The 72,089-nt window shown below is 29.5% G+C and overlaps 6 protein-coding genes and 3 long non-coding RNA genes across 10 annotated transcripts; 4 read left to right on the top strand and 5 right to left on the bottom strand.

Annotated features, from left to right (window-relative positions):
* Positions 1–15,306: 15,306 nt before the first annotated feature.
* Positions 15,307–17,295, top strand: LOC137829520 (pentatricopeptide repeat-containing protein At3g12770-like). The gene has a single exon (XM_068636337.1). The coding sequence runs from the start codon at positions 15,531–15,533 to the stop codon at positions 16,941–16,943; it is 1,413 nt and encodes a 470-aa protein (XP_068492438.1). The 5' UTR covers positions 15,307–15,530; the 3' UTR covers positions 16,944–17,295.
* Positions 17,296–18,949: 1,654 nt separating this feature from the next.
* Positions 18,950–19,387, bottom strand: LOC137828095 (uncharacterized). Its single transcript, XM_068634518.1, has one exon. The coding sequence runs from the start codon at positions 19,385–19,387 to the stop codon at positions 18,950–18,952; it is 438 nt and encodes a 145-aa protein (XP_068490619.1).
* Positions 19,388–19,485: 98 nt separating this feature from the next.
* On the bottom strand, positions 19,486–20,187 carry LOC137828087 (uncharacterized mitochondrial protein AtMg00310-like). The gene has a single exon (XM_068634506.1). It carries the CDS (start codon positions 20,185–20,187, stop codon positions 19,486–19,488), a length of 702 nt encoding a protein of 233 aa, XP_068490607.1.
* An 11,550-nt stretch (positions 20,188–31,737) lies between these two features.
* Positions 31,738–32,634, top strand: LOC137828086 (uncharacterized). Its single transcript, XM_068634505.1, has one exon. It carries the CDS (start codon positions 31,738–31,740, stop codon positions 32,632–32,634), a length of 897 nt encoding a protein of 298 aa, XP_068490606.1.
* Positions 32,635–33,779: 1,145 nt separating this feature from the next.
* LOC137828695 (uncharacterized) lies at positions 33,780–35,232 on the top strand. The gene has a single exon (XM_068635373.1). It carries the CDS (start codon positions 33,921–33,923, stop codon positions 35,085–35,087), a length of 1,167 nt encoding a protein of 388 aa, XP_068491474.1. The 5' UTR covers positions 33,780–33,920; the 3' UTR covers positions 35,088–35,232.
* Positions 35,233–42,887: 7,655 nt separating this feature from the next.
* Positions 42,888–45,086, bottom strand: LOC137828300 (uncharacterized). The gene is made up of 3 exons (XM_068634802.1): positions 44,907–45,086; positions 44,171–44,320; positions 42,888–43,170 (listed from the first exon to the last, which is right to left on the bottom strand). The coding sequence occupies exons 1-3, from the start codon at positions 45,005–45,007 to the stop codon at positions 43,050–43,052; spliced, it is 372 nt and encodes a 123-aa protein (XP_068490903.1). The 5' UTR covers positions 45,008–45,086; the 3' UTR covers positions 42,888–43,049.
* Positions 45,087–53,920: 8,834 nt separating this feature from the next.
* Positions 53,921–55,579, bottom strand: LOC137828508 (uncharacterized). Its single transcript, XR_011083900.1, has 3 exons — positions 55,451–55,579; positions 54,379–54,531; positions 53,921–54,211 (listed from the first exon to the last, which is right to left on the bottom strand). It is a non-coding gene; the product is annotated as an uncharacterized lncRNA (long non-coding RNA).
* An 8,167-nt stretch (positions 55,580–63,746) lies between these two features.
* Positions 63,747–66,554, top strand: LOC137829490 (uncharacterized). 2 transcript variants are annotated; one of them, XR_011084022.1, is made up of 5 exons: positions 63,747–63,864; positions 64,086–64,168; positions 65,380–65,433; positions 66,139–66,235; positions 66,351–66,554. It is a non-coding gene; the product is annotated as an uncharacterized lncRNA (long non-coding RNA). The 2 variants fall into 2 exon arrangements; XR_011084021.1 differs by having other exon boundaries at positions 63,823–64,002.
* A 2,924-nt stretch (positions 66,555–69,478) lies between these two features.
* On the bottom strand, positions 69,479–71,534 carry LOC137828753 (uncharacterized). The gene is made up of 3 exons (XR_011083961.1): positions 71,396–71,534; positions 70,821–70,982; positions 69,479–69,859 (listed from the first exon to the last, which is right to left on the bottom strand). It is a non-coding gene; the product is annotated as an uncharacterized lncRNA (long non-coding RNA).
* Between the last annotated feature and the right edge of the window lie 555 nt (positions 71,535–72,089).

The raw sequence follows: 72,089 nt of genomic DNA, 5'->3' as shown, positions 1-72,089 counted from the left end.
ACTTAAGTAATTCAACCAAAATATTCAAAAAGAATAGCTCAACTCATTTATATTATCATTCAAACACTTTCCATTCTCAATCACAAACAGTTTCAACCAATTATTCACCTTAAAATCAATATAAAAGATTCAAAATCAACCATTCCAATCAATATATTACTTTATTCTTCGAGAGACAATCCTGCAAGCAAAAATAATTGGAATTGGTGACCACGTCACCTCCACATCCAGAATCTTCTAACTTTATTGAAAATAATCTTGAACTTTAGCTGATGCTCACTAAGAGCTCCAAATCTACCCAAAAGTTTAAAGGTAATTAACTCTATTTAGGATTTTGATCGGGCAATCTTGTAGAGTTCATTGCCAGGAGTCTAATGGCAGACTCCGATCGTCAAACAGATGAACGAGGAGGTCATAATCTTAGAGAGAAGGGAGAGAAAGGAAAAGGGAAACTTTTAGAGAGATAGTGGTTATTTTAAAATGAAACCCGAATAACTGAATTTTCTATTTATATGTCATTTTCATTTTAATAATAAAATATTCCGGTATCATTTAAAATATATCCCTTCTACTCTAAGGTTATTTTCTAGATCCTTACAATTAATATTAGTATAAATATTATTATTAATATTATTATAAATATTATTATTAATATTATTATAAATATTATTATAAATATTATTATAAATATTATCATTAATATTATTATAAATATTATTATTAATATTATTATAAATATTATTATAAATATTATTATAAATATTATTATAAACATTATTATTAATATTATTATAAATATTATTATAAATATTATTATTAATATTATTATAAATATTATTATTAATATTATTATAATGAATAGTTTCCGGTGTCTGATTCTTCAAAATTTGATACTGCAAATGTAACCAAAAAATAAATTATGATGATGTATATATGTGATAAGTTAATGTCACTTCACACACAACTTATTTTTACTTATTGAAATTCATAAAAACAATCTTTAAGAATTGAATAATAATTTCAATTAATGAAGTGCCTTCTAACTTCAATTAATGAATCAACCTCTAAGACCTAAGTTCAAAGCATATTTAAATATGTATACCAGTTTAGGCTAAACTCACTAAAAAATTTAATTATATCTATTTATTAAGAATTGAGAAAATATAAAATATTTTATTGATGTTTTACAATAAACTTTTGACACTTAAAAAAAATTAAAAAACTCTATTATTTTGATGAGATTTTAGAATAAATATTTAGAATTTAACGAAGGTTTTAAAATAAACCTTTGGAAATTAACGAAGGTTAAAAAAACCTTCGTTATTTTGCGGAGGTTTTAAAATAAACCTTTGGAAATTAATAAAGGTTAAAAAAACCTCTGTTATTTTACTGAGGTTTTAGAATAAACCTTTGGAATTTAGCTAAGGTTAAAAAACCTCCGTTATTTTATTGAGGTTTTAGAAAAAACCTTCATTAATTAAATCAATTCCTAAGGTTATATTAACCTCCACTAAATAACCTCTATTAAAACCTTTTTTTCTTGTAGTGTCTAAGTGTTAGTTTTAAGGAACAAAAAATTGGATAATCGTGTATGAATCATGTTTGACGGTAATGTAATACAATAACTTGATTATTTGATTAATTAAAAAATGAAGAAAATTGTTATTGAATTTGGAAATAAATAGATAAATAAAAATTTATTGTATTTGAAAAATAAATAGAGAATTATTGTTTTGAATTTGAAAAATAAATAGCTTGTGAAGGAATGATTTTACATAACACGTAATGATGATAAAAGATTAATTAGAACTAAACAAATTAGTAAGATTCATTACAATATATAAAATAAAAATATAAAGTTGAACTAGAAGTAAATTATTTATGGGAAGACGTGCCACAATGTGGTCTTCGTATTTATCGTCAAGGTCTTCGTGGAGGGTGATGATTAAGATATCAAATTAATTTTTAACATTACATAACTTACTACCCAATATATAAACAATAAAATTTAAAAAAATAAAATAAAAATATGACGTAGCAGAGTTCGTACCAAGTTGACACGACTTCAGTATGACATGGCAGAATCGTATCAAATTGTGTTGAGTTATGCATATGAAGTCGTGCCAAATTGGCACAACTTACTCCAAATTTGTAATTTTTTTTAAATGGACCTCATTTTGGTAAAAAACAAAAAAAATAACCCATAATGGTAAAAAATCCGAAAAAGAGAAGGAAGAACAGCGAAATTGGTGGGGAAAAGAAAATCTAAATCCTTTTCCTTAGACAATTTTTACATTCCATACCTACAAATTTCTTCCTAATATAATTAATAGTGTGCCGCATGTGATAGAGTCCACATCTCTTCATTTAAAGAAACATCTTGTAATGATAACACATAACAGAAACAAAGTAAAATTGAAATGAAAATGGATTAATGAAAGAAGAGAAGTTGTTTGAAGGAGAGAGTTATCATATTTTTCAGAAATTAAAAACTCTCAAAAATACTATTTCAAGTATAAAAAGTATACGAAAATTTATTTATTTATAGTTATAGAAAGACTTAAAAAGCATTTTAAAAAATGAAATATATTATTAAAAAATCATTTATTCTAGGATAAGTAGAATTCCAACCTACTTTAAGCAAATCTTTTCTTAAATTTAGGGACTCTATAGTAATAGATAAAATTCTGGCACTCAAAGTTAATTAAAAAATTAGAATTTATTTATTAATAAATAAGTTTTTTTTTATCAGAAAAATAATTTGAGAAATATTCATCTAACATTTTGGTAGAAGAAATATTGATATTTTAATATTTTGGTTACCGATTTCATTTGGCACGTAACAGTTGTCATTTGACAAATAAAGAGAAAAGAAAAGAAAATCTAAATCCCTTTGTTGGGAGATAGAGATAATGTTATGTCTGTGTTGTGAATGGTGCGGTATCTATAGTTTCTCTTTACATGGTCCAACTAGTTAATATATTAGTGAAATAGTTGATAGAATAGTTGTTATAAGAGACTGCACCCAAATATTTAATAATATTTGGTCAGAATTTAATGTAATCAAAGCATGCTGACTTTTAATGTTGGTGGTCATTTCCCTGTGCCAATCCTATTTTCGTTTACGCAATTGAAAACAATAAAAGTATATAAAAATAAATAAATAATAAAGTATAAAGAAATAATATTTTGTTTTATCTTCTTCGTTTATTTATTTTTTTGTAAATTATTGGGCACGAAACAAAATTCCACCTTCCACCCTTTTCTTTGGAAAGGCAAACTAGAAAAATAAGCAAGTGCAGTGCAGTGGACTAGTCATTATCATATTACTTTATCTAATGTTCAAACTTTAAAATACAACTACAAGTGACTCTTCTTCCTTAATTTATTTGCTCAAGTATAGAATTGTTTTCCTAGAATAATAATTTTAAGAAAAATTATCAAAATGACCCTGTGTAGCAGAGAATTCAGTTCCTAAGTGTACCGGTGGGCACCGAACCGAATTGATAATAAATGATATTTACGCGATAACCTAAAGCGGTTAAGATACACCTCCAAAAAATAAGGAGAACGTGATTAAAGAAGATATGTTCTCCGGGTATCCCGTACATAACTGCAAGATTTACTCATAACCACCCTAAGCCCAAGGAACAGAAAGTCCACTAGCCAATCCTATAAATACTGTGCTCAGACTAAAAAAAGGTACGTTTTTCATCCACTTACTGAACCACACTTAGAATCTCTCACTTACTTGAGCGGAGTGCCTTCGCAGGTACTCTCCCCCGCCCAACCGAAGGAGACACCAAAAAGGAACGACCGACCGAAAAAGAGGAAGATCGATACATCAACAATTATACTACATCAACCGACCGTGCCTGGCCCCATCTCTCCACTTAGAAAATAGCCAAATTTCTAAATGCATTTTGTCTATCTGATTAAAAAAAACTCATCTGGAATTAGGTTCATGGAAGATCAAATAATGAGAGTTTTCATATTTTTTACTAATGGTGTGTTTGGATTGGAGAGTGGATTTGAGGGAGTGAATTTGTAGTGATTTAAGAGGAAAGTGTGAAGAAAGTGAGGTTGTTTGGATTAAGGTATATTAGAGTGGATTTGTGAAGAAAGTTTATTGAAGTTTGTGAGTGATGTGATGGTTGTAAGGAAATTTTTATTTTTTTTAAATGTATAAAAGGTAAGTTTATAAATTTACCCTTATTTTAAAAATATTTAAATAATAAAATATGAAATATTTTTCTATAAATTTGAATTAAGTAAAAACTTTTATTTCAACCTCAAATAAATTTTAATATAAAAGACATAATTTTATTTTTATTCTTTCATAGCTTTTATATTTATATTACTAATTTTTTTTTTTTAATATTATTATATAAATATATTGATATTATTATTATTATATAAATATACTGATATTATTATTATACAAATATATTTATTTTATTATTATATTATATTATTATAATAATTAAGTATAATATTATCAAATTTATAACATAGTACGTTACAAACTTTTAAAAAATAATCGATTTTCAGAATCAATTAATTTATTTAATTTATTATGTTATAAAATTTATAATTAATTATTTTATCTTTATTATAATATAAATATATAATATTTTTTATTGTAATATATAAAATAGTGTTATTTTATGTGTATAAATGAATGAGGGTAATCTTGACTTTTTGTGTTAATTGCTTTATCTTTCTTTGTCTTTCTTCGCTACATAGAGGGGGCTGAATTTATCCTTCTTTCACAAATCCTTGCCTTTCTTTCCTTACATTTGAATGGATACAAACACAATCCTTCTTTCCTTTTCTATCCCATGAACAGTATTCATGCGGAAACAAACAGACCCTAAAGGAGAGGAGGAGAAGAGGGGTGTTCAATGCTGACATTTGTTTCTCATATGATACTAATTCAGTTCCCTAGAACTGAATTCTAGAAGGGGGTTCTTTTTTCTTTGCATTTTTTAACCTTTTTTCAAATTTTTAATTTACCAATAACAATCAATATTTACAAAATTCTTATATTTCCTTCCATTTTAAAACTTTAAAATATTTATATTTTCTATAAAATCAAAATATATTTCACCTTAAATAATTTTTTAATTTCTTTTCTCTGACAAACTTTTTTAAAAAGTTTATACTCACTTTTAATACATTTTTTAAATTATTTTTCACCTATTAAATTTTATTTTATTTTTAATGATTTTCTTCCTCACTCATCCTTTACAAAACCAAAAAAAAAAAAACTATAAACTCTCTCCCAGAATTGGACCACCAAAAACTCGAATTTTAATTGGACATCAACAACCATAAACCAGAAACTAATGTCAAAATTCAATCCTCAAAAAACCTAGTTTCGACCTGCATTGGACAATCCTTCTTCAACTCCCTTCCTCCACCCGAAAATAAAAAAACCAAAATTCTCCTCAAAATCCGTCAAATTCTAGGTGAAACTTTTAAACTAAAAAAGCAAAATGTAGTTTGGAATTCGATCTTCAAGAAACCAAATTTGTCTCTGCTAAGGTTAATGGTCTAGTCTAAAAATAGTGAATGGGTTTATTCTAAAAACTAAAATGGGAAGGATTACATTTGGCAAATTTTTTTTTAAAAAAATTATTCTCAAATATAACATGCAAACATTGCTTTAAAAGGTCCATGAATTTTTTGATATATATTTTAAGGGACAGAAGGGGGCATGTCACTGTCACAATAACTCACAAGGCAGACAACAAATCTCACATGATTCTTCTGTTTCTGTTTTGTGCCTTGACCTTTTGCTATGGAGAAAGGAAGTAGCGTCTTTAGTTCTATGCTCTATAACTCCTGCACCCACTTCCTTTTATAACAACATCTTCATTTTAGAACTTAATATTCATCATCATCATCATGGCAAAAGGAAGTAGTGTCTTTAGTTCTATGCTCTTTAACTCCTGCACCCACTTCCTTTTATAACACCTTCATTTTAGAACTTAATATTCATCATCATCATGGCAAAAGGAAGTAGTGTCTTTAGTTCTGTGCTCTTTAACTCCTGTACCCACTTCCTTTTATAACACCTTCATTTTAGAACTTAATATTCATAGTCATCTCTGATCAATTTATAATACCAACCATCATCCCACCAACCTCCAACATGGTTGGTGACTATTATCCCTCGTTTTTTAAGGAATATCATTTCAATATTAAAATTATTTTAATGTCTACCTATCTATTATGCTAATGTGTATTTTTATTTGTTACATATTTTATCATTTTATATATCAACTAAAAAAAACTTCATAATATATAAAGTGGTTTAAATCTCACATTATAAATTAATTTTAAGATTCATTTCTCATTGATAGCAGTTTATATTATATAATATTTTTATTATAATTTTTATTTTTATTTTGTTATAACTTATTATACATTTATATTTACTGTTTTTTACACAAAATTTATATTTTATTATTACTACTACTATTACTTAAGATTTGTCTATATTTCTTATAGTCCTTTACCAATTGGACAAATTTTAGGAGGACTGATTATGATAAAGTGCATGTCTCTCTATATAATATGAAAAAAACTAATTAGTATTTTAAGATTATAAAGTTCAAAATAGAAAATTTAATCTTTTATTAAAACATGTAAAAATATTTTTTTTATAAATTTTAATTTACTTTCTTACAATTTCTACAAAAACAACTTATTTTAAATTTGTTGAACAATTTGAAATTAACTTATTCATTACGTAAAAGCTTATTAGCTTATTATATAAACTAGTAAAAACTCTTTTATATAATTTATTGAAAAATAGGTTAACTTACGCATATTCAATTTCTTTTATTTATTTATTATTCACATGCTAAACACAATAATTAGCAAGCCTGTTTATATTATATCATATCATATAATATATCAGAATCAATGGGCTGGGAATATTAGCACGAAGCGATTTCAAACACCCCAACGGCTTTTGCTTTCTATACCCCATAATTACTACCTGCAGCTTTATAGTTCTAAAATGATTTTTTTTTTAAATTATATCTCCTCCTTCTTCACTTTTCTTGTTTACGGTTATGTGTGTTTTTTTACTACATTAAAAATTTGTACTGCATAAGATTACAAATTTGAACTAACATTACTGGTGGTTTCAAGGTGGTTAGCATTTCCTAATTGCAATAGGTATGAATGGGTAACATCAATTAAATTTTTACTTATTTTAATGGTTGTTGGACAAGTTTTGAGATTATTCCATTCAAAAATTAATTTTCTTGGAACAAACAATTTGAAAAGCATTTATAAACAAAAAAAACAAAGTAATCATTTATGGAAACCTATTATTAAAACCTCTCGGGTCAAGCTTTATAGAACATATGTTTCCAACACTATTCAAAACATTTCATATGAATACATAATTCAAAATATTTATTTATGTGTTTTAGATTATACAATCTAAAAATGTAAAACATATACTTCAAAAAATATAGGAATGCAATTGTTCTTATTGCAGAATTGCACGTAATTGCACAAGATTGCAAGATTGCTAAACTGATCTTATTCATTTTGATTTACTTCAACAATATATATAATAAAATTACACTTATTGGAAGCTATAAAATAGGAATACTAACAGACAACAGACATGTAAACTGACCATTAATGCTATAATAACGGTAAAATAGTTTAAGGGTAATAAAATCAGAATTAATAATAATAAAATCAGAATTAATAACCAACATCCTCCTTTAATTCTGATTTGGAACAACCTTCATGCCCAACATATCATATCTCTTAACTTGATCATATCTGCAATAATCTGATCTTCTTAGTATTCCAATTTGATCATGTTCTTCCCAACTTGGTCTCGCAGGAAGTGATATCGAATATCAATGTGTTTACTTCTTTGATGAAAAACTGGATTCTCTGCAAGATTAATTGTAGAGACAATATGAACATAAATCTTAATTGGAATATCTAGATTAAAACCAATTTGATTCATGATATTGTTTTTCTCAATCGCCATCAATTCTTCATTCATAGCCTTTTGCCATTTGGGGTGTTGAATGACATCTGCAAGTCTCACGGGTTCTTCTGAATCTGTAAGAAAAGCAAAGTGAACCAAATCTCCATTGTCATCAACTTCATCATCAAGATTTACTTCGCAATCTTGAAGGTGTACAGGTTGTCGCTGCTGCCTTCTTGGTCGCTCCATCATAGTTGCAATTGGAGCTGTAACTTCAGGTTGGATTACAACTTCAGGTTGAATTGCAAGTGCTTCAAGAGTGACTCCATCTTCCACATCATTGTTCAAAACGTAAATATATCGTTTTTTTGAATCCATTTCAGCTGTTGCATTCCATTGCCATTCCTTATCTTCAACAAATGTAACATCACGACTCACATCACCTTCTTTGTCATTGGATTGTACAATTTGTATCCTCCATACTTATATCCTATGAAAATGGTCTTCACTGCCTTCTCATCCAACTTTGATCTTGCTGCCTTGGGGACATGAGCATAACTAATTGACCCAAATACCTTCAAGTGCTGCACATTGAGTTTGAATCTGCTCCATGCCTAAATCAGAGTTGTGTTAGGAACACTTGGAGTGGGTGATCTGTTTATCAAATATACCGCACATGTTACGGCCTCAACCCAAAAATAATTTGGCATACCTTTCGCTTTAAACATGCTCCTCACCATGTCCATGATTGTTCTATTCTTTCTCTCGGCAACTTCGTTGTGTAGGGACATGTTATGTTATGTTGCAACCCAAGTTCTTCACAGTGCCTCTTGAACTCATTAGACTTGTACTCACCTCCTCCATCACTACGCAATATCTTAATTTGTCTGCCACTTTGTCTTTCAACAAATGCTTTAAATATTTTAAAGTTGTGGAATACCTCATCCTTGCTTTTCAATATATAAATCCAAGTTTTCCTTGAAAAATCATCAATAAAGGTTAAAAAATACTTATTACCTCCAACTGATGATATGTTCATCGGGTCACAAACATCTATGTGAACAAGCTCTAAAGGAAATTTTTCATGCCAAGGCTCCTTAACAAATGGTATCCTGTGATTCTTTCCAAAAATGCAAGCCTCACACAATTGATCAGGGTGATGAATATGGGGTAAACCATTCAGTAAATTTCGTTTGGAGAGATTTTCCAAACTCTGAAAATTTAAGTGCCCAAAGCGTAAATGCCACAACTACGATTCATTATTCACTATTGCATTCAAACACTTGAAATCACCCATATGAATATTTACTGGAAACATGCGGTTTTTTGATAAAAAGGTTTTAAGAATCAAACTACCTTTTTTTTATCAAAAATTGAGAATTGATTTTTAACTATGTGCATCACGTAACCCTTTTCGACTAGCTGTCCCATACTCAATAGATTACTTTTCATATCAGGTACATAGAAAACATCATACATGTACCTGTGATCACCATTCTTCAATGTGATAAGAATTCATCATTTTCCAGTCACCGAACGAACTTGCCATCACCGAATTTCACTTTTGTGCGAAAGGAGTCATCCAAATATGCAAATAGCTCATTCTGACCACACATATGATTTGTGCAACCTGTATCCAAATACCAAGTCTGATTGTTTGGAGTTTCATTTTATGTGGCTGCCATTAGTACTGCATGATCCTCTTCATCTTGTACGTGATTACCGTCTTCTTGAGCATAATTGGCAACATGATTATCACCTTTTGATATGCACTCATTTGCATAATGACCACGTTTGTGGCAGTTATAACACTCCACATTTGATTTATTATACATGCATTCTCGTCCTCCGCGACCAGGTTCCCCGCACCAAAAGTTATTTGAACTTGGAATGTGATTGGAACCAATGTTGTTTTGCTCAGCACCTTCATGATTCTGACCACCACGACCTTTGCTGGAATAGCTACCACCATGTCCTCGTCCTCTGCCTCGTGAAATACCGTGTTTATGATAGGAGCTACCAATTGAGGCTTGTGCTTGTAAAGCATGTTCAATTCGTTTTTCAATATTATTGTCATTCATTCGCTGCTCATGCGCTCGTAGGGAACCACACAATAACCTTACTGTCATTTTTGAAATGTCATTGGCCTCTTTAATTGCGACAACAACATGTTCAAATCTGGGAGTTAAAGATCTCAAAATCTTCTCCACCTTTGTCTGCTCCGAATGTGTTTCACCATTGGTCTTCATATGATTTGTCAAGGCAAGAACTTTATTTATATAAACATAAATAGTCTCTGTGGTTTCCATCTGCAACCGTTCATATTGGCATCTCAGGGTTTGAAGACACACCCTCTTGATCTTGTCATCACCTTTATAATTGGTTGACAAAATGATCCAAGCATCAGTTGCAGTTGTTGCTCTTCTATTTGCTCAAATGTCTTGTCATTCATCCCTTTATGGATGAAATACAAAGCCTTATTGTCCTTTTTCTTCTGATCACGATGCACTACTAGTTGCGCCTCAATTACATTAGCAGCTAATGCAAACACTCCACTCTCAACGACATCCTATAACTCATGATAATCAAACAAAACTCTTATTTGCACACACACCACCGATTGTAAGTTTTTCCTAATAATTGAGTAGAATTCATGATAACAGACTGACTCTGATAACAATTGTAGAAACTAATTGAAGGAAATAACAGGAGGCAAAAGGTTGTAGAATCTAATTGAACGTAATTGCACAAGATTGCAAAATTGTTGAACTGATCTTATTCATTTTGATTTACTTCAATAATATATATAATAAAATTACACTTACTGAAAGTTATAAAATAGAAATACTAGGGATGACCCGCAGGTAAAAAACGCGGGGCGGGATGACCTTTTCAACCCGCTAACCCGCATTAGCCCGCAACCCGCGCGGGCCAGTAGAAGTTACCCATGACCAAGCCTTCAATTGAGCCAAAAGTTATCTTATTTTTATTGTATTATTTTTATGAAAAATTAATTAATTAATTGTCATTGTTTTAATATATGCAGATGACGGGGAAGATTATAATTATGAAAAAATTGATGAAGGTTCTACTAAGGTGACATCCAATGTTATTGAAATGGAAGAATGTCAATAATGTTTATGTTTAATGTTTTTGAATTAATGTTTATGTTTAATGTTTTGGAATTAGGTATTTTTAATGTTTTGGAAGTGGAAGAATAGTGATATTTGATATTTATCTTAGTGTTTTGATGTTTGACTATATTTGAAAAGGAAGGAAAAAAAATTAGGTTTGATAATAACAAATATATAAGTTTAATTTGACAATTTTTTAATAACAAAATGTAAACAAATAAATATTTAATTTTAAAAAAAAAGAACGCGGGCTGGCCCGCAAACCTGCGGGCCAGCTCTTATGCGGGGCGGGGCGGGGCGGGTCGGGGCGGGAATTCTAGCCCGCAATAACTTTGCGGGGCGGGCCAACCCGTCCCGCATTTTTGCGGGCCAAGCGCGGGGCGGGCTGACCCGCTTTACCATCCCTAAGAAATACTAACAGGCCTGTAAACTGATCATTAATGCAATAATAACGGTAAAATAGTTTAAGGATAATAAAATCAGAATTAATAATAATAAAATCAGAATTAATAACCAACACAAATGATTCCATATATAACAATGGGTAAATGGACATTTTATTTTTCTATTTTTTTTGTAACATTCCTATTTTTATTCATATTTAATAAAATAGAAAGAAAGAAAAATCTAATTAACATATGAACTTACAACTATCTCATAATTGTATCTAAAAAAAAATCCCTCTTTATAGGGATTTCAATATACACACAAAATTTTTAAAAGAAACAAAACAAACACGATCATCACAAATTAAAGAAAACAATCACAAAACAAAGCAAAGGGTAAGCAAACTATTTTTTAGAATTCTAATAAAAATTTGATTTTTTAAAAACACACATAATTTATCAAATTCTCATAATTTGCACAAAGTCATCAAGTTTCAATCACATTTATCATCCACATTATTCCTATCAGATTTCTACTGACTCACATACTCAAACACTTGACTCTACTTCCGAAAGACTCGTGTATTGAAATTAGCATCCAGAGACCCGCACTTGTTATACTACTCACTGTGAACCCAGGTCCTCCTAGTCACAAAGACACTTTAACCACTACACCAAACAAATTCTTTTGTTATAATATGATTTTTATTATACTTATTATTATTATTAATGTGGAGCACGTGAAACATGCGTGGGCCGCGACTAACGCAAGCCGACGCATATGCGTGGGCCGCGGTCGACGCAAACTGAATTTAAAAAAAATAAAAATTAAATCCATAAGTGCGTCCGTTTTGCGTCGAATGCTATTTTGTGTGGGTTTTGTGCCATTTTAGCCGACGATATTAGCGTCCGTTGCTGGCCCACGCAAATATTTGGAAGCTAAGAGCTTGTTTTCTTGTAGTGATCTTAGAGAGAAGGCAAAGTAAAGAAAATGAAATATTTAGAGAGATGTTAGTTCTTTTTAGAATGAAACCCGAATAACTGAATTTCTATTTATATGCTCTTTTAAATTTAATAATAAAATATTTAGGTGTCATTTTAATTATACCAATTCTATTCTAAAACTATTATTCTCGGTCCTTACATTTTCTATGGATCGATATTTATCAATTACAAAAAGTTATTAAATATAAACTAATTTTATTATTATAAATAGTTAAATAAATTAAAGAAAATTGTTATAAAATATAAAAAGTAAAATAATAAAATAAATCATATTAATATAATTGATAATAAATAATGTACACTAAAAATTAATACAAATTTTTATAAATGAGTAACAGTGTTTATAAAAAGAATCATCTTTATTAGTAATTATATATTTTAAATTTTTGAATGCTAATTTATTTTTAAAATGAATAGATAAGCAAAATTCTTAACATGTAATATGAAAATAAATATTGTCAGTGATTGTGAAAGCATAAGATATATAATAAAATGACTGTGAAATTCTATGTATATTCTTTGGGAGGTGGTAGTGTTCTTCGGACACCAAATTTTAATCCATCTTTGAAGATAATTTGGTGGGACTATAGGTTTTTTCAATTTGAGAAATATTTTTCATGTTTGATATATGTTCACAATATAACAGAACTTTCTACTGTGATTCTTGACCAAATATTTATAAGTACAATTAAATGAAATTCGGGAGAGTACAAATTCACTATTCAAGTAATTTAATCACTTAAATTTATTATTAAAACTTTAAAATAAGGAACGCAAATTTTTATACTTTTACTATGAATGAGTAAAATAATTATTTATTTAAACTCAGAATATAATATTGTGATGTTGTACCAGATTAATGAAATCATGATGCATGCAAATCTTTCAGGAAAAGACTGCTCGGAAAAAGAAAGTCATATTATATTCAAACTAGCCCACCACAACCATTAGACCTCAAACTTGACATAAGATAGAAAAGGATTGATTTGTGATTAATTAATTCACTGAAACTGATGAACACATTAATCACTTATTACATCTGATTAGACGAGTAATACAAAACCCAGCACGTGTTCTCACTCATACCCGCAGGGAATATTTGAAATTGTTTGGATTCACAGTTAATTGAGTAAATTTGTGAAAAAAATTTGTTGAAGTTTGTAATTAATGTAATATTGTGAAAGATTTTTAATTTTTTTAAATATATATAAATATAAGTTTAAAAAATAAATTTTTAAAAATTTATAAAATAATTTAACATAAAAAAATTAAAAATATAGATTAGAATTAAAATAAAAAATTAGTATTAAATTTAATAAAAATACGTATTAATAATTAAAATTAAAATTTTATTTATTGTTTATTTTATTATAATATAAAAGTTAATATTAATAATTAATAAATTTTTTTATAAATGTAATATATATATATATATATTAAAATATAATTTACATATATAATCAGTATATAATTTAATATTTTTTAAATAAAAACAATGTAAATTCATCTTTCTCTGCAAATCATTTTAAACCAAAAAATTATCATTTTTCGTGTTTTTATTCTTTTTTTTTCTAATTTTCTTTGTATTTTAATTTTCTTTGTTCATCTTCGCTTAGAAACAAACCAGCCTCGAAACAAACCAGCCCTTAAACTTTGTTAAGAAGACTTTCAAGTTACATTCTCTTTTGGACTTAGGAAAAATAGTTAAAAGTGAATAAATTTAAATGTAAATTTACATGATGTTATTGAAATGTAATTTTTTTTATATAATTTATTTATTTATCAAAATCTTCTTTTCTTAAAATTATAAAAAATTTAAATTAATATAAAAATAAATGTTTTTTTATAAAGATTTATACATTTATTTATTTTGTATTTGAAATTTATAGTTAAATAAAAACATTATAATTATGTTTTAGAACTAATATTATGATGTAAAGGATATAAATAAAAGAGTATATTGTAATATTTAATTTAAAAAGGATATTTGTTTTTGTAGACATATATTAGTTTATAATGAAAATTTTATATTTTAGCATTGAATTATACAGAATACTTTGTATTATATAAATTATTTTATCATTTAAATTAAAAATCTAGTTTCCTTGTTGAAGAAAAAAAATTGTACTTTAGTTGATAATAAAATTTTAATATTTTAACATTGAATTTAGAAAATACTTTGTGGAGAACTAAAATAATTATTAAAGCATTGATGATAAAAGGGGAGTGAGAAGTCTTGGCTTGTTATAATTAATTTACGTATACATGTGGTGATATTACCATTATGATAGGTTCATCAATAGTTGGTGAAGAACAAATATGCAGATGATGATATATTTGATGTACACATTCATTATTATTTTTAATTAAAAAATTGTCATTTTTTACTGATTTTTATTTTCACTTTTTTTTTAAAATTACATTCCTGAAAGTATTAGAGGATCCACTTGTAATTATCTGTCCAGTTCACACTTTAACAACAATATGTAGTTCAGAAAGTGCCAAACGAAATCTTAATTATCGAAACTGGCTTCACAATTCTTCAAAATTTGATTAAAATCGAGTCGTAATTAATCTGTATATATCGAATTTGAACCATAACTCTCGCGTGGCTGAAGGAGTTATCTGAATTTACTTTCCACTTACATTAAACATATCATATTTTCCCCTCTACTTCATATTATGCTTTATGTAACTTTTAAATAGGGGAGTTTTTATTATTATTTTTACATTAATAGATAAATTAATCAAATTATATTTTTTATGTGAGAGTCATAATTAATGTTAAAGGGTCATTGAAGGGGTTGGAGTTAGATTGAAGGGTGATTGAAGGGATTGCGGTGGTGTGGTCGTCTCGGTGCAGTCTTCTGTAATCTGTGAAAGGTGAGTTTGATTTAAATCTACATTCAATTTTTACTTTTTCTGGATTTAAAAATTTGAAATTGGAATGTGCTGGTTTAATATATGATAAACTTGAACTAAAAGAAGAAAAAAAAAGAATAAACTTGTATTCCATTTTCATTTTCTTATTACATGTCTAAGTCGAACATATTCGAGCTCTTGCACCAATGTCGTGTAAGTGCCGATGATTCAGCCATTAAGAAACTCCACGCTCAGCTACTCAGAACAGGCATGATCTTCCTCTCCCATCATCTCCACACCCAACTCATTGCCACATACGCAGCATGCCTTCCTAACACCAACCTTCACTTACTCAAAAACTTCTTCAAATGCATGAACTCCACCAACCCATTACACTTCAACGCCATAATATCTGATTTCTGTCGCAAAGGTTTCCCCTTTCTCGCTCTCGCCTCCTTCTCCTTCATGCACACCAACGGTGTCCCCTTAGATACCTACGCTTTGTGTAGCACATTGACCGCCTCGTCCAAAGTCAAAGACCTTAATTTTGGAAAGCAGATACATACACAGGGGGTAAAATCAGGTTGGTCTTCTAGTGTGTTTGTGGGCAGTGCTCTCATCGATTTCTACTCCAAATTGTCGAATGTACAAGATGCAACCCTCATGTTCGATGAAATTCCTGAGAAGAACACTGTCTGTGCCAATGCACTTTTGTCAGGTTATGCCGAAGCTGGGCTTTGGGCTCGAGAACTTGAACTTGTTAGGAAGATGCACGTGTTGAAATTGAAGCATGATCACTTTACTCTATCAGCAGCTTTGCGTGCATGCACTGGATTGTCTGCTGTTGAAATGGGTAGGCAAGTGCATGGTTACTTGCTCCGTACGATACCTGATGTAGAGAGTGATGTGTTTCTTCAGAGCGCGTTGATTGAGATGTATGGTAAGTGTGGATTAGTGAAGAAGGCTTGGCAAGTGTTCCAGTTGGTCGGGATGGAGATTAGGAAAGAAGGAAGAAGTAGGGACATTGTGTTATGGACTTCAATGCTTGGTGTGTACGGTAGGAACGGCCATTACAAGGAAGTGGTTGATTTGTATGATGAGATGTGGTTGGAAGGAATCCGACCGGATGGAATAACATTCTTGACAGTGATATCTGCTTGTGGTCGCACTGGCCAAGTTCATGCTGGTGTCAAGTATTTTGAATCAATGGCTAATGAGTTCAAGATAGATCATGGTCCAGAACATTACAGCTGCCTGGTTGATTTACTTTGTAGGGCTGGTGAATTGCAGCGGGCGTGGGAATTGCTGAATGAGGCACTCTTTAAGGGAATGGGAAATTGTACTATTTCTATGTGGGGAGCTCTACTCAGTGCTTGTGTGGATCGAGGGAATTTAGACATTGGAAAATTAGCAGCTCAGAGGGCTCTCGAGTTAGATCCTCAAAATGTTGGGATATGCATTATGCTGTCAAATCTGTATGCCCGGTTTGGCATGTGGGAGGAAATTGGAGACTTGAGGGCATTGATCAAAACAAGAGGGCTAAGAAAAGATGTTGGATGCAGTTGGGTTCAGGTGACTGACTAGTTGAATGGATCCTCTCTAGTTAACAACCAGAGAGGAAATCACAGGATTCAGATATAGATCATTGATGAATTTCTCTCTCGCTAAGTACTGTGCAATAAACAATCAATGGTTGTGATTTGGTTGGATCTGAACTGCATTGGAGAAGTTATCTTTGTAGGCTGCACACCAAATTGGTGGGAAAATGATCTATTTTGATGACGAGTTCCTACTGCAAATTCTGAAGATTCCCATCATAACAAGTCACAACAAGGGAGTATTGCCCCAGCAGGGAAGTTTAGAAAGAATGATTATATGTGACTATGTAAAATTGATTTTACATGAACTTGATCTAGCATAATGGATTTTAGTTAAAGTGTGTGTAAATAAATTAATTTATATTTTACAATATTTGGGCAAGAAGTGTTTTTAATTATAAATTCTGTTTCGATAATATTGATTTAAAAAAGTACTCTTAGACGTTTAATTATTAATATGCATATGTAAATGTGGATGAAGTAATTGCATTGATATATTCTAATATGTCTAAAAGATAAACTTATATAAAAACCCAAATTTCATATCATAATTATCTGCCAGTATGTGGTAGGGGTTGTTCTGATTTTTGCAGGAATGATGAGAATGCAGTAAAGAAAGAAAGGAGACAGGCTACGACCATGGCATGTGTGATGTAAGAAAGTAAATTTGTAATGATACAAGAGGAGTCAACATATGGTTTATGAAGTGAGAAATAGGCCACATGTTCTCTGAAATAAATCTGGTGATGTAGCAGAGTAGCTAATGCCGCCGAGGTTAAATTAGGATCTTGAATGGGGGCTGGTATTTCAGTGAGGGTGGTAGCTAGATGGATGGGAATGTTGCTCTATGTTTTTTTTTATTGATTTCTAAGATGTGTGGTGGATATTAAGATAGTAGGTTTTAGGAGCTGAGTTTTATGTATAAAAGTTGGGATATCTTTTAAATATTCTTATTAATTTATTTATTTTTTGATAAAAAAAAAATCGTTCTAATCATCATGCCTAGGTATCTTTAAAAACAATCAACACGCTTATGCCCATTAGTCATAATTTTGAAGGAGAATGGTCTCTAATCTGAATGTATTATCGTCCACTCTGCATTAGTCAACTGGGTATTGAACATTCTTAAATGTTAGTTCACATTCATGTGTAGTTATAATTTCTCACACATGTTTGAAACTGTGTAAAATATATGCCTTCCCCTTCCACTCATTAGTATTCTAAAGGTGAAGGGAAGAAGTCTACTTACTTTTTTTTTATATTTATATATTTTTAAAGTAGATAACAAAGTTAATGGATTTTATGTATATAATGTTAAAGGTTGCATTTGAATTTTGTGTCTATCTTTTAGTTTATTTGGATTTTGCGTATATGTTTTAATTTGTCTTTTTTTTAAAATTCTGTGCAAGTGTAATAAAGATGTTAATTTTTTTTTTACTATTTTATTATATTTATTTATTGTTTTTAGTTAATATAAATACTTGGAATATTTTCTAGACTTTCTTGTTTTTGGCTTTGTTCTGAGTGTTGGATCCTTAATTTATGCCTACCTCCATTCATTACACGCATGAATGTTGACTCTTTTTTTTAAAGTTCATTAAACTCTTCTGTAAGAGATGGTGGAAACATGTGACTTTGTAAGTCAATGTTTCTTCTATAAATAGATGTTTTTCTTCTCTTTCATAACACACATTCACTCACCCTCTTCTCTGTGCTATTTGTATGATCTTCAACGTATCATCCAAACTGTAGAAATTTGTGTTATATTTTGAGAATCTTGGACATCATAGCGTGCATAAGTCATTAAGAGTTTTTTTTTTTATCAGCAATAAACAATGAATAAATGTGAGTTACTTTAGGGGTGACTCAACCCTTATACAAATCACACGACCTTTAACCTTGTTCATAACACACACCCTGCCAACACCTAAGAACTTAAATAAAACCGAAAAAAACCGCCTACAACCCTCACTCTTATACCCAAATAAGACATCAAAACATCATCTTCATACAGACCAAAGGATCAACACACCAGTCAGAGAAGGAAAAGATAGCATCCTGCGACTTGGAAGTAACCCAAGCCCATGCCTTTAGTTGCACCAACGCGAATACTTCCAATACATCTATTACACCCCCTCTAAAAATTACTCTGTTTCTATGTTTCCATATTTCGTTGACGACCGCAATCCAAATCACTCCCCAAACCTCATTTACCAAAACAGACACGTTACTCAACCTAAACTGAGAGAAATTTTGCAGTGGAACATTATGAAACACACTTTGCACGCCCAACCAAGCACAACAAAGGTTCCACACTCGCCACACAAAACTACACTCAAAGAACAGATGAGTGTTAGATTCCTCCTCCACCCAGCAAAGACTACACACAGAACTTACCACCGTGATCCCACGTTTTTCCAAGTTAGCCATAGTAGCCAACATATTTTCCAACACCCTCCACGCCGTAACATGTGCAGAAGGTACAACCTTACACTTCCATAACTTCATAAACTCCCCCTCTCTCTCCCCTAATCGCCCTCCCCCCCTAGACGTTGATATCCAGTTTTAACCGAATACCCTACCTCCTTCCCTTCCTTCCACTCCCAGCTATCTTCCTTCTCCAAATTCAAGCTCACACCCTGAACTTCCTGAGACAGTAGACACACTAAACTCTTTTCCCACTCAAAAAGACTCATTCTCCAACCAAACTTCCAAACCCAAACATTGTTGTTCCAAGCCCCTACCTCTATCACCGAGGAAGCTTTTGAGACACTAAGTGAAAACAGCCTCGGGAAAACACTTTTCAACGCCCCCCTACCCACCCAATTGTCTTCCCAGAACATAACTTCCTTCCCATTACCCACCTTCCAAGCCACGACATCTTCAAAATTCTGACCCCACCCTTCTAAGCTCCACACCTCCCTTAAATCTTTCCACCACAGGGAATCTGAACTTCCTCCCCTTCCCTCTCTCAAAATTCTCCAGCCCCCGTACTTGGAATCAATTACCTCCTTCCACAAACCACCCTTATCCGACCCCAGACGCCAAATCCATTTACCGAGTAAAGCCAAGTTGAAAATCCTTAAGTCAATGATGCCAAGCCCTCCATCCTCCCGCGCTTCACACACCTTTTTCCAAGAAGCCCACGCTACCTTTCTTCCATCAGAGCCCCAACCCCACAGGAAATTCCTTTGAATACTCACTATCTCGTTTGCCACCCCAACAGGCATTTTGAAAATAGATAGGTAAAACAAAGGGATAGAAGAGAGTACCGATAAGTCATTAAGAGTAATATTTATCCATACGTTAATGAACAAACTTTTACTATACATTTGAAACTTAGTGTGTGACTTTTTCTGTATAACAATTATATTTATAAAATAATTCCATTTCACTAGGTAATAATATATAATATAAAATCTATTTTAACTATATATTTGAATTAATTCACATAGAAATAAAAAAATTATATTAAAATTAATATCAAATAATAAACAAAATGTCATATACCTAATGATATGATTGAGTCAACTTAAAGGTAAAAAATGTGTTCCGAAAACGAAGTTAATTTTGAGGAAAAATTAATTTAAATAACATCTAAATCGAATCAAAGTCTTATATGGTCATAAGAACATCCAAACATAAGTTATTCTATATTTAAATTTAATTCAATTCAAGATATATTTTATAAACCCACTTGATTATATATTAAGTTTTGACTCCTTTATAAATAAATAAAAAATGAGACAGGTAAAAAAATATATCGGATTTGAAATGTGGGTTAAATAAGTTGAAAAATTAATACGTATAATTGTTTTTGTTTGGCATGGTTGTAGAATTCTTTCGGGTGGTCTATCTTATTAACTTGTTTTGATTTTTGTATCTAATTGCTGAAACCTTACATAGATAATCATAAACATTTTTATGAGTAAGAGAAAATTAAATTTACTATTTTAAATTTTCTATCATAATGAACATTATCGTGATTGAATAGAATGAAAATTTTGATAAATTATATTAATGTTAAAAATAACCGATTTAATAAAAAAACTTAAACAAAAATATTAAATTCATCACAACAATAAACACTCTCGATATGTTTAACCATCATAATTTATCTGAAAAAAATTAAGCACGATACTTTTAATCCTACAATACTTGAAAATATAAAGTTAATTGATTTTTATACTTTGTTTATCCCATTCATAAATAATTACCATTATTTAATTCCTATGAAAAAATAATTATTATATAGATACAGACATAATGGGCTATTTTTAGGCACAATAAATTAAAAGAATACACTTCAAAAATAAAATAAAAAAACATAAAAACTATACAAAATATATATATATATATATATATATATATATATACACACACACGTAATCCTCAATTAAAAACAAAAATAAAGATTAGACACTTTATAACTGTAACATCTCTAAATTTTTCCATATCTATAACCATAATCGGTATGAAATATTAAAATAAATATATAAACATAATACAAATATATCTAAAATTTTATTATTTTAATGTTTCATATTATCTCTCTCTTCATAAGACTTGAAACATTTACATAAAATTTAAAACACAATTTCAAAAGAAAAAAAAAACATTTTCCCTCATCCATCTTCTCACCTAGAAACTTTATCACCTGTAACATCATCTGTTCCCGTGTAAAATACACACGATCATCACAGATCAAAGAAAAACAACCACAAAATAAAACAAAGGGTAAGCTAGGTATTTTTAAAACTTATTACACAAATATGACTTTAAACATCCACATAAATTCATCCTTTCTCATGCATTTCACATAACCATCAAGTGTCTATCAACAATTTCAATATTCATCTTTCTCATGACAAACTTCTACTGACTCATAACACATAGACACTTGACTCTACTTCCGGAAGACTCGTGTATTGAAATTAGCATCCAGATACCTGCACCTGTCATACTACTGTTGTGAAACCCACACAACCATGCGCATAATTATCTCAATATCTCCTCATCATCTTCATATGACAGGGTAAATCCATTTGATCTGCTATGATCAGTTCTTTCAAACCTCAGACTCAGCCAAATGGACCTCCTTCAACTCTCACCAATTGAATAACTTCATCTATGTGATTCCATTATATCAGTAGAGTCAGGATCGTCTCATTCACTCACAGGACACTCACAAATCAATACACCCTAATAACAATCTCAACACGGTATTCTCTTTCCTGAAAATACTATGTCTTGATTAGAATTCATATTTTGAACCTCATAATATCCAACATCAAATAATCAAATAATACCAATGTTTAGAATTTCCAAAATAAAAAACAATTCATCGACTAGTTATATAAATGTCTTAATTAAAGAGATTTTCAATTAACTATACATGAAATAAAAGTTTACATACTTTATAAGAAAAACTATATAGAAATAAATAAATCAATCTTTTAAAAGCGAATAAAAATTAGTTTAATATTTTTTTTTATGTTTTTTTATTTTTATTTAACTTTAGCTTGAGCTAGAATTCGCTAGCTTGAGCTAAAATCCACCAGAGAGCACCCAAAATTTTAGTTTGAGCTAAAATTCGCTAGCTTGAGCTAAAATCCACCAGAGAGCACCCAAAATTTTAGCTTGAGCTAAAATTCGCTAGCTTGAGCTAAAATCCATCAGAGAACACCCAGAATTTTAGTTTGAGCTAAAATTCGCTAGCTTGAGCTAAAATCCTCCAGAGCACCCATAATTTTAGCTTGAGCTAAAATTCGCTAGCTTGGGCTAAAATCATCCAGAGAGCACCCCAAATTTTTTTTAGCTTGAGCGAAATATGCAGAAAAGTTCTGCATAACTTAATATACCTATTAGATTATAAATCAATATCTCATTCAATTCATAAATTATAAATCTACACATTACATTGAGAGTTCTTGTTCAACATGATACAATCACTCTCATTGAATCATTGAGTTATTATGTCCATTTATACATATATATGATTTCTAATTCCAAAACCATTTAAATCAAACAACCAATTCTCAATCACAACACTTTCAATTTCAAACAAACTACCATCTACTCAGAACAAGAAATCTTGCAACAAAATCTGGAATTGGTGACCCCGTCACACTCACATTCAAATCTTCTAACCTAGGGTTCTATTGAAGATTTTAAACTAGCTTCCCTTACCTGGACTTTAGCAGATGCTCACTAAGAGCTCCAAACCTACCAAAAGCTTAAGGATACCCTAACCTGCACCACAGAGTCCTGATCACAAATCTAACTACATCACTAGGACCCTGAGCTAACAGAGACTAATTCTGAAGATAAAAACCTCACATGCAAACTTAAATTAAAAGGCAACCCAACCAGATCAAAACTAACTCAAAGGAAAAAGAGCCCAGAATGAACTTACTCTATCTAAGATTTTGATCGGTCAAACTTGTAGAGTTCACTGCCAGGAGTCTAATGGCAGACTCTGAAACTGATGAAAGAGGAGGCCAAAATCTAAGAGAGGAGGGAGAGGAAAAGAAAAAGGGAACAAAATTTAACATACTCTATGAAAGATTATGATCGGTCAATCTTGTAGATCTCGCTGCCAGGAGTCCAATGGTGGACTCCGATCGTCAAACAGATGAGCGAGGAGGTCGAGATTTTAGAGAGAAGGCAGAAGAAAGGAAAAAGAAGTTTTTAGAGAGATAATGGTTCTTTTTAAATTGAAACCTGAATAACTAAATTTCTATTTATACAGCATTTTCACTTTAATAATAAAATATTCAGGTGTCATTTTAATGATACCATTTCTACTCTAAGACTATTTTTCTCGGTCCTTACTATAACCAACTATTATTTCGTCCTTAATAATTTCAGATCAATTAATGGATGAATAGCCAATAAGGAGAATATAAAATATTATAATTTTTACAGTCCTGAAATAGTAATTTAAGAAAACGTTAATATTAATACTTGTAAATAAGAAGCGAAGTTAGTGCGCTGCAATGCAGTGCTTAGACATGAAAAACCCAGTGTTCTGTAGAGGCCAGAGTTGGGCCAGACCCTAACCCACACAACTTTAATACGACTCTCCTTTTCCACCTCCACAATTTTTTTGTGCACCTTCCCGTGCGCCCTTCCATTTTATAGTGAAAAGAAAATCATGTGCAAATAAACTTATGTGTTGCTATCTCTTTATTGTGATAATAAAATATGAACAAAAAATTACAATAATTATTAAAATATTTTTTTATTAAATTTTATAATTGAAAGTAGTTATGCTAATTTAAATTATCTTTAACAGTCATTAGTACAATACAATTGTCCACTTGCAAACTTTATTTCTCTTGTGAAAATATATGAAAACATGTAATTTTTAGTCCACAAAATACCTTTGAATGTACTATAGAATGTAACCTAAAAAGAGATAGATTCAATCCTCAAATTATCTCCCTCTTACTTTAAATTTTATACTACAAAATTTTGCACCTTTGGACTACAACTAACACTATTCCTATTCCACCAATACTTTTAGGAAAACGATAATTACTTATACTTTCTATTATGTGATTAGTATATTTGTCATTAAACTAATTATGCTAACAATTTTCCTTCTTGCTGATGACTTAAGCCTTTGACAAAAATAGTAAATATGAATAAGACAATTGGATCTGTATCACCCCTTTATTGAACTCTATTTACTAATGTAAAAAATGTGCTTAATTTAAGACATTATTTATCCATGTTACTCATTTTCATAAAACATCAGTCGCCTGATGTAATATAAAAAAATTATAGTTAATAGTTTCATATATTTTTTTCAAAGTCTACTTAAATATTACACACCTCCTTTTTTCCTTTTTACTTACTAGAAAAACACTCTAAATTGCTAAAAATAAAATTTAATATTTTATCTTTTCCACAAAACTAGATATCAAAATCACGAGAAAGAAGAACAAATTAATCACTGAAAAGAAAACAAATAAAAAAAACATATTAAATCATAAAACCTTAATGAAATTAAAAATTTGATGTTGAGAATAGATTTCATTTTACTACTAAGCACAATTTCAAAATAAAAATGCCTACCATAAACTTAAAAACATATTTGATTGCGTATATTTCACTATAAGAAAAAGGAGTTTTAACGGAGGTTATTTAGCGGAAGTTGATATAAGATTAGAAATTGATTTAATTAACGAAGAGTTTTTTTAACTTTCATTAGGTTCCAAAGGTTATTCAAAAACTTGAACAAAATAACATAGGTTTTCTAATCTTTGTTAAATTTCAAAGGTTTATTTTAAAACTTCAGCAAAATAATGAAGATTTTTTTAACCTTTATTAAATTCTAAAGGTTTATTCCACAACATTAGTAAAATAACGGTAATTTTTTTAACCTTCGTTAAATTCCAATGATTTTTTCTAAAATCTCGACAAAATAACGGAGATTTGTTTAACCTTCGTTAAATTTCAAAGATTTATTGTAGAACCTCAAAAAATACTCTAGATTTTTCAAACTTCAATAAATAAGTATAATTAAATCTATTTATAAATAAAATAATTAAAAACAACACAATTTTAATATATTTTATAACTAAATTCTCTAAAATTTTGAAAGTATAACTTTACATTACAAATAAGTTTTCTAAAGTTTCAAAATTTTATTTTAAAAACTCAACAAAATAACCTTGGATAATAAGTATATGAAAAACTAATTTTGGATAATAAGTATTTCAACAGTATTTGCATATTTTTTATGATTCATGGTAGTTGGTTTATATGATTCAAAGTTTTTTTTGTTGCGAGCTCATACTTAAAAAACTTGACTTATTTTGTTTTAGCTTTTGATGTATGTATATTTTATGTGAAATTTTAGTTTTAGTTATAATTGTTAATATTTAATTCTAATAATTTTGAAATATTTTAAATTAAGGTCTTTATTTTAAAATACATCTAATAATTAATTCACTGTGAAAGTGAGAAGTGATAAAGTTAATTTCTCCTTATAATATATTCTTGCAATCTTTAACCAATAACACACATGGCTTTTAAGTCACATATGATAGATAACACACTTATTTAGGATATATAAAGCAGTGATAAACATCAGTTGTTGTCGAATTAGGTAACAATGGCTTGTGATCCAAGTTGAGGTAGTAAGGTGATGAAAGAAGCAATATTGGAGTAAGAAGAAGATAATGCATTTTTTTAGTGTTTCTTCTCCTTAGATATAATAGACATAAGTGTGACTGAATTATGATTCTTTGTTAGGATTGTCGTCGACGACCATTGAGTCTGTGCTGGAGAGGAGTGTGTCTACGGTGGAAGAGAAAAGTCAGAAGGATTGTTAGAGATGGTGGAAAATGGGGTTGAACGTTATTTCAAACGACAAGTCATTTTACAAAATGTTTGAGACTCATGGTATTTTACTGAGGTTCTTAAACCCATGATATTTTACAGAGGTTTTTAAACCCATGATATTTAACGAAGGTTTTGAAACTCATGGTATTTTACGGAGGTTCTTAAATCCATGGTATTTAACAGGGGTTCTGAAAGGCTTTTCCCGAGATTTAATGGATGGTTTAGCAGGAGAAATTACAACCCTTAATAAATGACTTAATAGAGGCTTTAATCTTAAATAATGTAAAAATAAATTTCCGTTAAAATATTTTTTCCCCTAGTATTTAATCGAGCATATGTAAAGAAATTTTAGATGAGAGAATAATAAAAAATAACTTTATATAAAATATTGTATTTTATTAATGTCATAATTTTCATCATTATGAATTTATTTAGATAAGTATTTAATATTATTTTTAAATTAAAATATTATTATATATTATCAATTATTCAATGAATTATTATTTTTTTCAAAAAATTATTAAATTTTAATTAAAAATAGTATAATAAAATATGAACTTTCGAATAGTTTAGATTAACAAACATTATTTTAATCATAATCAACTTTAAATAAAAAATAATGAAATGTTTGAAATTTCTTAATTTTTTTATTAAAACAAAATTAAATGTAATTTTCTTGAAGATGATATAGATTTACATCTTTGACTTTTCAATTTGAGGCATTCCATTTTTTTTAAGCAAATTCTACAAACTATAAGGTAAAAAATAAAGCATAAAAGCTTTCCGGATAAACGTATTTTGAAAGGGTATAAATTTTATATTCATAGAACAAATATTTCAGAAATTTTAAATTATTTTAGAAATATTATCTCATAAGAACATTTTTATCATGAGATAGTTTGGAATAAATAACTCGAAATAGTCAAAAGATAATTTTAGAATATATATTTTGAATGCTATTCACAATTCTTATTTTAAAATATATTTTTAGAATATTTATAGAACATGTAATTCCTAATTTTTTTTGATATATTTTCTAAAGGTATAAAAATTTTAAAAGGTTATTTTTGACTTTATATTTTAATATAGAGGTACTATATGTTTGTTTTATGACTGTTTCTTCCTGCACTTCTATATCTTCTTCTCTCACCTTCATAAATTTTTGAATTTTCAAAAATATTTATCATAATATTTTGGATTATGTAATCTGGAAGTCATTTTTTAAATTTATAATTAGCTTTCGGATTATGTAATCCGAATTTTTTTTTGAGATACATGATTATTTTTCGAATTACATAATCCGGAAGTTTCATTTAGCTTCTGGATTATGTAATCCAGAAGTTTTTTTTAAATGTGTTTCAGATTACATAATCCAGAAACTAGTCTATGGGGATAACACAAAAAAGATAAAAATGTATTTTTATATGTTGTGTATGGAGGTGGCAGAAGAAGATATGGAGGTGCAGGAAGAAATAGTCTTGTTTTATCCATGTCTCCACGTGGTTTTGGTTTGGGCACTGTTACACAAGCTGACTACTATTGTTTCCTGACTGTTTCTTCCTGCACCTCCATATTTTCTTCTACCACCTCCATACACAACATGAAAATACATTTTTCTCCTTCTTGTGCCACTCCCATAGAGTAGTTTCCGAATTATGTAATTCGGAAACTCATTTGAAAAAAACTTCTGAATTACATAATCCGGAAGCTAAATAAGACTTCCGGATTATGTAATCCGAAAAGTAATCATGTATCTGAAAAAAGACTACCGGATTATGTAATCCGGAAGGTAATTACAAATTTAAAAAATGATTTCCGGATTTTTGAAAATTTATGGAGGTGAGAGAAGAAGGTATGGAGGTGCAGGAAGAAAGAGTCTTGTTTCCTGCACTCCCAAATTTGAACCTGCATTCCATCGAATGTTCAAATGTGAAAATTGCCCTTAAAGATTTTTAACTTTAATCTTACTTTTTTTCTTCCTTCAACTTCTTCTTCTCCTTCTCTATTCATATGTTCTCGTTTCAGAGTTTAGAGTTTACAATTCGTCTTGCGGTTTTCATCCACACCTCCTTCCGTTTTATCGTTCTCGATTTGAAGCGGAGGTTAACATATTGAATAACATTTTAGAATGAGTATTCTAGAACATATTTCTAAAATACTCTTCTGAAAACATGAATTCAAAATTCAGTTTGCACCTTCCACTACTATTTTGGATTGTATTTTCTGGAATGTTCATCCAACACTTCCAGAAACAAGAATTTAAAAGTCCATGATATTTTTAATACATTTTGGATTACTTGTTCCAGAAGCATATTTCTAAACTCTTATTTTTGGTAAACTGAGCTTCACTATTCCAACCTAAAAAAAAACTACCATATATATATATATATATATATATAATCCTCAATTAAAAACAAAATGAAGATTAGACACTTTATAACCAACTGTTACTTCGTCCTCAATAATTTCAGATCAATTAATGGATGAATTGCTGATAAAAAATAAAAAAAAAAATAAAAAAAAATAAAAAAAAATAATGGATGAATAGCCAATAAGGAGAATATAAAAGATTATAATTTTTACAGTCCAGAAAAAGTAATTTAAGAAAACGTTAAGATTAATACATGTAAATAAGAAGCGAAGTTAGTGCGCTGCAATGCAGTGCTCAGGCCAGAGTTGGGCCAGACCCTAACCCACACAACAACTTTGATACAAATCTCCTTTTCTACGTCCACAATTTCTTTGTGCACCTTCCCGGCGCCCTTCCATTTTATAGTAAAAAAAAACACGTGCAAATAAACTTATGTGTTGCTATCTTTTTATTGTGATAATAAAATATGAAAATTTAATTTTTACTACAATTATCAAAATCTTTTCTATTAAATTTTATAAAAATTATTTATAAATAATTTTTAATTTTTTTTACTATAAATAAATATTTTATTATAAGTAGTTAATTATATTTAAAAATAATATAACATATAAAAATAAATAAATTATATTAATAAAATATAATTAATATCCAAATCTTGTATTAGAATAAGAATTCTTTTATTAATATTTATGTACCGTTGATGTCAGATAATTCGGTAAGACTCGATAACATCCGGTATCGAAAATTGTTTGTTAGATCCATGTATATACACATGCAGATAAAAAAATATACATAAATCAAGTAAATTTATTTTGATAAATTCTATTACAAAATCGTATATTATAAAATAGTAAGTATATTTTTATTATTATATTAAATACATTTAAATACGATAAAGAAAGAAAAAGGAAAATCACGACTAAAAAAAATTCAATTGTCCCCTGCAAAACGTTAAACGTCATTAATAGTCAAATTAATTCTATATGACCGAAACACATGTTCATAAATTCAATCTAAAATATCAATGACAAGTCATATAGTTTGTACCTCACTTCATCCTAGTTCAAATTCATAGATTTTTTTAATATGTGGATTTTTTAAATTTTTAAATAAATTTTAAAAAATATAAATTTAGTAGTTAAAATCTTGATATTTATACTGCAAGAAAATCATGAAATAGAAACCAATTTTTAGGATTTTTTAAAATTTTAAAAAAATATATAAATTTAGTAGTTAAAATCTTGATATTTATACTACAAGAAAATCATGAAATAGAAACCAATTTTTAGAGACCAAAATAATTAGTTGCAACAATAACTAAATTAGAGACCATTTTAGAAAGTAAAAAAAAAAAAGTGATTTCTAAATTAGTTTCTATTATTTAGTTTCTTGTAATTATTAAATAGAAACTAATTTTAGAAAAAAAAATAATTAATCACTATATTAACTAACTTATATATTATTATAGAGACTAAAGAAGTTATTGGTATCTAAATTAGTTTTTATTGTTAATAAAATTTATAAATTAGTTTCTAAATTTGTATCTAGTTACGAAGATTTTAGTTACCAACTAATTTAGATTTTAAGATTTTTAGTTAAAATCTTAGTAGTTAATTAGATATCAATTTAGAAACTAGTTTATAAATTTAGAAACTACCTTAGATAACAATAATTTTTTAGTAATCTCTAATTTAGTGTAATTATAATTATTTTTTGTCTCTAAAATTGATTTTTAATTAATGACGTTTTAGTAGATTTTGGAACCATTTTTCATTGTCACATATAACAATTTTCTGACAAAACATATTTAAGATTAATCAACAAATTCAAGATATTATCAGAAAAAATTAAAAAAGAAATATGTATTTAAATTATTATGAAGATAGACTCTAAACTGTACTTATGAGAGTGTTGTATTTATCGAAATAAATTTCTTTAAGAAATTCTTCCGTTTTTAAAACGAAAGTTACCTTCATTTAAAGTAACATATGTGTTGTGTTTATCTTAGGAGTATTGCATGTTTTAATCATTATACCTAGGTAGGTGTCTTTAATCATCACGCTTATGCCCATTAGTCATAATTTTGAAGGAGAATGGTCTCTAATCTGAATGTATTATCGTCCACACTACATTAATCAAGTGGGGATGGAATATTCTTAAATTTCACATTTAATTGTAGCTATAATTTCTCACACATGTTTGAAACGTCCTAAAATATATGCCTTGCCCGTCCACTCATTAGTATTCTGCATTTTTAGTATTATAAAGTTAAAGGTAAGAAGTCTCCTTACTTTTTATTTTATTTTATATTTATACATTTTTAAAGTATATAACAAAGTAATGGATTTTATGTATATAATGTTATAGGTTGCATTTGAATTTTGTATCTATCTTTTAGTTTATTTGGATTTTGTGTATATTTTTCAATTTATCCTTGTTTTTAAATTTCCACAAAGAAGTTCAATTTTTTTTACTATTTTATTTATTTATTTTCTTTACTTAATATAAATACTTGAAATCTCATCTAGATTTTCTATAAATGAACATCAACTCTTTTTGTCTTAAAGTTCATTTAACTCTTATGTAACCTAATTAATGAGACTGTGGGAAGATGTGACTTTGTATTCTTCTTTTATAAATAGATGTTTTTTTTTCTCAACCCAAAACACAAGTTCACTTACTCTATTCTCTTTCTTTATTTTTTCTTTCAATCAGCAATACAAAATTCAATAAGTAGAAGTACTAGGGGTACTTCAACCATGTACAAAAATTTCCTATGTTAGAGAAATGAGATTTTCAGATAAAATGTTAAAACATAGACATATTATATATATACATATCATAATCTTAAACCTATTTAAAAACAACAGAATGCCAATACATAAATCAAATTATCTATAAAGGAATACAACAACTTAGTCCAAAACTAAAACCATTTTTTTGTTTTTCTATGGAAAGTATTATCCAAATTGTGTGTAAACTTCTTGATGAACTTCATCAATACCCCGATTTCCATCCTGAATATCTTCTCCCATTTTCCTGAATAGGGATGATGGCATCGTATCCTGTATCATTCTTCTTCTCCCATTTTCCTACAAACTTCGGGGAGTATGAGATGTGGAAAATTTTTCGTAGATGGGGCAAAGTGCAGGAGGTCTTTATACCTCGAAGAACAAATAAATATGGGCACAGATTTGGGTTTGTAAGATTTATTGGAATCTCTGATTCAGATAAGCTTGAATATCAACTGGATAACATATGGATCGGAAACATGAAACTACATGTGAACAAACCAAAATATAGAAGAAGCTATAAAGGGGGTAGAGTGGAAATTGATAGAGGCCAGCAAAAACGCAGGGATGAAAATGGATCAAAGAAGGTGGAACCGAGAGTGAGGAAAGTATGGAGGAGAAAAGGAGAAATATCATACGCTCAGGCCGTAAAAAATGGTATACACACAAGAATCTCCTCTGAAAAGTGGATGGGGCAAATTATGCAAGTAAAGGTTGAAGACAAAGAATGGATGAAGAGAAGCTGTGTTGGATATCTAAATGAAACAACAGATATTGAAGATATTAAAAACAGTTTTTTCATGAATGGTGCAAACTTTATTCGCCTAAGATATCTGGGTGATAACGCTATGCTACTCACACCGGAAGGAGATACTAGTGTGGAAGATTTGATTAAGGAAAACAAGGAATGGCTAGAGGAGATCTTTGATGAAATTACACCATGGGACAATTCAGTTCGGGTTGCACAGCGGAGGGTTTGGGTTAGAGTTTGGGGGTTACCGTTTCATCTTTGGGAATGGTCAGTTTTCGTAAACGTAGTAATCAATATTGGAAATCTCCTTGCAGTAGATAAAACCACTGAGAATTTTGATGAACTGCAGTACGCACGCGTCCTCGTATCCATCCCCTTCGTTGTCGAAGCTCGCACCTCAAAATGAATGATGATTAACGAAACGATTTATCAAATACGCATTGAAGAAGATTTAACTTGTTGTGATAAATCTAATGAAAGGAAGGAGAATGAAGTATCTTGGTCTGAATCATTCGTTGGTGATGAGGAATGCGAATCAAATTATGATAATGCAAGTGAGAGTGAAAAGTTGATGCCTACGAATCAAAATATGAAGTCGGAGTTCAACCACATCGGAATCTCGCCGGAGATGATGTCGGAGGATAGGTACGATTCACCCGTTCTTCGAGACGTTCTGAAAAGCTGCTTTTCTGACACTGTGGTCCCTGACTCTCTGTCTCATGGTAACGGCTACATAAGGCGCTCTCAATCGAACATGCTCCAAGTCAGCCCTAGTGCGGCCCAAGAATGTGGGCTAAGTGAGTCACAAGCCCAATTTGGGGAACAGGTAGATGGGAAAAATTTGCAAAATGGGCTAGATGCTTGGCCCAAGTGCACCCTTCAGAATGATGCCCTCCACGTCATACCTAACGTGCACGACTCATCCACGACTCAGGGTGATAGCAGACAAATGCGCAATGGGCCTCAATGAGCGAATTCAGTCCAAATGTTGGAGGAAGGGGGCGAAGGTGGCAACCCACTCGTTCAATCTGGCTGCCCAGAATGGCCTAAGCAGAAATGCGTTGCTCATCAGTGTGAAGGAGAAGCAAAAAACATTGACTTTAATCCTCATGTTATATAGCCCTTGTACGAGACCATCAACCCTAGTGGCGGAAGGCATGAGAGGGAAGACGAAGCACTCATGATTGGTGGGGCAGCGACGCGCACACAAACGGGGGAGGCAAAGGAAGATAATGTGCTAAAAGGAAAGGACGCTAAAGAATTTCAGGGAAGCATGGATGTGATATCCACCCCCAATTCCGGCTTCGTGCGGAATCATATGTCCCTCATCAAGCAAACCAACATCAACCCCAACTCTATGCTTCAACGGTCAAATATACTCATTGGGGAATCCAGTAAAATACAGAAACAATCGTCTCAAGCATCGCGGATAGGGGTGAGGAGAAAATCCAAGAGGTTAGTAAATAAACACACATCTAATCGTATCTCTGATTCTGGAATTAGAAATTGCAATAGGATGTTTTGGTTGAAAAATAGTCCTATGGATGCGGTAAATTTATGGGATCTTGCAAAAAAAATGGGGTTTTCTTATTCTGGGGATGAGGAGGATGTTATAAAACAGTTAAATTATATGGAAAATAGAGATCAACAGAGTAATTTGAACAAAAAAGATGGGAATGAAAATGGTGTCTAATGAGAATGCTATGTTTTAATTGTAGAGGATTAGGCTCACAACAAAAGCGTACATATATAAAAAATATTATAGCAAAGGAATCTATACAATTTGCATGCTTGCAAGAAACTAAAATGGAAAATATAAAATCTGAGGTATGCCAAAATATGTGGGGGAGATTAGATGTAAGCTGGATACATAAAAATGCAGAAAACAGTGCAGGGGGAATTCTTACAATTTGGGATGATAGTGCCTTTAAATTAGAACACCACTTTTTAGGAAATGGCTTTGTCTATGTTCAAGGAATAATGCTTGATAAAAATCAATTAGTCGTTGTGGTAAATGTGTATTCTGCGTGTAGTCAAAGTGAAAAAAGAATTATGTGGGAGGATCTCTTAAGAATTAAAGAACAGAGTAATATTACAATGTGGTGTATGCTTGATGACTTTAATGCTGTGAGAAAACAAGACGAAAGAATAGGATGTCAACCTTTAGGATCATATAAAAAAGATATGAAGGAGTTTAATGAGTTCATTGAAAATATGGAATTATTTGATATACCTATGATAGGTAGGAGATACACTTGGTATAGAACAAATGGGGAGGCTAAATCAAGATTGGATAGAACATTAATGTCTCTGGAATGGATGGATGTCTGGCAACAGTGTAAACAATATGCTTTAAGTAGAACGGTCTCTGATCATTGTGCTTTAATTGTAAAACAATCTCAACATGATTGGGGACCAAAACCTTTTAGATATTTAAATGTGTGGCAAACAGATAGGAGTTTTAAAGATTGTGTTAAGAATGGCTGGGAAAATCAAGCTTTAGAAGGAAATGAAATATGGAAAATGAAGGAAAAACTGAAATCTTTAAAAAAGAATATTAACATCTGGAATAAGGAGGTGTTTGGTTCACTACATACAAAATCAATTGATATTGAACAATCAATCAGTAGACTAGATATAAAAGATGAACAAGGTGGTCTAAATGAGGATGAAAGGAAAAGAAGGAAATCTCAAATTGCTGATCTGAAAAATCTTTCCTTAAAAATTGAAATGCTTAATAGGCAGAAATCAAGAATTAAATGGCTGCAAGAAGGGGATTTGAATACACAATTTTTTCATAAGATTGTAAAGTGGAGATCAAATAAAAACAGATTGAATGGGGGTGCTTATAGGGAATGAGTGGTGCGAGGAACCATCAAGGGTAAAGTAGGAAGTTCTAAGATTTTACAAGGAAAGATTTACGGGTTCAAGAGATGTCCATGTGTTGTTAGATAATGTTTCCTTTCCGATCATAAGTAGTGAGGATAATGAGGCTTTGGTAAAGACAATTTCTATGGAAGAAATGAAACAAGCTGTATGGGATTGTGATAGTAACAAATGTCCTGGACCAGATGGTTTTAATTTCAATTTCTTTAAAGAATTCTGGGAGACTATAAGTATGGAATTATATAAAGTTGTATGTTGTTTTCATAAATGGGGGAGATGGCCAAAAGGATGTAATGCCTCTTTCATCACAATTATTCCTAAAATTGCCAACCCTGTTAGATTAGAGGATTACAGACCAATCTCCCTAGCCGGCAGCCTTTACAAAATCATAGCAAAAATTCTAGCTAGAAGGCTGCAGAAAATCATGCATATCATTATTGATCATAAACAATCAGCCTTCATACAAGGAAGGGGCATCCTTGATAGTATAATTGTAGCGAATGAAGTTATTGAGGAGGTAAGAAAGAAGAAGAGTAAGTGTATCGTGGTTAAAGCTGATTTTGAGAAAGCTTACGACTCTGTGGAATGGAGTTTTCTTTTTTATATGCTACAAAGGATGGGTTTTGGTAATACATGGATTAAATGGATCAGGGGCTGCTTAGAGTCATCATCTATATCCATACTTGTTAATGGCAGCCCTACTGAGCAATTCCATCCTACAAAGGGTCTATGACAGGGTGATCCTTTAGCACCATTATTATTTCTTATTGTGGCTGAAGGATTGGCAGGAGTTATGAGAGAGGCCCAACAAAAAAGACTCTATGATGGGATTAAAGTGGGAAAGGATCAGATTGAGGTTAGTATGTTACAGTTTGCGGATGATACTATATTTTTCTGTGAGGATAATGTGAAGAACATCACAACAATTAAATGTGCTCTGAGATGCTTTGAACTTGTATCTGGGTTGAAGGTGAATTTTAGAAAGAGTAAAATTGCAGGTATAGGTGTACAAAACACTGAAATTCTAAGATATTCTGCAATTTTAAATTGTAATCAAATGGATGTGCCCTTTAAATATCTCGGGGTTCCTGTGGGTGATAATCATAGGAAGAAAGTGTTTTGGAAAGACATGATTTTAAAAATAAAAAGCAAGCTTACATCTTGGAAAGGAAAACATTTATCTTTTGCTGGAAGAGTTGTTCTGCTAAAATCTGTAATTTCTGTTGTTCCCCTATATTACTTGTCTCTCTTCAGAATATCCAAAGTAGTTGCGAAGGAAATCACAAAGATACAAAGAGATTTTTTATGGGGATGGGGAAGTGACAGAAGGAAAATAGCTTGGGCCAAATGGGATCTCCTATGCCAATCCAAATCAGATGGAGGACTAGGAATTAAGGATATAAATTTATTTAATTTGGCTCTTCTTGGAAAATGGAAGTGGAGACTTGGGTGTGAAAAATCAGGACTTTGGAAACAGGTACTGGAATCTAAATATGGATCTTGGAGAGGGTTGGATGTCAGTGCTGTGAAAAAAACTGAATCTTGGTGGTGGAGAGATATCAAGAAGTTTTGTGGAGGTAATTCAGACTCCTGGTTTGATAATCATAAAAAGTGGAAGGTAGGTGCAGGGAGTAATATTTTGTTTTGGACAGATTGTTGGGTAGGGAATGATACCCTTAAAAACAGATATCCCAGACTGTATTCAAACTCTGTACTTAAAGATGGATCTGTTGATAAATTTGGGATATGGCATGTGAACCAGTGGGTATGGCAAATAGAATGGAGAAGAGAGTGGCTCTCCTGGGAATATGAAATTATAAATACCTTTATGGATGAATTGAAAACTGTTAAAATAGATGCCTATAGAAATGATGAGTGGTTGTGGCTAGGTGATAACTCAAATTCATTCACTGTTAACTCTGCTTATAATGTTCTTTTGTGCCAAAATACCTTGTTGCCTCAACTCTCTCCTTCCTTTAATTTTGATTTCTTTTGGAGGTTAAAAGCTCTCCCATCAGCACACTATTTTGCTTGGCGTGTTCTAACTGGGAAAATTGCAACCTATGATAATTTATTACATAGAGGAATTCAGACTGGTGGGGGAATGTGTGTCATGTGTGGGATTGAGCTAGAAACAGTAAATCATCTTTTCTTTACATGCAAAGTAGCTTCTAAAGTGTGGTGTATGACTGATGTGTGGGTTGGTAGAGCTTTTGTACATTGTGATAATGCTACTCAACATTTTGAACAATTTGGCTTTATGGACCTAAGTTATGTGGGTAATTGTGTTTGAAAATGTATGTGGATATCCATTATTTGGGGAATCTGGAATCATAGAAATAGGATTATTTTTAATAGTGGTGTGGTAGATCCTATTGAAATTTTTGCTATGGCACAAGTAAAGGGGTGGGCATGGGTAACTTATAAATTCCCAAAATCAAACTTCTCTTATTCTGATTGGTGTTTTGATGTATATGAATGTTTGAAATCAATGCATTGACGGTTAACAATCTCCCTTCTCTTTTATGGTGGATTCTATTTTGGATGAGAGCACATGTTGCTGAGTGTGATTCAACCTCAGATGTTGGTGGGGAGGAGCAAGGAACCAACATACCTTTGTGGAGATGTCGTGCCTTATATCATTGACATGGGTTATGTTGTTGTTTTATTTTTTGTATTGTTGTTTATGTACAAACTTTGGCTAAGAACTAGGCTTTTTGTACATGGGTTGGAATACCCCAAGTATTCCCATTTATATTATTCTTTATTGCTGATTAAAAAAAAACAACTTAGTCCAATTCCAAACTATAAGTGTATTAGCTCAAAAGAAAAACTTTGCCTCCTTACTATCTACTACATTTTCCAAATATCCATTATGATTATAGTTGTAGTGAAGTGCATTCTCTCTCATTATCTTGAATCATTACAGTGTTGTGTTTGCTATTTTTATTAGCTTGAGCATATAATCCAAATTCTAGAAGTCTGTGTTTTAACATGAATAAATCATTAAAAATTGTGTTTATCCATAAGTTATGACATTTTATTATTGTTCGAAACCATCTTTTACTACATTTAAAACTTAGTGTTTGATTTTTTCGTGTAACAATTATATTTATAAAATAATTTCATTTCACTAGGTAATAATATATCATATAAAATCTATTTACTATATATTTGAATTAATTTACATAGACAGAAAAAAAAATTAAAATTTTAGATACAAAATGATATGATTGAGTCAACTTCTTACACTTGAAAAATGTGTTAGGAGAACAAAGTTAATTTTTGAGTAAAAATTATTTTAAATGACTTCTACATTGAATGTAAGAACATTCAAACATAAGTTATTCTATATTTTAATTTAATTTAATTTAAAATAAATTCTATAAACACCCACTTGATTATATTTAAGTTTCAACTCCTTTTGAAACAAATAAAAAACGAGACAGGTAAAAATATGTCGGTTTTGAAATGTGGGTTAAATAAGTCGAAAAATTAATACGTTATAACTTTTTTTTTTGGCAGGACTTGTTTTCGAATTCTTTCAGTCTATCTTATTAATTTATTTTGATTTTGTATCTAATTACTCAAACCTTACATAGATAATCATAAACAATTTTTAAGTAAAAGAAAATTAAATTAAATTTATTATTTTAAGTTTTCTATCATAATAAACATTATCGTGATTGAATAGAATGAAAATTTTAATAAATTATATTAATGTTCAAAATAACCGATTTAATAACTTTTTTAAAATAAAACATCCAAGTCATCACACCAAACACTTTCAATATCTCTAACCATCATAATTTATCTCAAAAAAAAAATTAAGCAAGAAAAGTTAGTAACAAAACTATATGTATTTTTTTTAATTTAAATTGTCATAACATTACTGTCTTTGAGTAATGAGTAAATATTATGCTTAAAAAGTAATTAATCTTAATAAAAAAAATCTCTCTCCAATTTATTTATGTTTTATTTATCAATCAATTTTATTATAACCTTTTTCTTTTATTTCACTCTTTCATAAATATGTTATATTTTTTTAATTTTTTATTTTTATTTCTAGTCTTTACAAGTATTTTATTTTTATGTTTAGTCGATAAAAAATATATTACTTTTACTTTAGTCACTAAAAAAATATTTTTTATTTTAGTCCTTATAGTTATATCATTTATGATTGATGATGTGATTTGTAACATTCTCAAAAAGTTATTCATATGCTTGTTTAACTATATTACAAAATCATGAGACACTAATTAGGATGAGAATGGGTGAAATGATTGCAGGTTTAACTATATTCATTTATATTTTTGAGATAAAAAATTATATTTATTTTTGTTTTTTCATTTCTATTGGATATAAATTTGTATCACATCTCCATCTTGGTCAAATAATGAGTATTATCGTACCCATACCTATATACACGCTTTCCACTTATCTCTATTACAAAATAGAACAGAGATGAACAAAAGGGAACAGAGATGACCAAAAAAGAACAGAAATGAACAAAAGAGTAAACTAAAGACAAATGATATGAGAATGAATATTTGTTCTGTCTTGTTATTTAAATAAAAACAAATGGTCTGAATATATATAAGTAATACACTCATTCTAGGTTTAACTAAAGAGAAAAAAAAATCAATAATTAAATACTAGAATCATAAAGAAAACATGATGTTAATTAACAATTCTACATTATTGAAATTGTACGACAAGTACATATATTATTTGGTAAATGTTAAAGAGGAAAAACATTTAAGAATTTGAAAAAATTTGATGAATATTGAAAAAATTGAATCATTAACACATTCTCGTCCCCATACACAATTTTATACATCAAATAAACTCATATCCATACTTAGATCAACACATAGTTTTTTTCTGTCAAAATCGAGACAGGTGCAGATAATACGTATAAGGACGAGTTTATTTATCATCCTAAAGATTAAGTTCCCAAAAAAGAATATTTACAAAATTTATTTACGTAAGCAAATAAATATCCTTACTTGCATGCATTGGTTTGGATGGTAACCTGTTGATTCCTCCCAAACTGTGTTCGAATGCTGGTAAATGAGAAAAAAAAAGCAAATAAATGTCCTTGTAATTTGGTAGCTACCACCTGCAATATCATTTTACCCTTGTACCACATGTGATCATATAATACATATTCAAAGATGAACGAATTTAATTTAAAACATAATTCCATACAAAAATTCCAAAATTGTTTTCTGCATTACTAAATAAGTTACATACGAACTGAAATAAGTGAGACTCGAAACTAAAAAGCTTTAACCATTACATCAATCAAGTTTTATGATTATTATTATACTTAGTAAGATTATCAATATTAATATAATTAATAATAAAAGTTATTAACATTAGTAAATATTATTAATATTTTAGTAAATATTATTAATATTTTGAAATATTATTACTATTATGAAATATTATTAATATTATTAAATATTATAAATAGTGTTAATATTAATAATATTATAAATAGTATTAATATTATAAGTAATATTAATATTATGAATAATATTAATTTTATAATATTTTTATTAATAGTATTTATTTTATTAATTTTATTATTACTAATATTATTAATTTTATTATATTATTAATATCATTAATACTATTAATATTACTAATTTTATTATTATTCATATTATTAATATAATACTAATTATATTATTATATTAATATTATTAATTTTATAATATTAATAATATGTTATACTTATTAGTTATGATTATTATATTTTATTATTATTATTTATGAATATTATTTATAATTTTATAATTAATTATATTATAATAATATTTTTAATATTATGTATATAGTTATTATGATAATAGTTTATAGGTAATAAAGATTTGTGAGTAAAAGTTCATAGGTAATAAGATCTATGGATAAAAGTTCGTAGGTAATAAGATTCATGGGTAATAGTTGGTAAGCAATGTTGAATTTATCTACGGATTCAGATTTGTAGATAATATCCGTAGATAATGTTGTCCGTAGGTAATATTGAATTTACCTACGGATTAAAATCCGTAAATAATATTGATTTTTTTTGTAGTGTAAGACTAATACATTGTAGTCTTATGTTACGGTTTTCTAGTAATATGTTGAAAATGTAGATGTAGGGATAGTTCCAACAATAGTTGTGAAATTTTTTAAGATTTTTTTTTCTTACACTACAAGAAAAACGCGAATTATATATGGATTATTACATACAAATTTTGATCCGTATGTAAAGTCAACATTATATACGGATTTTTACATACGAATTTTATTCCGTATGTAAATAAATATTACATACGAATTTTTTTCCGTATGTAAACTAAAGGTAGTTACATACGGATTATATCCGTATGTAATTTTAGCGTCATGAAGCGAAAATTAAATTTCATATGTAAATAGGTATTATTCATATGTAAATAGGTATTATTATAATTTTTTTCGTATGTAAATGACAAATAATTACATACAAATTTTATATTTTTATTGATATAGTTTATATTATTATTAATAATAAGTATAAATTATATTAATAATAATATAATAAGTATAATAAAAATTATAATATATTAAAAAAAGCTTATCTGATTTAGTGATTAATGCTTTTCCAAATCACTAAATGGATTTGTGTTTAAGTACTGTCTACGTATCTGTTTCCAAGAAACATTAAATAAAATTTTATATATGAGTTGTTTTTAAAAAATAATAAATATTTGGAATTAAGATAAAGGTAATCATCAGGTTTCTCAATTGTACGTGTGGGTTCCTTTACTTTTCCACTTTTTATAGTATTTTTGCGGAGATCCAGCTGGGTCTTTAAAGAAAAAGCATTCCATTGACAGTGTGTAAACCCTAAGAAGAAGACCCAGGCACTCGCCACCATTATTAAGTTGCCAATTAAAATAATAGTCCATTTATTATGACTTTTTATCAGCAATAAAAATAATAAGAACTATTTTAAGAATAATCTAACCTTGTACAAAACTGTAGCACTCTCCACTTATTATAAGTATGAATAATGGATCAAGCTTTTCAACTTTTTCTATACTAAAAATGGTATATATTAAGATTATATATATATATACGGATTAAAATAAATTATTTTTCAGTATACGAACAATTTTTTTATAATTATAACGAATAAATAATTAACTAAATTATGATAAATTTGGAAAATATTTTTAAAATAGTAAAATAAGAGCTAATGTTTTTCATGAATTAAAAATTAAATTCGTCTCAATTACTTTACATGACTTCTTTCCTATTACTTTTTATGACAGACTATTTTTTATTTGTTTATAAATTAATTTTATTTGTTAAAAATGCGCATATAAATGTGTATAGAAATAATTTGGTTGCTTTAGTGCGTGTGTTACATATTTTACGAGATATGTAATTTTTATCTATTTTTCAGTTTTGTATTTATATACTTTTCATTTTAATCTTACTGGAATTTAGACTTTCGCTATTATTATTACTATAATTACTGTCATTGATAAAAGATATATTAGGATTTAACTTGTTATATTCCATTGCTTTCTTGTGTCAATTACCTTTTTTTCAGAAAAAAAATATTTGAAAAAAAATATTTTTAATGTATTTTTTATATTTTGTGAAACCTATTTCAATACAAATAGGAGGTGTCCCAAAAATGATTAAACAGAAAAAGAGACATGTTCATTAAAATATCTAGACAAAATTAAGCATAATTATGTGTTTCTTGTTATCCAACAGAAATAGTATTATGTAAAAATATGAAGACTTGGATGTAGCAACACAGAATACAAAATACTTGAAAATTAAGAAATGATGTTACACACTGAATTCCCACATGTTTATTCTAACGAAATTACTGCAACATCCTTCGTGTGCTTCTGAGCGTACCAGGTTGTCCTTAATTAAGGTCTCAACTCATTCTTTTTTGTCTGTGTGACAAGCTCCATCCTTTAGTCTTCCAACAAAGTATGCAATCAACAGATCTAAAATTTTCAAAAAGAAGTTTTGTTCTGGATTCGCTGTCTTGCTTGAGTCACTACATTCACCCAATTGAAAGTGAATATAAAGATGTCACAATATGAATATTTTAGTATAACATAGTGAAATGGATTCATAAAAGTAATGAAGAAAGTAGATGTTATTTTAATTGAAACCAGAAAAGGTAGGGATTTAAACCAACCAATGCAGAGAATATGGTAGACTAAAAGTCATAATTTATTAGTTTGAGATGTTGTATGCATTGTAGATCATAAAAGTCATTCTACCTTCTACCAACACTTCCTCTCGTTCAATCAAATTTCTTCTCATTCCTATTTCCACTAGCACCGTCTCCCTCCTTTGTGAAGACATTTGCCACAGAACTTTCTTGTGTTTCATAAACTCATGCTTCTTCCCAAAATAGTCATAACCCACTATTACTTTTTAAACTCCATCTCCAAAAACCAGTTTTGGTTACTTCACCTTTCCAAACTATATGTATATACACGCCATTATTTAAAGTCTTTTAAGTCTCTAAATCCTGTCCACCTACAACCCTTCTCTAAGGCATATCTAATGAATCTTATTTTTCTCACTCTTAGTACCTAGGAGAAATTCCTTTCCGTACTTGAAAGAATGAAAAACTAGATGAGAGAAACTAACATGATTGCTTTCATTAAAACAACTCTACCAATACAAGAGACATATCTACTCTCCCGTAAGCTCAATCTTTGTCTGACCACATCTACAATCAATTCATGAGGTTTTGCTCCAACAGGTTTGAAAACCATCTGACCTTACAATACGTACATTTTGCTCTCATTACCAGCGAGATCCCATCCACCTTTAACCCTACCAATTAGGTCATTTGAAAATTCACCTTTAAACATTAGCTAATTCAAACAGTTGAAAAGTTGCTCTATATCATTCACACATTCCGTCAACTTTTTATTCCATTCCGCCAGTATTCTTTGGAAATTTATGTGTCATGTTCTAATGCAAAAACAAGACAATGCCCTATCAAACACATATCTAACAACATATTGTAAACGCAATACCAGCTAATTTTAGCTTTTTCAAAATTTTGTTTGCCCTTTTTTGCGTTTTTGAAAGAGCTGGAAATCCCTCCATCAGAGCTGATATCCGCCTCAGCAGCTATTTGTTCCCCTTCATCCTCATTAGTGAATGAACCATGTATACCTCTGGTTCTGCATACAAAATTGAGACAATTTATCAGTGAGCCAATTATAATTACATTATTCACAACTACTTGATTTCACCATTTCTCATCTTAAGATCCTCGTTTATGACTGTTAAAAAAAATGTTTGGGTGGTCAACATAAGATATTCCAACTTAATTTCAATCATAAAATACACCGTGTCATTCTGAAGGGTGGTGGAAAACAATGTTCTCTATATCAACATAACAATTGAATACAAAGAGGTTGTTAACATCCAACTTATTTGGTCTTCTACTTTCTTCTATCATTATCCAAACAAAATCCCGGATCTACGAATTGAGCCTGTTGTGCATAAGGCTTGGTGGGATCATGCTTTGAGACTGAAGCCATATTAGGTACAGACGCATGAATAAATAATTTTGAATATACATGAACTGACGTAATTAGGATTATAGACATAAATACCATTTCCTCTCTCCAGTTATCTAAATTCCTACTTATCTACCACGTTTCAAGTAGCTTAAAAGAGTTTGAATCAAGGAAGTAAAAGAGATTTGCTTCTTGTTTTAACTTTTCTACAGTAGAACCAAAGTATCAAAATAGGTATCCATACCTTGTTAGGTTGTATATGAACTGACATATCAAAGCACCCAAGATGAAGGCAACCACCAGAAGACTGACAAGAAAACTGGGATCGAGAGGAGGAGTTTGCATCTTAAATAACTATATGAGAGAGAGTTTAGCAGATAGGGTGAGAAGAATGATCCAAGTTATAATATTTATAAGATCAGAATAGTGCAAAAATGAATTTGATGTTTCAATGAAAAAATATTAAAACACAGTCACTTTCTTACTGAAAAAAAGTAAGGAAAAAAATGTGCTTTGTATAAAAAATACTATTGTATACTGGAAAAGGTGCTTCTGATGCACATTGTTATGCGTCTTGCATCTAATTTTAAAATGAATCTTAGAAAAGGATGTTTTAATTTACTAGCTATGTAGCTATAGAAAATTGCTGATGAAATCTATGAATTCTATTGACAATTCTATAACAAAACTAGAAAGGACGTTTATTAACACTTCTAAGTAAAAACCACCTGATAACATGATGCTCTAAAATAAATAGAGGAGAGGTGCTTCACAGTCTGTGCAGAACATAAAATGTTAATAAAATGTACACACGCACAGACCAAGATGCAGAACATAAAATGTCACTAGTTAAAAAAAACCCACAAATCCAACAATACTATTTACGCGAGTTAAATTGAAGAATCAATGTTCTCCAAGAAGACACTCTAGTGCAATTCTTCTCCGTAAATTCCATAATCAATTAATTATTCATGTCTGTCAATAATTATATATCCAACTAATATAGAGTCCAACCAAAGGAATTATTATAGGTTGAGAGCTAAAGCCCATGACATACTGTATCTGCTGGCCTAGAACATTCCGAGTTTCAATCTCAATTATACATAAACTAGTACTTTGACCTGTATAACTCATGGGATATTTAAAAAAAAAAAAAAGAGTATACTTTTTATATAAATTTTGTTTGATAGACAGAAAAATTCGAATAACAACAAAATCATATGGATAATAAATATGAGAACTTACCATATATCATATAACTTTACTTTAAATCAAAATCACTTAATGAATTTTTTTATCATTATGCACTTTATACATTTGCATATGAATATACTACAATTAGAAGAAGTTGTATATCTCATATTTATGATCCAAAGTTATATGTATGAGCCAAGGTTATATGCATTTGTGTTTAAATATTTTTATATATGTTTTTGTAGATTACATTTGTAGTTATAGTAGTTACATTTTCATCTCCATCCAAAATGAGTATTTTTAATTCTTTCTTTTGTTTTGACTCTAGATACTGCAACATATAATTGACCATATATGAATACTGAAAACAGAAGATCAAGTCCAACTTTAAGGAGATATATTTAGGGAGAGATTGACATAGACTCTTATTTATTCACAAAACATAAAGATATCGAGAGTTGTCTTCTTTGAAACTTGAGACAATATCAAATTAGAAGGAATCAAATTCATTCTTGATATGAATATTTGATCACCAATTACATATAATGTTAGTAACACAAAAAAACATTTTTCCCCAAATCATGAACTTGCAACCCTATTTCATTACATAGATCATTTAATGTTTCAGAAAAACATTACATGCACATCAACTTTCAGTTTAAATCGGTGATTGCAAATGTCATTCAAAAACTTTGATGTAAATTATTCACTTGAATTTCTTGATCTTTATTTGATTGAAAAGGTCTATCTGAACTTAGATAAGTTTCTTCTTAACCAGCTATTAAAGATAACACTACAAGAAAATCATGAAATAGAATCCAATATTTAGATAACAAAATAATTAGTTGCAATAGTAACTAAATTAGAGACCATTTTAGAAACTAAAAAAAAATTATTTCTAAATTAGTTTCTATTATTACTAAATATTTTCTAAATTGGTATCTAATTAACAACCAAAGTTTTAACTACCAATTATTTAGTTTCTAAATTTAGTAGCAAAAACTTTGGTTGTTAATTAGGTACTAATTTAAAAACTATTTAACAATAATATAAACTAATTTAGAAACCAATTTTTTTTAGTTTCTAAAATGGTCTCTAATTTAATTACTATTGCAACTAATTATTTTGGCTTCTAAAAATTGATTTCTATTTCATGATATTCTATTAGTGTAAAATAAAGTCATTAACTTCTTCGACACATTTAGTTGTAGGACAAAGAGTTCCTCCATCATAAAAGAAAACTTAGAAGATATCATATTATGCAAAAAAAAAAAAAAAATACACAAACTCAACCAATGAACATAAAGGTGATTTCATTGTTATAAATGAAAAGATCTTTTCCTATTTCAATATTGCCTTCAAAATTTTTATTTAAATTCATGTGTCTAATGTTGAGAATCAATAAATTCTTTTATATCTGTTACACTTTCACTTAATTTTGTACCATTTAATCTCATATTTTGGAAAACTTTTAGAAGTTTACAATGTTCCATAATTTAGAGTAGTTTATAGATGACTTCAAAATATCATATTGATGAGCACATTGGTAGTCACATTTAGAACATTTAATTTATCCTTCTAAGACTATAAAAAAAAATACTTTTATTGGAATTTACCAAATATCAAAATTTTAATTATGAAGGAATTGGAAAAAATGATGAAAAAATGTTTGAGTGGTCAACATAAGATATTCCAACTTAATTTCAATCATAGAAATTTACAATCACTACTATATATAATAATTAATAATTAGTAACATAAAAAAAATTTACTAGTCAAATGTTACTAATAAGATGTAGTATAGTGAATATTTTATGTAAAGTTACATTTGATAAATGTAACGGATATTTTATGTAATTAAAGATTTTTAAGTAATATTTTTACTTTTTAATAGATATATTTATAAAAATATCACTAAATATTTTTAGTAAAATTTATTTAATAAAAAGGTAACATTTTAAAAATGTTACTAAATCTTTTAGTGATGTTTATTTAATAAAAGTAACACTATAAAAGTGTTACTATAATTTTTTATTAAAGTAATTTTTTTTAATATAGAGGCGACATGTTACTAAATTATTTTAATAATATTTAAAAAAATAATATTATAAAAATATCATTAATTATTTTTAATAATTTTTTTTAATAAAGAGGTAACATTTTGATGTTACTATTTTTTTTAGTAAAACAGTAACATTATAAAAATTTCATTAAAATTTTTTAATAACTTCTTTTAATAGATAAATAACATTTAAAAATATTATTAAATCTTTTTAATTATATTTTTTAAAAGAAAATAACATTATAAAAATATTTAGTAAATTGTTTAATTAAAAAATTATACAAATTGTATTGTTTTTATTCTATAAGCCAGACTAGTCATAAAAAGTTGTCAAGACAAATATTTATAGTATTGAAATGAATATTTAATGTTTGAAAAATTTAACATGTTTGTCACTTTTATTTAATATATATTCCTAGCATATATAGAACTACATTCTTACAATCAATTCATGTAAGCATTTACTATAAAGCGTACAGTTAAATTCAACCTCTGGAGCTTGAAATGAAAATTGTCATCGGAATATGCCCTGCAGAAGAAGCTAATTGAATTGGAAGCATATGGTTTCGGTCTCTAATAGCAACCTATGATTCTTGAGTAACAGAATTTTAACAATTTTCACTTTTCCAGTTATGGCAGCCAAACAAAGTGTTGTGTTCACTTTCACTTATATACCTATTATACACTATATAACAGTTTTAAATAAAAAAAATTATTTTCTCTTCATTGTCATCACAAATATGTTTTACATAATAATTTATAGTTACGTTATTTCATAATTTTTATCCAATTGTTAATATCATTTAAAGTATCTTTGTGCATTATATAATTTTTCAATATTAATTTAAATACCATTTGGATTGTGATGACATTTTAATACATTGCTTATATCATCAAAGCCTCTCGTCTTTCTTTTTTCTTTGTGATAAAATCTTTATTGAACATCTCAATTAAATTTGTCTAAAGGTTGTGACTAAAGAATTGAATAATTCAAATGTAAGAACTGAACATAAAGCATTTAAAAAAACCATACTATTTAACTCCGGAAAAGTGTCTGGGAGTGGCAGTGGTAGTAGCTCTGCTTCACCCAGATCAATACCCAGCACTCCACTACCTGTACATGCATTTACACCAAAACATATCTCTTCATTAATTCAATGTTATTCATACTATAACACTACATAAATATGATTAAATTTATAGATAAATGAACACATATCGGCATATTTTTATACAAATATATGATCACACATTATTTAACAGTAAACTTTACTCTGAGGCTTGAATTTAGAGCTAGACTCGTAGGGGAAGAAAAAGGAACAAAGAGAACCAATTGCTTAAAAGAAAGAAAAGTCGCCTCAAACAACACACTCACTAAGTCTTAGTTAATGAACATTTGGTATATTTTATTTAAAAGTTAAAGTATAATGATGTAAAGATATACTAAATATTATCATATTTTAAAATCACATAATCATATATAGGATTATGTGTTTCTGCATAATAATAAAACTTTCCAAAATCAGATAAAGGCCAAATAATTATCCCACCATGAACAGATTCATATAATTATCCCACCATAAACAGATTTATATGAAGTAAACTCTTATTAATAACATTGACGAACGTTTCCCACCTTCTCTCACACGTCACATACCAAGATTTTTGTTATTAAATTTAGAATTTAAATAATTAATAATTAAAATTTTTGTAGCTAATTAAATATTAATTTATAAACTATTTTATTAATAATAGAAACTAATAATTTTTATAATCTCTAAAATAGTCTCTAATTTAGTCACTATAACAATTAATTATTTTTTTTTAAAAATTAATTTATATTTAATATTTTTTTTATAGTGAATGTATAGTAAAATACAAGTGTGAAAATAATTTTAAGAGTCTCTCCTCCTTATTTTTTAAAAAGGGATTTCTAAAATCACCACATCAAACCATATTTTTAGTATAATTTTACTTGAAGAGATATTTTGTAAAATAATTTTAAAGAAAAATATTAACAACAACAAATCTAAGTACACAGACTTGATTTTGCTCTAAGAGAACACCATTTTTGTGTTGTTTACGAAGAGACATATATAGATATATTTAACACAAAAGATATATATTATTTTACTTTTTAAATATTATTTTTCATACGAAATTAAATACAACAAAATATCGTAAAAAAATAAAGTACAATTAAAATATTGACCTGTTTTAAAGTAAGTCAAGTAGTGAACAATAAATAATACAGCACTACCTTTATATGTGAACCTTTTATCTTATAAGAGAACTTTATGTTGAATTTTTTAGCTTTATATGTGACTATTTTATCTTGCAAATTTTTAACAAAAATGTCTAGTTATTGATCTAGATTTAAACTTTAATGACCTTATTCTTATTCGGAATTTGAACTTTAATGATTATTAGTGGTGTGAACCTAAGACTCGTGCAATGGGAACGGTGAAACAATTAGCCCGTTGTTGTTGCCATTAATAATGGATTAGGCTTTTTGATTATTTTTACTATATGGGTCTATGGAATAGGTCAAGCTGTTGCTAGCTAGTGCTTGTAGTGTACAAATTTTAGAAATTTTAATCACTTATTGTTTATTTTGGAGTTATAAATTTCATCACAATTTTGTTGTTAAAAATATACATTACAAAATAATATATTTAAATATTTTTTAAGTTCGACTTTTAAATAATATGGAAATATTATATTTGTCTTTCACTATAAAAAAAATAATTAAATCAATGCTAATTGTAAAAAAAAAAAATTAGTTACTATATTAATTAAATTATATATTATTATAAAAATTTTAAAAAATTATTAGTATCTAAATTAGTTTATATTATTAATAAAATTTATAAATTAGTTTTTAGTATTTAATTAGCTACCAAGATTTTAACTACTAACTAATTTATATTTTAAAATTGATAACTAAAAATTTAATAATTAATTAGATACCAATTAGTTAATTAAATATCAATTTAGAAACTATCTTACCACTACAAGAAAATCATGAAATAGAAACCAATTTTTAGAAACCAAAATAATTAGTTGCATAGTAACTAAATTAGAGACCATTTTAGAAACTAAAAATAAATTTAGTTTCTAAATTAGTTTCTATTATTTTCTATTATTGCTAAATAGTTTCTAAATTGGTATCTAATTAGCAACCAAGGTTTTAGAGACTAAATTTAGAAACTAAATAATTGGTATCTAAAACCTTAGTTGCTAATTAGATACCAATTTAGAAACTATTTAACAATAATAGAAAATAATAGAAACTAATTTAGAAACCAATTTTTTTTTAGTTTCTAAAATGGTATCTATTTTAGTTTCTATTATAACTATTTATTTTGGTCTCTAAAAATTGGTTTCTATTTCATGATTTTCTTGTAGTATACATACCAATAATTTTTTACTTTATAAAATAGTACCTCTAATTTAGTGTAACTAATTATTTTCTGTCTTAAAATTGATTTTCACTACAAGAAAATGATGAAATAGAAACCAATTTCTAGATACTAAAATAATTAATTGCAATAGTAACTAAATTAGAGATCATTTTATAAACTAAAAGAAAAATTGTTTTCTAAATTAGTTTCTATTATTGTTAAATAGTTTCTAAATTGATATCTAATTAGCAACCAAAGTTTTTGCTACCAAATTTAGAAACTAAATATTTGATAGTTAAAACATTGGTTGCTAATTAGATATCAATTCAGAAACTATTTAACAATAATAGAAACTAATTTAGAAACCAATTTTTTTTTTAGTTTCTAAAATGGTCTCTAAGTTAGTTACTATTGCAACTAATTGTTTTAGTATCTAAAAATTGGTTTCTATTTCATGATTTTATTGTAATGTTTCACTTTCTAGTAGTGTTTAAGTCATTTTTCATCTTTACAAATAAGAACAATATATTTCAACTTCAAGTTGGTTGAAATAACATATTTATGATTAATCACCAAATTCAATATATTGTCAATTAAAGATTAAGAAATTAATTAATATATATTTAAATTATTATTAATCTCGAAGTATATGAAATTATTGGATGTATGAAAATAATTTTCTTTAAGAAATTCATCCGTTTTTAAACCGAAAGTTACCTTCATTTAAAGTAACATATGTGTTCATGTTTGTAGTACTGCATCGTTCTAATCATTATACCTTAGTTTCTTTAATCATCACGCTTATGCCCATTAGTCAAAATTTTGAAGGAGAATGGTCTCTAATCTGAGTGTATTATCATCCTCTCTACATTAATCAAATGGGATTGAATATTCTTGTGGCTATAATAATTATAGGTTCTCACACTAATATAATTATGATTAAATGAGCTGACACATGATTAAATGAGTTTAATTAATACAGATTACAACAGTAAAGAAAATTTCCTAACCTCATTGTAAGTAACACTACTGTAAAATATGTAAAATATGAAATAGAAACAAATTTTAGATACTAAAAATAATTAATTGTTATACTAAATAAATTAGATATTATTTTAAAAACTAAAAAAAAATTATTGGCTTCTAAATTAGTTTTTATTGTTGTGAATAATTTTTAAATTAATATCTAATTAGCTACCAAGGTTTTTCTACCAAATTTAGAAATTAAGTAATTGGTAGTTAAAATCTTGGTAGTTAGATGCTAGATACCAATTTAAAAACTATTTTTTAATAATAGAAATTAATTTTAAAATCAATAATTTTTAATTTTTAAAATAATATTTAATTTAATCATTATAATAATTAATTATTTTTAATATTTAAATTTGATTTCTATTTGATTTTCTGTAGGGTAAGGAATACGTTGATTATGGTACAAAGGTTGCAATATGCTAACAAAACAAATGGTATATTAAAATAACAGAACAAAGGAAGACGTTGACTAATAAACGATTAATGGAAGACTACAGGATGATAATAAAGATAAAGTAGAGTTAAATATTATGTTAACTGTTTTTAAAAATAATAAACATTTAAAATTAAGATAAAGTTAATCAGGTTTCTCAATTGTATGTGTGGGTTACTTTACTTTTCCATTTTTTATAGTATTTTTGCGGAGATTAAGCTGGTCTTCAAAGAAAAAGCCTTCCATTGATAGTGTGTAAACCCTAAGAAGATGACCCAGGCACTCGCCACCATTATTAAGTTGCCAATTAGAATAGTCCATTTATTATGACTTTTTATCAGCAATAAAAAAAAAAAGAACTATTTTAAGAATAATCTAACCTTGTACAAAACTGTATCACTCTCCACTTATTATAAGTATGAATAATGGATCAAGCTTTTCAACTTTTTCTATACTAAAAATGGTATATATTAAGACTATATATCATTAAAATAAATTATTTTTGAGTATACGAACAATTTTTTTTATAATTATAACGAATAAATAATTAACTAAATTATGATAAATTTGGAAAATATTTTTAAAATAGTAAAATAAGAGCTAATTTTTTTCACGAATTAAAAATTATATTCGTCTCAATTACACTTCTTTCCTACTAGTTTTTATGACAGATTGTTTTTTATTTGTTTATAAATTAATTTTATTTGTAAAAAATGCGCATATAAACGTGTATAGAAATATTTCAACTCAACTAATTTCGTTGCTTTAGTGCGTGATTCATAATGATTTTTTTTTTCAATGTTACATATTTTACGATTTTTTTATCAACAATAATAAAAATAGGAAATCCTTATACAAAGATAAAACAAGATACATTACATATTTTACTATATATGTAATTTTTATCTATTTTTCAGTTTTGTATTTATATTATAATCTTACTAGTTGGAATTTAGACTTTAGCTATTATAATTATTACTGTTATTGATAAAAGATATATTAGGATTTAACTTGTTATATTCCATTGCTTTCTTGCGTCATTTACCTTTTTCAGAAATAAATATTTTTAATGTATATTTTATATTTTGTGAAACCTATTTCAATACAAATAGAAGGTGGCCCAAAAATTATTAAAAAAAAAAAAGAGACATGTTCATTAAGATATCTAGACAAAATTAACCATAATTATGTGTGTTTGTTATCAAACAGAAATAGTATTATTATAAAAATATGAAGATTTGGATGTGCCAACACAGAAACAAAATACTCGAAAATTAAGAAATGTTACACACTGAATTCCCACATGTTTATTCTATCGAAATTACTGCAACATCCTTCGTGTGCTTCTGAGCGTACCAGGTGGTCCTGAGTTAAGGTCTCACCTCATTCCTTTTTATCTGCGTGATCCGCTTGAGTCATTACCACTGCATTCAGCCAATTCAAGATAAAAATAAAGATTTTTAAAGTGCGATAATATTTGAACACTTTTTAACCTTATACTCACAATAAAATATTAATATTTATAATAAAAAAATTTTAAAAAAAAAATCGTATCAAACACATATTTAACAACATATTGTAAACGCAATACCTCTTAATTTTAGCTTTTCTAAAATCTTGTTTGCCGTCTTTTCTGTTATTGAAAGAGCTGGTGAACGCTCCATCATGAGATGTGATTTCCGCCTCAGCAAGTGTTTGTTCCCCTTTACCATGATTATTGAATGAACCATGTATACCTGTGCTTCTGCATACAAAATTGCAAAGTTGAGACAATGAGCCAATTATAATTATAATTATAATTATATTATTCACAACTACTTGATTTCACCATTTCTCATCTTAAGATCCTCGTTCATGACTGCTAAAAAAGGAAAATATACTTTGGATGGTCAACATAAGATATTCCAACTTAATTTCAATCATAGAAATTTACAATGATGAGATACACCATGTGATTCTGAAGGGTGGTGGAAAACAATGTTCTCTATATCAACATGACTAAATATAGAATAATAAATATGTACTCACAATTAGTAAAAAATGCATTAACTACAGCTCGTCAACGGATAAGTTAAATAAGTTACAGATAATTGAATACAGAGAGGTTGTTAACATCCAACTTATGTAGTCTTCTACTTTCCTCTATTATCCAAATAAAATTCTGGATCTACTAATTGAACCTGTTGTGCACAAGGTTTGGTGGGATTATGCTTTGAGGCTGAAACCATTTATTAGGTAGAGACTTGTTACTGCATGAATAAATAATTTTGAATATACATGAACTGACATAATTGGGATTATAGACATAAATACCATTTTCTCTCTCCAGTTATCTAAATTTCAACTTATCTACCACGTTTCAAGTAGCTTAAAAGAGTTTGAATCAATGAAGTAAAAAATATTTCCTTTTTTCATCAACAAATAATTAATTAAATAAAAAAGATATTTCGGAAGTATTCAAACCCATTTACAGATAAAGGACATGATACCCATCTAGATCTAGAAGGGACACCACTCCCTTTCTAAAGCTGTCTATCAGGAACTATAAACAATTTACACATAAAAGGTACTAAGCCAAGAAGACCATAACCTCAAAACAAGAGCTTCTTTAAAACTAAAACACCAACAACAATAGAACCAAAGTATCAAAATGTGTTTCAAACCTTGTTCGGTTGTATATGAGCAGGCATATCAAAACAACTATTAAGATGGCAACCAACGGAAGAATGACAAGAAAAATGGGATTGAGTTGCATCTTAAATAACTATGAGAGAGAATTTAGCAGATAGGGTGAGAAGAAAGATCCAAGTTATAATATTTATAAGATCAGATAGGTGCAAAAATGGAATTTGATGTTTCAATGAGAAAATATTAAAACACTTGTCACTTTCTTATTGAAAAAAAAGTAAGGAACTGGGCAAATAACAATTCAGCAAGTGGTTAAGCATGGGAAAAAAATGTGCTTTATACGGAAAAGGTGTTTAATGATGCACATTGGTTAACCACTGCATCTGAGATAAAGACTCTTGTTATGCGTCTTGCATCTCTAATTTTAAAATGAATCTTAAAGGGAAGTTTTAATTTACTAGCTATTTAGCTATGGAAAATGGCTGATGAAGTCTATGAATTCTATTGACAGTTTTATAACAAAACTAAAAAGGACGTTTATTAATACTCCTGAGTAAAAACCAGATAACATGATGCTCTAAAATAAATAGAAGAGAAGTTGTTCATGATTGAAATTGTTGGTTTTTTTTTACTGTGTTATTCATGTGGGTGATGATTTTTATAAGAGTAAGGAAAATGTTCCTCTTAATTTAAATTTATTTTTTATTAATAAAAAAAAGTAGAGGAGAGGTGCATCAGTTTTTTAATTTTAAAAAAAGACGAATCAGTTTTTTCATTTTTATCTTTTGAACTGGGATGCTGATTTTCTCATACGGTAATTCGACTATATACAACGAACCTCTTTTTCTTTCGCGGATCATGATAAGATTTTCCTTGACGACCTTCTGTTGGAGATCCCACATCGACTAGAGATTAGAGCCTTTCATTGTATATAAGTGGGTGCAAACCTCAACCCTATGAGCCGGTTTTATGGGGTTGAGTTAGGCTTAAAGTCTACTTCGTGACATGAAGAGTTCTGCTGCGCTTCTCTCTGATTTTTATTTCCCTCTTTCTGTTCTTGGTTATTTTATTTTCTGTTCTCTTTCAAAATCTTGATTGGTTTTAAAAATCTTTTAGGCAATGTTTAATGAAAACCCTAGTCTTAATAGTAGTCACACTATTACATATGGTCATACTGAGGCTGTTTGTTTTCGCTAAGTGGGTTTTCCTTCTGGTAATGTTAAAACCTCAAAGTTTTCTTTTACTAGAAAAGTCTGCACTTTTTGTAATCGTCTTGGCCACACTGTTGACACCTGTTATAAAAAGCATGGGTTCCCTCCTGGCTACAAATTCACCAATTGGACATCCCAAGCCAATAATATGATTACTACTGACACTTTTTCTGAGCTTTTTCCTAAAGAACAGGATGTAAAGGGGATTCAACTTACATCACAACAGTGCCAATTCCTTACCAACATTTTGCGTCAGCAAAACCTTGAGGATCCTGCCCCTCACACTCAAATTAATCAAGTCGGCACCATCTCTACGGATGAAATCCCCAATACTGAGCATTCTTCAACAGGTAAGTTTCTCTCTTCACTATCTTCTATAAAAGAATATTGGATTATTGATTCTGGTGCCACTGATCATGTTTGTCACAATTTGAACGTTTTTACTACTTATACTAAAATTAAACCTGTCTTAATTAGTCTTCCAAATGGCCAAACTGTTTATGCCACATATTCTGGTTTAGTACGTTTTTCTGATCAGTTTTATTTGTCTGATGTGTTATACGTGCCTCATTTTCAATTAAACTTAATATCTGTTTCTAAACTCACACACCAACTTAAATGCACTTTAACTTTCACTTCAACCCACTGCATTATACAAGACAATCTCACTCAAGAGAGGATTGGTACAGTTAAAGCCACCGCTGGCTTGTACCTTGTCACTACCTTGCATGCTTCTAGTCATTCTAAACCGCATTGTTTTGCTCCTTTTATTAATTGTAATATCACAAACAAAACACTATGACATTATAGACTAGGACACCCTTCACATGAAAGATTACATGTCTTAAGCAAACAATACTCTTTTATTACTGTTGATACTCATCATGTATGTGACACTTGTAGTCGTGCAAAATAGAGAAAACTTCCTTTCACTTTAAGTAATACTGTTACCTCTGCTATTTTTGATCTTGTACACTTTGATATTTGGGGACCATGTTCCATAATTTCTATGCAAGGTTTTCGTTATTTCTTGACTATTGTTGATGATTACTCGCGTTATACTTGGGTTATTCTGTTGCATAACAAATCTGAAGTGCGTCAACACATCATTAACTTCACTGTTTTCGTTCAAAATCATTTCAAAACTAATATCAAAACGATTCGTACTGACAATGGTGTTGAGTTTGCTATGTCAAATTTTTATGCTTCAAAGGGAATTATACATAAAAAATCTTGTGTTGAAACACCACAAAAAAATGGCATTGTAGAACGTAAACATCAACACATACTAAATGTAACCCGGACTTTACTTTTTCAAGCAAATCTTCCTCCTATTTTTTGGGAATTTGCTGTATATCATGCTGTTTTCTTAATAAATGCTATTCCTACTCCATTACTTGATAACATCACTCCTCATGAAAAGTTGTTTGGAAAACCATATGACATTTCCTTTCTAAACGTGTTTGGTTGTCTCTGTTATGCTAGTACCATTACTGCACATAGGAAAAAATTAGATGATAGATCTATCAAAGGTATTTTTCTTGGCTTTCCGCAAAATACAAAAGGTTATATTATCTTAAATTTAAAGTTTCATAGCATAGAGATATCAAGACATGTAATCTTTCATGAAAACCACTTTCCATATAAATTGGATAGTGGCTTGCGTAAGGACCCTAACACTTTATCTCTCCCTATTTCTAATGCATATAATTCTGCTTTTGATTTTTTTTTTCTGATACTGCACCTCCTGTCGAGCTCCTGCACCCAATACTGTTCCTCCACCAACCTCATTATCCTATGATCTTCCAACAAATAGTGCCTCTGCTCATGCATCCAACATTGCACCTCCATCAGAATTATCACCGCCTGCATCTCCAGGAAGCATCTCACCCCAATTTCCAAGAAGATCAGCTCGTCCTCACCGACAACCTGCCTATCTTGCAGATTTCCACACTGCAACCAACACTGTAAGTAGTAGATATCCTATTCATAATTACTTGTCTTACAATTCCTTATCTTCCAATTTTAGAAATGTTATTTCCTCTATCAATTCTTATCCTGAACCTCGGACATATAACGAAGCCTCCAAACATGCTTCTTGGCAATCTGCCATGCAAGATGAGCTTCAAGCTCTTGCTGCTAACAATACTTGGCAACTTACCCCTCTCCCTCAAGGAAAGAAAACTATTGGTTGTAAATGGGTATATAAAATCAAATATCATTCTGATGGCACTGTTGAGCGCCACAAAGCTAAAGTTGTTGCCAAAGGGTTTACTCAACTTGAAGGACTTGATTTCTTAGACACTTTTGCACCTGTTGCTAAACTCACTACCCTCCGCCTTCTGCTTGCTATTGCCACTACCAAAAATTGGATTTTAAAACAACTTGATGTCAATAATGCATTTCTTCATGGTGATCTCCATGAAGAGATATACATGACCCCCCCACCCAGCCTCTCTCTTCCTTCTCCCCAACATGTTTGCAAGCTTCAACGATCTTTGTATGGCCTTCGTCAAGCTGGTCGCCAATGGTACGCCAAACTTTCTACTTTTCTTTTATCAAATAATTACTCTATTTCTGTTGCTGATCACTCTCTTTTTCTTAAATATAATAATGATAAACTCACTGTTATTCTTGTTTATGTTGATGACTTGCTCTTAACTGGTGATGACACGGAGGAAATCAATACAATTATTGCATCCCTTCACCATCACTTCAAGATAAAAAATTTAGGTAATCTCACTTACTTTTTGGGACTGGAAATTGCTCGCAACAGTACTGGTCTTCATTTAAGTCAACGCAAGTATACTCTTGATCTCCTTCAAGAAACTGGCATGCTTGACTCTGCACCTGTGGCCACTCCTATGACTCACACCTCTCGTCTCTCTTCCGACCAAGGCTCACCTCTCGATGCTGATGCCACTTCTCAATACAGAAGACTCCTTGGACGTCTAATTTACTTAACCAACACGCGACCAGACATCGCCTTCGCTGTCCACAATTTAAGCCAATTCATATCTGCACCCACAACTCATCATCAGCAAGTTGCCTCACGTCTTTTGCGTTACCTCAAGGGCACCCCTGGTGAAGGCCTATATTTTTCTCACACTAGTTCACTTCACCTTTGTGGTTTTAGTGACTCTGACTGGGCAACATGTCCTACCACACGCAAATCTATCACTGGATATTCCATCTACTTAGGAGACTCCCTAATATCACGGAAATCAAAGAAGCAGTCAACTATCTCCCGCAGCTCCTCTGAAGCCGAGTATAGAGCCCTTGCCACCACCACATGTGAGTTACAATGGTTGTCTTACCTCCTTCAGGATTTACATCTTCCTCTCTCCCAGCCTGCAACCCTGTACTAAGATACCAAATCTGCCCTTCAAATAGCTTCCAATCAAGTTTTTCATGAACGAACCAAGCATATCGAAATTGATTGCCACCTAGTTCGTGAAAAACTTAACTCTGGTCTCCTCGAACTACTACCCATTACTTCTGCAATGCAAGTTGATGACATATTCACCAAGCCCCTTGCTTCCGCACAATTCTCTACTCTCAAATCCAAGCTGGGCCTGACAAATATCTACTCCCTAGCTTGAGGGGGGTGTTAATATATTTAATTTTCTATTTTAAATTATTGGGCTTTGTTTGTTTGACCCAACTTTCCTTTTCTGTTTCAGCTAGGTCTTAATCTTTTTCTTATATATACACCATGTATTTTACTCTCTAATATACAAGTGAATAAAAGTTTCTTTTATATTTATTTTTCTCTACAATTAGGGTTCATCAAAACCTCTCTTTCTTCATTACGATTACGTGCGATTACGTACGCTACATTAAAGCATGACATCAGACAAGGAATATTCATCTTCATTTACTGTAATATGGTATCAGAGCCATTTCGAGCCTATCCTAGCGAGTGTTTGTTGGGCTTATCAGGCCACCCGCTATCGGGCCGCTATCGGACCACCCATAATATATAGTCCCACGCACGAGTTGGCAGTCTCGGCGTGAGGGGGGTGTGTTGGAGATCCCATATCGACTAGAGATTAGAGCCTTTCATTGTATATAAGTGGGTGCAAACTTCAACCCTATGAGCCGGTTTTATGGGGTTGAGTTAGGCTTAAAGTCCACTTCGTAACACCTTCCACTATTGATTTTCAAACTTTATTTCATGTCCTTGTTCATCCAACTGCCTAACAGAAATCAAACTTTTCGTCAAGCTTGGAACAACTCTGACATCCTTTAAAGTCTAGAAACGGACTAGCGTCTTCAACATTGTCACCCATGCCTGTAACATCAAAAGTTCTGTTGTTTGCTAGTCTTACATTTCCAAAGTCTCCAATAACTAGATTCTGCAGTGCTTCACTGTTGTGGGTAACATGAAATGAAGCACCAGAATCCATGACCCATGAATCCACACTATTATATTCTTTTGTTCTTGCTCCCATTATCTCTAATATTTTTCTTACCTCTGATGACATATAGCGATTCACTAGATAATTGCCCAGAACTCCTTCTTCAACATCCTCTCCAAGAATGAGATCACGAATCTTCTCAAAAGTAAATCCATCAGATTCTGTTGAACTAGTAATTACTGTAACCGTTCCGGACCAAGTGTCAGGCAAAGACGATAACAGTAGTAAAACTTGAACTTCATCATCGAACTTAATGTCCACTGACGTAAGTCTGACTAAGATCGAATTCGTTTTATTGATGTGCTCAGTAACTGAATTGTCTTCCTTCATCCTTGTATTTACCAATTCTCTAATTAGAAACACCTTGTTTGCAGCAGATGGCTTCTCGTACATGTTAGACAATGCTTCCATGATACCTTTCGTTGTCTTCTCCTTCAGAATGTTAAACGCATCATTCTTGGTCAAATAGAGTCGAATAACGGACATAGCCTTCCGATCCAAACCTACCCACTCTACATCAGACATCTTTTCTGGCTTGTCATCCAAAACCATATCGTCTAAATCTTTCTGAACTAACAAATCTTCAATTTGCATTTTCCACCAATTGAGATCTGTACCATCAAATTTTTCAATTCGGAACCTCCCATCTTCTGCCATCTCAAGCGACACTCACGGTCCACAAAACAATGAAACCTCACCCAAAAAACCTAAACTCAATATGTCTTACCTTAAAAATAACTGCAGCAACAGCACAACACGTACCTGAAACTGCTTCGCGAATGGCACAGTGGCGAGGAGGCGAGGTGCGACAAGCAGCGGTGTGTGCGACAAGGTGCGACGAGAGGCTTCGCGAGAGGCGCGACGAGAGGTGCAACGAGAGGCGGCGCACGGTGCGAATTTTAAATATTTCTTTGTGGACTACATTTGTAGTTATAGTGGTTACATTTCCATCTCCATCCAAAATCAGTATTTTTAATTCTTTTTTCGTTTTGATTCTAGATACTGCAACATGTTGGGTTACTTCTAAAATTGTCTTTGCTTGCTTTTCTTATTCAGATTGGTGTTTTGATCCTTTGACTTGCTTTTCTTTTAAATTTATAGGAATTTTTAGAAGGCTGGGATGAGGTGTTAGTATGTTCCTGAGCTTCTTTTTTAGGTCTCTATTGGCCTATATTTTTGTTTGCGATTTTGTACAAGGGTTGAATCACTCCTTAAGGGATTCTTATTTATTTATTTATTTTATTTTATGTTGCTGATAAAAAAAAATTGACCATATGTGAATAATAAACACGAAAGATAAAGTCCAACTTTAAGGAGAGTTTGACGTTGACTCTTATTTATTTGCAAAATATAAAGTTATTGAGAATTGTCTTCTTTGAAACTTGAGAGAATCTCGAACTAAAAGAAAACAAGTTCATTCTTGATATGAATATTTTATCACCGATGTTTTTGAATGTAATGTCAGTAGTAGAAATAACATTTTTCCCCAAATAGCCGCCTTCTTAAATAATTTTTTACCCTAATTCTGAAGCGCGCCACTTATGCTTTCATAGTTTCTTTCTTCTTGGCGCTTCGCGTTTTCTCTTTGTTTCTGCTCTGGTGTTCCTCTCTTCTTCTATGAGCTTCATTGTGTTCTCGTGCCATTGTAACTTTTTCTTCTTCACTAATGGTTTGGTGTTGCGTTATTTGTATAAGGGATTTTTAAAAGTTCCTCTAATTTTTGAGGTTAATGTTTGGTGGTCTGATTATGTTTATATGTCTTTCGGTGCTTGATGTATTGTTACACTTTGGTTGTTGCCAAGGGTGGGCTTCTTTGGTTGTGTTATTTTTGGATTTAGGGATAATTGGTAGCTTTTGTTGGGAGCTTGGGATAGGTTGGGGTGTGAGGCCCTATCTTATTTTTCTTATTTCTTATATAAAGGTTGGGTTATCCTTTAAGTTATCTATATTTATTTATTGTTTCTTGCTGATAAAAAGAATATCAAACTTTTAATATAGTAGATGCTCTAATACATGTTGTAATAGACGATCTTATGGAAGAGTCTACTGTACTGACGCACGTGGACCTGATTAGTTAAGTCCAATTCGATATTTTAAATCAAATTTGAAAATAAATCTACGGAATTCGAAAAATTGGAAACAAAAATCTAAAAAAAGAATGGAGAATAAAATCTATAAACACTACGCCATTTTTCACTTTAGGCAACACTAACATGTCAACAGGTAAAAAAGTGTTGCTTAAAGGTGGTTTAGACAACCTTTTTTTATTGTTGGTTACTTAGTAAAGTTTATTTGTCTTTGGCTAAAAATATTTAGAAAAAACGTTGTCTATTTATTTAAAGCAACGTTTTATAAAATGCAGACATGGTTATTATAATGTGAGTACTTTAGACAACGTTTTTAAAACTGTGGGTATTTTATATAACATTTTAGACAACGTTTTTAAAACTGTGAATATTTTATATAATATTTTAGACAACGTTTTTAAAACTGTGAGTATTTTATATAATATTTTAAGCAACGTTTTTGAAAGTGTGGGTATTTTATATAACATTTAGACAATGTTTTAAAAAATAGCAGGTATTTCAAATAATATTTTAGACAATATTTTGTAAGTGATTCTCTTAACATTCACTGTAAAAAAAATCTGATTTAATAACCTCGAAGAAGACATCGGGTTTTCTAAACCCCTTGAAAATATTGATTGTTATTTAAAAATTCAGATTTCTCTTACTTTTTGCATTTTGTATACACTGAAGGTTTGGAGGCATGGTTTGAGAGAGACAATATCCTTTTAAAAAAAACAGAGGCATAATGGTACATCTAGAAAACACAGTGCATCCGATTCAGAATTCAAAAGAACTCTTCTCATCTTCGTCTCTCATAATTCAGATTTTTTTGAATAATTTTTGGCACACAGAGTTTTCTCTATTCTTGTATTAGGGCTTCCAATTTGTAATTCTGTTTACTCTGTTTGATTTCTCAGAATTAGTTTCTTCCTCCATTTCTTATGCCCTACTTCTTTTCCTACCTCTTAGTGGGTCGTTTTCCTCCGGTGGTGCGTTTGGTGGTGGTTTTCTTTCAGCGGTACGTTTCACGGGTTGTTCGAACATTCTCACCGGTTCGTCTCTCATTTCGCTCTTCTTTAGTTTTGATGAGGATTATTTGACTAATTAAGTTATTGATATGGATTATTTGAATGTTGAGTTATCCTGATTTGTCCCAATCTCACATTTTTGTTTAACCATAAGATAGATTCAAGGAAACTTGAACATGTTAGAGTATTCGAATCAGGTTTTCAACGGTTCAACTTCGACTCGAATTACAATAATAACTCTGTTGAGTGAATCTTCATGGGTTCCAAATCCAATAATATAATCTCTTATAACAGACTACTTTGTTGGGAATACCCTATTGGCCTTTTACGGGAATTGTAGGCTTCTTGACGATGCAATGAAGGTATTTGATGAAATGGCGGATAGGGATAAGGTGTCGTGGAATACTATTATTGGCTTGTGTTCTCTTTATGGATTTTACACGGAGGCGCTCAGGTTTTTTAAGGAGATGGTTGTGGTCGTGCCGCGGATTCAACTGGACCTAGTTACCATTGTAAGTGTGCTGCCAGTGTGTGCGGAAATTGAGGATGAGGTGATGGCGAGAAACGTGCACTGTTATGCATTGAAGGTTGGATTGTTGGGCAATGTGAAGGTTGGAAATGCGTTGGTTGACGTGTATGAGAAGTGTGGGAGTGAGAAGGCTTCCAAGAAAGTTTTTGATGAAATTGATGAGAGAAATGTGGTTTCCTGGAATGCTACCTGTATTAGGAGAATTAGGACTTTTCAAGTTGGGAATGGAAGTTCATGGGTTTAGTTTAAGGATGTGCAAATCTAGCTTCAGTAAAACAAGGCAAAGAGGTCCATGGTCTGCTGGTGAGAAAACTTTTTCACACTCATCTTTTTGCAGCGAATTCGCTCTTGGATTTGTATACCAGGTGTGGACGAATAGATCTCGCTACAAAGTTCTTTGACACTATTCAAAAGGACGTGGCCTTTTGGAATACTATGATTTTGGGGTATGGTATGGGGGTGAGTTGGACACTACAATGAACCTTTTTGAATATAACGGAATGTTTACCTTCACTTTAAGTCTTTTAGTCTTTTGTATGTTACCTAAACCATATCCTACATTTTTTCTTCTTGTTATTATTATTATTGTTATTCCTCACTGATGATAAATCTTAGTTTATAAACTATAATTATAAACTACAACACCTTCTAGGATTTTTTTTATTTTATTTGGTGAATCTCATCTTGCAAGTGCTGAATTTGATAGGTGATGTAAGGGGAAAGGCAGCAGTTATGGTAGATGACATGATTGAGACTGCTGGTAAGTCAGAAAAACTCTTTATATGCTAGTGCAAATAATGATAGTTTGTCTATGATCCTTATAATCACTTTGATTTATTCTCAATACTTGTGCAATTGCTTTTTCCTCCCTGCTTCTCTGCCAATCATGTTTTTTCAAGTAAAATGCAGTATTTTTCTTATTTTTCTTGGTAAATGGTGTAAACTTTTGTTGAGTAGTACCGAAAGTAATTATAGAAACTGGCAAAACCTTCGTTTAGCTTCAACAAAGATAATTTTTAGTTTGAGAGTAATAAAGATGAAGGTCTTTTGCTATTGGTTTTCAATATGTTTTATGCAGATATAGTTTCTTTTTACTTCGTTTTTCTGTTTTTTTTTTCCTTCTTTTAAAGTTGTAGTACTCAAATTAAGAAATGTAGTGGATATTCTTGTTTATATTAATATTATTTTCAGATTCCTAATATGCTCTTTATATCTTTGTGCTAAAATCTAAGATTGCCTGTATTATTTTTCTCTTTTATTAAAGAAATCGATAAAGACAAGGAAGGATTTACTATTATTTTGAATCTTTTGTAATTAATGCTATTTTAAACATTTTGAAGGATAGACATATGAATAGAACTTTTCTCCCAAAAGGATAGGAATTGATATACGTGTTAGTTTAATGTGATAATAGCAATGAAAAATAATGTCATACTTGTTAATTACTTTGTCTTATTGATTGCAGGTTCACTTATTATCTAATTATCATTAGGTCTATCATGACAGAAGAGAAATATTCTCTTGGTTCATTTGCGTCCACCCATATTCCTTTTTTGGATAAGGTAGAGATGCATAATTTTCATTAAAATGTTGATTGGATACTTTTTTATTAATCTTATTTTATTTACAAACTCAATACTATTTTAATAAGTTTGTAATTTTTTTTAATTCTTTCAGGTTGGACCTCAAGATAATACTGAACAAGAAATTGATTATGATCGATCGAAGAACTGTACAAATTTCAAGAGATTTTTTTGTTATTTTTTCTGTTAATTTCTAACTCTAATTAGTTGTAATGATTCCAACATCTACTATTTTAATATATATTGGAGTATGTAATTTCTACATTTGAAATATTAATATTTATATATATTGTTCTTAGATAGAAATGTCACATTTTAAAGTTTTGTTACGAAATATAAATGTATAACATAGTTTACAAATATTATTGGATTTGAATAAATGAATAACCAAAATGTATAATTATAAATACGGTCTAAATGTGCAATTATGTTATAAACTAGTTTAAAAATATTGTATAATGTGTAATTTTATAAATTAGATGTATGTCAATTTAAAATTATAAATATTGTCAAATGTATTTCATAATTGTCACATTAAAAAATTGTTGTCTAAGAGTATTGACAAACATGTAAATAAGTGTTGTCTAAAAAACCAGATAACATGTAAATAAGTGTTGCCTAAACATTATTCTACCAATATGCAACATTGAAAATGCGTTGCCTAAAAGATAGACAACATGCAAATAAATGTTGTCTAAAAAGATAAACAACATGTAAATAAACGTTGCTTTTACCAATGACAACATTTAATAAAACGTTGCCTAAAATAATAGGCAACATTGAAAATGCGTTGCCTAAACACTTTGAGAAAAAACGTTGCCTAAAAGTTTTCCCAGAAAACGTTGCCTATTCTACCAATATAAGACAACGGCTGCAAAAAAGCGTTGTCTAAACCTAAGCCCACGGCTGCATATTCCACGCCTAAAAAAGTGTTGCCAAACTGTTGCCTAAAGTTAAGGCAACGCTTTTCTTACTTTAGGCAACACTTTTTAGATGTTGTCTAAGGTCAAAAATGGTGTAGTGAAAATTTCAAAACTAAAATCTATAAAATCTTAAAAAAAAGTATAATGGGAAATATATTTGAAACATAATATGAATATGAAATCTACAAGGAAAAAAAAAATTATGAATGGATACAAGACATAAGGAGGAGGGAGAATATCTTACACAGGAGACTACAAGACGTTCTAACCTCCTTTTTTCTTCTTTGTAATTTTTTTTTATCTCCGCATGAAAAACTAAGCTTTTCTAGATTGATTGATTATCTTATGATTTCACATTTAATTTTGAGATTCTATGCAATTTAGTTTTGTTCTTCAATCTTGTAAGATATACTAAAGAGTCTGGTCTTTTTAAAATTATTTTTGAACACTTGTTGATAATTCAATTATGTTCTTTAGTTGGAATTCTTGTTTATTTTGCTTTAACATTCCCTTGTTTGTTTTATTTAAAACATAAAAAGTAAAAAAATCTCATGAGTAGATGTTTAGCGAAGAATTGAATAAATTGAGTATTCTTTACTGTCTTCTTTATTAATTTATATTTATGTTATTAAATTTATTTCCACACAGGGTCTCTTTTATTAGTTTATATTTATGTCTTTTATTTTATTTTCAATTCTTAAAATTATATTTGTTTATTAGGGTTTTGCTAATAGCAACTTGCTTACCTATTTGGTTATTTTATAATTAAATCTTTTTTCAGTGAGGTATATCTTTAACCAAATTTTATTTACGTATTAATTATGGTACTTAATTAATGTACCTATATTTTTTCATTTTAATCTTAATTAGTTTCCTTTGATTGGCAAATAAATATGATAAAAATAATCTAAAATTTTGAAAGAATAAGAAGATGGTAAAATTCATTTATCTCAACTAACCATTACAAAACTAATTTAAATATTTACAATATAAAAAATGTATTGATTAAATTATATAGGGTAATATGTACATATAATGTTTTGATATAATATTATTTTACATTATATTTATTCAATTCTCTAGTTTTTGTTTCTTGTACATGAAAAAAATATAAAATACCATTTAAATAGAGTGGAGGACTAAACTTTCGAAACACATTCTTTGCAGTTATCATTATAATAGTTTTTTCAGGAACTAACAAAGATAAGGACTCTAAGATCTTAAATGAACCCGTGAAAAAATCCAGCCAATCAAAATAGCAAATCAAGCGGGCCAAAAACCTAAGGCTCAAAACAAACAAATTAACAAAAAGCAAAATACCCCAAAAAGTGATAACCGAACATAACCTATCCCAGCTTATGTTTGTTTTGTATTTGTATAATATTTAGCTTATGAGACTGTTCAGTTCTCAATAGCAGATGTTAAATGCTACAATAATTTAATGATTAATATAGACATGTAACACAACCACACTCACAAATAACTTAATTAGACTGATAAATTTATTTAATTACAATACCATTAAATAACTAAACGACATAAAATAGGCGCTACAAATAATTAATCCGTCTATTGATATATTTGAATTTTTTTCCAGGACGAAACATTCATAGATGCTTTCAAATTAATGCAATCCAAGAATTCAAGCTAATTGTAGGATGATTATGAATTATGTAAACATGCAGTTTTTTTTAGTGGTAGTTAGAAACATTGGTAGTGAATAGTATATCTATTATCTATTTATGTTGTGTTTGTTTTCAGGTAGGAAGAGAGAGGGAAAGAAAGAGAATATTTTTTCAATCTTCACACAAATGAAAATATTTAAAAATGAAAATATTTAATGTAGGATTTTTCATTTTACTCAAATATCTTGGACATACATTTTATTATAATATATAATGTACAAAATTAAATATTACATAAATTTATTTAACAATTTTAAAAATATTTAATTATATTATTAATAACAAAAATTAATTATAAATCATAAAATAAAATTGTAATATCAACAACATATATAATTATATAAAATAACAAATGAACATAATAATAAATATTATTTTTTAAATTTTAATATATTTAATAAACTTATTTCTATTTATCATAAAAATATTTTTTATTATATTTTTTTAATTTTTTATTAAAAAATACAAGTAATTATGGATATTATATATTAGAAAAATTTAATTAATTCAAACTTAAAAAAAAAATCATAATTCATTATTCAAATATTTTTAATAACAATAGCTCCCCTTGGCTTGAAATAGGCCAACCGATATACTTTGATAAACTTATAAACTTACAGTAAATCATCCTCACAAATTCATTCTATCATCCATCAATCCAAACAACCTTACATATCCTCATACATCTTCTTTGATTCTCACCAATCCCTCCTTTATAAAAGACTTGGAAAATAGTCTATATTTATTAATTTTTATTGCTGTTAAAAAATAATAAAGCTTTGATTCCAATGGGTTGCAACCCGAACGTTAGAGAGTGGATTCCAATATTTATATTCCAAGGAGATCACTTCAACATCTTCTTCGTGTTTCTCACTGCATTAAGGTCTTAAATCTGTTTTCCTTTAGAATTAGCCGGGTACTTTTCTCCACCGAACAAGTATGCAATGAACTGTAGTACAATACGTAGTAAATTCGGTGCCTGACTTGGCTCACCACTACATTCACCCAATTCAGAGTCAAAATATAGACATGTGAGAATGTGTTAAACTTGTATAGTAACTTAGTGCAATGGATTCACAAAATTAATCATGAAAGTAGAAGGAGATGGTCATTCAACATTGCACATGTCAATTTTGATTAAATCCTAAGTGGTGACTTTATAAAATCTATATGACATTTTGAAATAAAAAAAGGTAATATCATATCAAAGAGATGATTATGACTAATTAGCATAATTCAATCTTATAAAGTGAAATTTACACTCACTTATATATTAAAAAATGTTTTAATTTCTAGTTGATGAACACACCTTACTCACGCTAAGATCAATGAGACTATATTATTATTGAATTGTTAAATAAAAATTAATTCTAGAGACTAAAAAGAATTAGTTATTATATTGACTAAATTAAATACCTTTTTAGGGAAAAAAATTATTTATTTTTAAATTAGTTTTCCGTTAAAATAAACTCTAAATTTTAAACAAAGTTTTATAAGATGGAATTAATCTTGGAGTAAGTTCATTCTAAATATTTTTCTATTGAGTTTCTAATTCAAAACGATGAATCTCTTTATAATTCTAAATGTTTTCTGTTTTATTAATCAATCGGTGAAATGTGAAAAATATCCTACACTAGATTAATTTTCATCCGTATTTGCTCCAATAATATAACTAAATATTTGAAAGACATCTGACCAATCTTACAATACATACATTTCGTTGTCATTGTCTGCCACATTCCATGCACTTTTACTCCTACCAATTATCTCATGTTGAAAATTCACCTTTAAACTAATCAACAACAATGTTGACTAAATGTACCTGGTGACTTTTGGAAATTTATCTGAAATATTTGGAATGCAAAAATGAAAAAAGGCAATACCCTATAAAATAGAATAGATGTGAATTTAACATGGTAAAAGTCTAAGAAGAGCAAAGATTCTTTTGGAATATACCTAGTAACTCTAAGCCCTGGAAAAAATTGTTGACCCTTTTTTTTGTTATTGAACGCATTGTCAATCTCTGAAGCTTGGATGTCTGCCATAAAAGCGTTTTGGTGACCTTCATCATCATTAATGAATGCGTTAGATATACCTCCTCTACGTATCTCTCCGCCTCTGCATGCAAAATTTACTTTATGTTAAGCTCAAGCTATTAATGCAAACCTAATTTGAACTTATAAGAAACATCCAACTCATTTATCTTCTACTTTTATTACGACTCATAGTAGCATAAAAAAAGTATCCAAACAAAAATTCGGGATCTACAATTTGAATTAGAGCCTGTTTGCTGGGATTATGCTTTGAGACTGAAACCATTTATTAGGTAGAGGCCTGTTATTCCATGAATAAATAATTTTGTGAATATACATGAACTGATATAATTAGGAGAATTTCCTCTCCAATTATCTAAATTCTAGCTTATCTACACAAGTAACTTAAAAGAGTTAGAATGAAGGAAGTAGAAGAGATTTGGTTCTTGTTTTAACTTTTCAACACAGAATGAAAGTATGAAAATAGGGTATTCATACCTTGTTAGATATATGAACAGCCACATGAAAATAGCCAATAAGAAGACGATTAAGAGAAGTTTGATAAGGAAACTGGGAGTGAGCGGATCTTGCATCTTAAATAGGTAAATGAGAGTGAGTTTAGTAGATAGGGTGAGAAGAAGATATATGCATATATATATATATATATATATATATATATATATATATATATATTTATAGGACCAGAGAGGTGGACAAATGGAATTTGATGTTTCAATGAAAACAAAGTTACTTTAAAAAAAAAATTAAAACACCTGTAAATTTCTTATTGGGAATTGGAAAAATAATAATTTCACGCGCATTGAACGAAAATGGTGTTTGTATAAAGTATCACGTGGGAAGAGGTGGTTGTTGATGCAGATAGGTTAATCAGTGCATGTCAAATAAAGATGAAGGAACAGGCACAAATGTTAGGGGAGGGCAAAGGAATAGGTGTTTGTGATGAAGTGAATGGTGAAGCTTGAGATGAAGTTGTAGATGTGACATGGACAACTTGCTCTCCAAGGTTTGAATTTTGTAATGATATACAGTAATGAAATTTTGATTATTAAAGATATTTTTGGCAGTACAATGATGAGCTTTATAAGTCTGATATGTATGGATGTTTCAACCCACACAGTTTGTTTTATATTTTCTTTTGGTACCTCTAATACTAATTAATATATATTAATAT

This window comes from Phaseolus vulgaris, chromosome 7 (genome assembly GCF_000499845.2).
Source record: "Phaseolus vulgaris cultivar G19833 chromosome 7, P. vulgaris v2.0, whole genome shotgun sequence".
Taxonomy (NCBI): Eukaryota; Viridiplantae; Streptophyta; class Magnoliopsida; order Fabales; family Fabaceae; genus Phaseolus; species Phaseolus vulgaris.
Note: the sequence above shows the minus strand (reverse complement) of the source record. Positions and strands in the feature narration are given on the sequence as shown.

Coding starts and splice junctions, on each gene's coding strand:
- LOC137829520 (XM_068636337.1), top strand. CDS start 15,531: ATGTCTAAGTCGAACATATTCGAGCTCTTGCACCAATGTCGTGTAAGT.
- LOC137828095 (XM_068634518.1), bottom strand. CDS start 19,387: ATGGCTAACTTGGAAAAACGTGGGATCACGGTGGTAAGTTCTGTGTGT.
- LOC137828087 (XM_068634506.1), bottom strand. CDS start 20,187: ATGCCTGTTGGGGTGGCAAACGAGATAGTGAGTATTCAAAGGAATTTC.
- LOC137828086 (XM_068634505.1), top strand. CDS start 31,738: ATGGCATCGTATCCTGTATCATTCTTCTTCTCCCATTTTCCTACAAAC.
- LOC137828695 (XM_068635373.1), top strand. CDS start 33,921: ATGAGAATGCTATGTTTTAATTGTAGAGGATTAGGCTCACAACAAAAG.
- LOC137828300 (XM_068634802.1), bottom strand. CDS start 45,007: ATGCAAACTCCTCCTCTCGATCCCAGTTTTCTTGTCAGTCTTCTGGTG. Junction 44,321..44,906: donor TTCATATACAACCTAACAAG/GTATGGATACCT, acceptor TTTTGTATGCAG/AACCAGAGGTATACATGGTT. Junction 43,171..44,170: donor GAAAAAGCTAAAATTAGCTG/GTATTGCGTTTA, acceptor GGGTGAATGTAG/TGACTCAAGCAAGACAGCGA.